The 72,089-nt window shown below is 42.8% G+C and overlaps 2 protein-coding genes across 5 annotated transcripts in view; one reads left to right on the top strand and one right to left on the bottom strand.

Annotated features, from left to right (window-relative positions):
- Nucleotides 1-27,099: 27,099 nt before the first annotated feature.
- LOC129811407 (dnaJ homolog subfamily C member 27) lies at nt 27,100-48,527 on the bottom strand. The gene is made up of 7 exons (XM_055862690.1): nt 48,121-48,527; nt 39,113-39,195; nt 38,800-38,869; nt 36,383-36,547; nt 36,143-36,265; nt 35,437-35,597; nt 27,100-28,098 (listed from the first exon to the last, which is right to left on the bottom strand). Exons 1-7 carry the CDS (start codon nt 48,205-48,207, stop codon nt 27,966-27,968), a joined length of 822 nt encoding a protein of 273 aa, XP_055718665.1. The 5' UTR covers nt 48,208-48,527; the 3' UTR covers nt 27,100-27,965.
- A 17,675-nt stretch (nt 48,528-66,202) lies between these two features.
- The window catches only part of LOC129811405 (protein EFR3 homolog B-like), a 45,675-nt gene continuing 39,788 nt past the window's right edge, over nt 66,203-72,089 (top strand). Inside the window, exons 1-4 of one of the 4 annotated variants that reach the window (XM_055862687.1) lie at nt 66,203-66,375; nt 70,063-70,139; nt 71,435-71,562; nt 71,791-71,941. In XM_055862687.1, the coding sequence (XP_055718662.1) occupies nt 71,456-71,562; nt 71,791-71,941 (258 nt within the window). In that variant the 5' untranslated portion in view covers nt 66,203-66,375; nt 70,063-70,139; nt 71,435-71,455. The other 3 variants (XM_055862688.1, XM_055862686.1, XM_055862685.1) reach the window with 3 other exon arrangements.

Genomic DNA, 72,089 nt, shown 5'->3' with positions numbered 1-72,089 from the left:
GGTACCCACGTCTCCTCATTGGTTTATAGAAGCAGGTACCCACGTCTCCTCATTGGTTATACCCACATGGGTGATTGAAAGACCAACAGTTTTGCAGGTCATCTGGTAATACTATGAAAGTGTAGATGCCAATCACCATATAAATTCAAAGATGAAAAAGCCTGGATGGAGGAGAGATGACTAGAAACGATTCGGTTGGCCGGTTTATGTGTGGATTAATTGTCCGAGTAGAATACCTTGTGTATTTCAGGTAAAATAACAACTCAATGTTTATATCCCAGGACAAATTAGCTAGCAACAGCAAGCTAACTAGCTAAATTGCCATACATGTTTAATGCTTTTCAACCTGTCCCCAAAATAATGTCATTGTTTCAGAGTTTGTTTTGATATTTTAACCTGCATGTCTTGATCGCGTTTGGTGTGGGGGGGGGGGGGGGGGGGGGAATACATTTATGCACGATGGCGCACGATGGCCAGGCGCGCAGCCGGTTTGGGTTCGTGTTAGATTTAAAAGAAATCATCCAGTGATCATACACTGTTTACCAGGGGGCAGGGCTACCGATGTTAAGGCTAATCTGAAGATGGTGATGGCTAAAGCTAAAACTGGCGAGTATAGGGTTATTGTTATCAACGTCGGCACCAATGATGTTAGGATGAAACAGTCAGAGGTCACCAAGCGCAACATAGCTTCAGAAAGGTGTGTTGGCATCGAGCAATTGTCTCTGGCCCCCTCCAAGTTAGGGGGAGTGATGAGCTCTACAGCAGAGTCTCACAACCCAATCGCTGGTTGAAAACTGTTTTCTGCCCCTCCCAAAATATAGAATTTGTAGATAATTGGCCCTATTTCTGGGACTCACCCACAAACGGGACCAAGTCTGGCCTGTTGAGGAGTGACAGACTCCATCCTAGCTGGAGGCGTGCTCTCATCTTATCTACCAACATAGACAGGGCTCTAATTCCTCTAGCTCCACAATGAAATAGGGTGCAGGCCAGGCAGCAGGCTGTTAGCCAACCTGCCAGCTTAGTGGAGTCTGCCACTAGCACAGTCAGTGTAGTCAGCTCAGCCATACCCATTGAGACTGTGTCTGTGCCTCGACCTAGGTTGGGCAAAACTAAACATGGCGGTGTTTGCCTTAGCGATCTCACTGGAATAAAGACCTCCTCCATTCCTGCCATTATTGAAAGAGATTGTGATGTCTCACATCTCAAAATAGGGCTACTTAATGTTAGATTCCTCACTTCCAAGGCAGTTATAGTCAATTAACTAGTCACTGATCATAATCTTGATGTGATTGGCCTGACTGAAACATGCTTTAAGCCTGATGAATTTACTGTGTTAAATGAGACCTCACCTCCTGGTTACACTAGTGACCATATCCCCCGTGCATCCCGCAAAGGCGGAGGTGTTGCTAACATTTATGATAGCAAATTTCAATTTACCAAAGAAAAACACTGTTTTCGTCTTTTGAACTTCTAGTCATGAAATCTATGCAGCATACTCAATCACTTTTTATAGCTACTGTTTACAGGCCTCCTGGGCCATATACAGCGTTCCTCACGGAGTTCCCTGAATTCCCATCGGACCTTGTAGTCATAGCAGATAATATTCTACTTTTTGGTGACTTTAATATTCACATGTAAAAGTCCACAGACCCACTCCAAAAGGCTTTCGGAGCCATCATCGACTCAGTGGGTTTTGTCCAAAATGTCTCCGGACCTACTCACTGCCACAGTCATACTCTGGACCTAGTTTTGTCCCATGGAATAAATGCTGTGGTTAATGTTTTTCCTCATAATCCTGGACTATCGGACCACCATTTTATTACGTTTGCAATCACAACAAATAATCTGCTCAGGCCCCAACCAAGGATCATCAAAAGTTGTGCAATTAATTCTCAGACAACCCAAATATTCCTTGATGCCCTTCCAGACTCCCTCTGCCTACCCAAGAACGTCAGAGGACAAAGATCTGTTAACCACCTAACTGAGGAACTCAATTTAACCTTGCGCAATACCCTAGATGCAGTCGCACCCCTAAAAACTAAAAACATTTGTCATAAGAAACTAGCTCCCTGGTACACAGAAAATACCAGAGCTCTGAAGCAAGCTTCCAGAAAATTGGAACAGAAATGGCGCCACACCAAACTGGAAGTCTTCCGACTAGCTTGGAAAGACAGTACCGTGCAGTATCGAAGAGCCCTCACTGCTGCTCGATCATCCTATTTTTTTAAACTTAATTGAGGAAAATAAGAACAATCCAAAATGTATTTTTGATACTGTCGCAAAACTAACTAAAAAGCAGCATTCCCAAGAGAGGATGGCTTTCACTTCAGCAGTAATAAATTAATGAACTTCTTTGAGGAAAAGATCATGATCATTAGAAAGCAAATTAAGGACTCCTCTTTAAATCTGCGTATTCCTCCAAAACTCAGTTGTCCTGAGTCTACACAACTCTGCCAGGACCTAGGATCAAGGGAGACACTCAACTCTATCTCTTGACACAATGATGAAAATAATCATGGCTTCTAAACCTTCAAGCTGCATAATGGACCCTATTCCAACTAAACTACTGAAAGAGCTGCTTCCTGTGCTTGGCCCTCCTATGTTGAACATAATAAATGGCTCTCTATCCACCGGATGTGTACCAAACTCACTAAAAGTGGCAGTAATAAAGCCTCTCTTGAAAAAGCCAAACCTTGACCCAGAAAAAATAAAAAAAACTATCGGGCCTATATCGAATCTCCCATTCCTCTAAAAAAAAAAATGAAAAAGCTGTTGCACAGCAACTCACTGCCTTTCTGAAGACAAACAATGTATACGAAATGCTTCAGTCTGGTTTTAGACCCCATCATAGTACTGAGACTGGACTTGTGAAGGTGTTAAATTACCTTTTAATGGCATCAGACCGAGGCTCTGCATCTGTCCTCGTGCTCCTAGACCTTAGTGCTGCTTTTGATACCATCGATCACCGCATTCTTTTGGAAAGATTGGAAACCCAAATTGGTCTACATGGACAAGTTCTGGCCTGGTTTAGATCTTATCTGTCGGAAAGATATCAGTTTGTCTCTGTAGATGGTCTGTCCTCTAACAAATCAACTGTAAATGTCGGTGTTCCTCAAGGTTCCGTTTTAGGACCACTATTGTTTTCACTATATATTTACCTCTTGGGGATGTCATTCGAAAACAAAATGTTAACTTTCACTGCTATGCAGATGACACACAGCTATACATTTCGATGAAACATGGTGAAGCCCCAAAATTGCCCTCGTTGGAAGCCTGTGTTTCAGACATAAGGAAGTGGATGGCTGCAAACTTTCTACTTTTTAACTTAGACAAAACAGAGATACTAGTTCTTGGTCCCAAGAAACAAAGAGATCTTCTGTTGAATCTAACAATCTTGATGGTGGTACAGTCGTCTCAAATAAAACTGTGAAGGACCTCGGTGTTACTCTGGACCCTGATCTCTCTTTTGGTGAACATGTCAAGACTGTTTTAAGGACAGCTTTTTTCCATCTACATAACATTATAAAAATCAGGAACTTTCTCTCCAAAAATTATGCAGAAAAATTAATCCATGCTTTTGTCACTTAGGTTAGACTACTGCAATGCTCTACTTTCCGGCTACCCGGATAAAGCACTAAATAAACTTCAGTTGGTGATAAATACGGCTGCTAGAACCAAAATATTTGATCACATTACTCCAGTGCTAGCCTCCCTACACTGGCTTCCTGTTAAGGCAAGGGCTGATTTCAAGGTTTTACTGCTAACCATTACATGGGCTTGCTCCTACCTATCTTTCCGATTTGGTCCTGCCGTACATACCTACACATACGCTACGGTCACAAGACGCAGGCCTCCTATTTGTCCCTAGAATTTCTAAGCAAATAGCTGGAGGCAGGGCTTTGTCCTATAGAGCTCCATTTTTATGGAATGGTCTGCCTACCCATGTGAGAGACGCAGACACGGTCTCAACCTTTAAAGTCTTTATTGAAGACTCATCTCTTCAGTAGGTCCTATGATTGAGTGTAGTCTGGCCCAGGAGTGTGAAGGTGAACGGAAAGGCTCTGGAGCAACGAACCGCCCTTGCTGTCTCTGCCTGGCCGGTTCCCCTCTCTCCATTGGGATTCTCTGCCTCTAACCCTATTACGGGGGCTGAGTCACTGGCTTACTGGTGCTCTTTCATGCCATCCCTAGGAGGGGTGCGTCACTTGAGTGGGTTGAGTCACTGATGTGGTCTTCCTGTCTTGGGTTGTGCCGTGGCAGAGATCTTTGTGGGCTATACAAGGCCTTGTCTCAGGATGGTAAGTTGGTGGTTGAAGATATCCCTCTAGTGGTGTGGGGGCTGTACTTTGGCAAAGTGGGTGGGATTATATCCTGCCTGTTTGGCTCTGTCCGGGGGTATCATCGGATGGGGCCACAGTGTCTCCTGACCCCTCCTGTCTCAGCCTCCAGTAGTTTATGTGTCGGGGGGCTAGGGTCAGTCTGTTATATCTGGAGTATTTCTCCTGTCTTATCCGGTCTCCTGTGTGAATTTAAATATGCTCTCTCTAATTCTTTCTCTCTTTCTTTCTCTCTCTCTCTCGGAGGACCTGAGCCCTAGGACCATGCCTCAGGACTACCTGGCATGATTCCTTGCTGTCCCCAGTTCACCTGGCCGTGCTGCTGCTCCAGTTTCAACTGTTCTGCCTGCGACTATGGAACCCTGACTTGTTCACCGGACGTGTAACCTGTCCCAGACCTGCTGTTTTGAACTCTAGAGACAGCAGGAGCGGTAGAGACACTCTTAATGATCGGCTATGAAAAGCCAACTGAAATTTACTCCTGAGGTGCTGACCTGTTGCACCCTCGACAACCACTGTGATTATTATTTGACCTTGTTGGTCATCTATGAACATTTGAACATCTTGGTTATGTTATAATCTCCACCCGTCACAGCCAGAAGAGGACTGGCCACCCACCATAGCCTGGTTCCTCTCTAGGTTTCTTCCTAGGTTTTGGCCTTTCTAGGGAGTTTTTCCTAGCCACCCGTGCTTCTACACCTGCATTGCTTGCTGTTTGGGGTTTTAGGCTGGGTTTCTGTACAGCACTTTGAGATATCAGCTGATGTAAGAAGGGCTTTACAAAGTTTATTTGATTGAATGAATGAATGAATCATATGCCAAAAGAGAGTGAGAGTCCGAGATGACAGAACAGACAGTGTGATTGTTTTATTGAATAGATTTGTAGTTTGTATAAAGAGTTATGTTTCTTGAATACAAAACATGTATTTAAACAGATAATCCTGCAGCAACAGGAAATCTGATTTATTGTGCGGCTTATAATTAATGGATATTTTGATAGGAGTTGGTATATTTTTAGTTAGGGGAAATCAAATTACCAACTTAATCTTTTTAAACCTTAAGTTTGCATTTCCTGCAACAACAGAGTAATCAAAATAAGATTTAATTTAATTTAGTTCCTACTTATGCAAATTCACATGTTACTCATAGACAAATCAAATCAAATCAAATTTTATTAGTCACATACACATGGTTAGCAGATGTTAATGCGAGTGTAGCGAAATGCTTGTGCTTCTAGTTCCGCCAATGCAGTAATAACAACAAGTAATCTAACCTAACAATTCCGCAACTACTACCTTATACACGCAAGTGTAAAGGGATAAAGAATATGTACATAAAGATATATGAATGAGTGGTGGTGCATAGGCAAGGTGCAGTAGATGGTATAGAGTACGGTATATACATATACCAAAGAGATGTGTAATGTAGGGTATGTAAACATTATATTAGGTGGCATTGTTTAAAGTGGCTGGTGGTACATTTTTACATAATTTCCATCAATTCCCATTTTTAAGGTGGCTGGAGCTGAGTCAGTTTGTTGGCAGCGGCCGCTAAATGTTAGTGGTGGCTGTTTAACAGTCTGATGGCCTTGAGATAGAAGCTGTTTTTCAGTCTCTCGGTCCCTGCTTGGATGCACCTGTACTGACCTCGCCTTCTGGATGATTGCGGGGTGAACAGGCAGTGGCTTGGGTGGTTGTTGTCCTTGATGATCTTTATGGCCTTCCTGTGACATCGGGTGGTGTAGGTGTCCTGGAGGGCAGGTAGTTTGCCCCGGGTGATGCGTTCTGCCGACCTCACTACCCTCTGGAGAGCCTTACGGTTGTGTGCGGAGCAGTTGCCGTACCAGGCGGTGATACAGCCCGACAGGATGCTCTCGATTGTGCATCTGTAGAAGTTTGTGAGTGCTTTTGGTGACAAGCCGAATTTCTTCAGCCTCCTGAGGTTGAAGAGGCGCTGCTGCGCCTTCTTCACAACGCTGTCGGTGTGGGTGGACCAATTCAGTTTGTCCGTGATGTGTACACCGAGGAACTTAAAACTTTCCACCTTCTCCACTACTGACCCGTCGATGTGGATAGGGGGGTGCTCCCTCTGCTGTTTCCTGAAGTCCACAATCATCTCCTTTGTTTTGTTGACGTTGAGTGTGAGGTTATTTTCCTGACACCACACTCCGAGGGCCCCCACCTCCTCCCTGTAGGCCGTCTCGTCGTTGTTGGTAATCAAGCCTACCACTGTAGTGTCGTCCGCAAACTTGATGATTGAGTTGGAGGCGTGCATCGCCACGCAGTCGTGGGTGAACAGGGAGTACAGGAGAGGGCTCAGAACGCACCCTTGTGGGGTCCCAGTGTTGAGGATCAGCGGGGTGGAGATGTTGTTACCTACCCTCACCACCTGGGGGCGGCCCGTCAGGAAGTCCAGGACCCAGTTGCACAGGGCGGGGTCGAGACCCAGGGTTAGGATCAGGATCAGGATCAGCTTTAACTTCCACAAAATCCTAATTTATTCCAAGACACAGATCTAGGATCAGGGGCCATATCCAGAAAGCATCTCAGAGTAGGAGTGCGGATCTAGGATCAGGTTTGCCATTTAAATCTTAAATGAATGAGACTATATGGACAGATCCTAGAACAGTACTTATACTCTGAGATGCTTTGTGGATATGGGCTCATTTTACATTCCTCAAATCCTTTAATAGCCATATAGAGTATAGCTCTGACTGTTACCATTTAGAGGAGATGAAGCAACAAACTGAAAGCAAAAAGCTTTAGAATGTCCCGCCAGCCTTCCGAGGTATTAAAGTGCGCACAGTCAATGTTAGTTTACGACTGTTGTGGTCGATTAAAGTCAGTTCCATTTCAACTGTATTGCCGTTGGTTGCAAACAGCAGTGTATATAATCGAATGAATTGGGTTTGGTGTACTGTAGAATCGTCGGCTCTACGCTGTTGTCCAAGTCCTCCTGTATCATATCAAATTGGATTTCTCATATGCTTCATAAACATCAGGTGTAGACTAACAATGAAATGCTTACTGACAGAGCAGAGAGAAAAATTGAACAATATTAGGAAGATAATAAAAACACATTGATTAATGAGTAACTTAACTATATACACTGGGTGCCAGTACCGAGTCGATGTGCAGGGGTCCGAGGTAATTGAGGTATATCTACATTTAGGTACATTTAGGTAGGGGTAAAGTGACTAGGCAACAGGATAGATAATAGACAGTAGCAGCAGCGTATGTGATGAATCATTAAAGTTAGTGCAAAACGTGTCAATACAGAGTGTCCAGGTAGCTACAGTGCATTCAGTATTCAGACCCGTTTACTGTTTACACATTTTGTTACGTAACAGCCTTATTGTAAAATGAATTAAAACATTTTCCTCATCAATCAACACATAATACCCCACAATGAAAAAGGGTAAAACAGGTTTTTAGAACATTTTGCAAATGTATTAAAAGTAAAAACTGAAATACCTTATTTAGATAAATATTTAGGCCCTTTGCTATGAGACTCTAAACTGAGCTCAGGTGCATCCTGTTTACATTGATCATACTTGAGATGTTTCTACAACTTGATTGGAGTCCACCTGTGGTAAATTCAACTGATTGGAACATGATTTGGAAAGGCACACACCTTTATATACGGTCCCACAGTTGACAGTACATGTCAGAGTAAAAACCAAGCCATGACGTTGAAAGAATTGTCTGTAGAGCTCCGAGACAGGATTATGTCGAGGCACAGATCTGGGGAAGGGTACTAAAAAAAATGGCTGCAGCATTGAAGGTCCCCAAGAACACAGTGGGCTTCATCATTCTGAAATCCCTACGGTGAAGAATGGAGGTGGCAGCATCATGCTGTGGGGATGTTTTTCAGCGGAAGGGAGACTAGTCAGGATCGAGGGAAAGATGAACGGATCAAAGTAGAGAAAGATCCTTGATGAAAACCTATATACAGGTAATGAGTGGAGAACAGGAGGGCTTCTTAAAGAAAAACAAACAGGTCTGTGAGAGCCGGAATTGTTACTGGTTGTGTAACAGATGTATAATGTACTTTCCATGCGTTGTGTTTTCTCAAAATAAATCACTTCGGCCAGTGGTCCCAGTTGAGCATAATTTATTTCTGTTGTTAAATGGGAAACAGCACGTTAGTTGTGCAGGGCTTAACAGTATTGATGGCTGTCGATGGCAAAATCTGTAGCATGAAGACAACTGTGTTAGCCGTGGCTTATGTGACCATGACATCGGTGTATGCTAGCTAACACACTTATTTACAGCAATCATATGCCAAAGCACATCCCAGAAAGCCTCTCAATCCCTAACAGGTACCGTATACCCACACATGTATAAAATCAGTAACGTACAGCAAACTTGTACACATTGTAAAATAGAAAACAGTATTCAGAACGTGACCTACCCCTTGCATCACATTTTCCTACTGGGAAGACCTGACGTTCGCCATCTCCCCCTATCTGCAAGCGGGGCCAATCACAACACACCTTATTGTCATCAGAGTTGAACTAACCAATAAGAATGCTTGAACATTAAATACACATTTCTTCAAGTGGAAACATAACCAACCCTGTTACAGTTGGTAGGTGATCAAATACTTATGTCATGCAATAAAATGCAAATTAATTACTTAAAAATCATACAATGTGATTTTCTGGATTTTTGGGTCGTACTGGAAACAATAACTCGACCCAGGAGTTGTTCTGGAAACAATTACTCGACCCAGGAGTCGTACTGTAAACAATTACTCGACCCAGGAGTTGTACTGTAAACAATGACTCGACCCAGGAGTCGTACTGTAAACAATGACTCGACCCAGGAGTCGTACTGTAAACAATAACTTGACCCAGGAGTCGTACTGTAAACAATGACTTGACCCAGGAGTTGTACTGGAAACAGCTTATTACTGCGGAAAGAATGTTGCTTCCATCAATGTAATTGTCTGCATCATTTCCAATCCCCCATCATATATTTTTGGGGTAAATATATATATTCATATACATACACGCATGCATATATATGCACATACATACATACACTTACCTATATAGATGTATATATACACATATATACATACACTTACCTATATAGATGTATATATACACATACATACATACACTTACCTATATAGATGTACATATACACATACCTATATAGATGTATATATACACATATATACATACACTTACCTATATAGATGTATATATACACATACATACATACACTTACCTATATAGATGTATATATACACATATATACATACACTTACCTATATAGATGTATATATACACATATATACATACACTTACCTATATAGATGTATATATACACATACATACATACACTTACCTATATAGATGTATATATACACATATATACATACACTTACCTATATAGATGTATATATACACATATATACATACACTTACCTATATAGATGTACATATACACATACCTATATAGATGTATATATACACATATATACATACACTTACCTATATAGATGTATATATACACATATATACATACACTTACCTATATAGATGTACATATACACATACCTATATAGATGTATATATACACATATATACATACACTTACCTATATAGATGTATATATACACATATATACATACACTTACCTATATAGATGTATATATACACATACATACATACACTTACCTATATAGATGTATATATACACATATATACATACACTTACCTATATAGATGTATATATACACATATATACATACACTTACCTATATAGATGTACATATACACATACCTATATAGATGTATATATACACATATATACATACACTTACCTATATAGATGTATATATACACATATATACATACACTTACCTATATAGATGTACATATACACATACCTATATAGATGTATATATACACATATATACATACACTTACCTATATAGATGTATATATACACATATATACATACACTTACATATATAGATGTACATATACGCATATATATTATTCCCCACAAACCCTACCACCCTTCCCCCAATTGGAGTAAACCAATAATTACTTAGGTTTCTACCTTCAGTTTATATATCTTATACACATTTTACAGACACAATCTATTTTACAATATTTATATTTGGTTTGTTTTTAGTCCTTTAACCTATTTCTGATGTCCATCCAGTTTGATTTATATTTGCAACTGTGCTATTTCACAACATTTCTGAACCTATATACATTTTACAGACCCCGTATGTTTTACATTGGTTATCTTGTTATTGGTCCCACCCTTCAGCTCCATTCAACCCCTCCCATCTATCTCTCAACATCATCCATTTTGGATTTATATTTGACATATATTTTTCAACTGTGCTGTGATGCTTCACAAAAGTACTGAACCTTTCTATTCTCATAGCTTCTACAGATTGTAAATTAAAAATACATTTTTTTGCTAAAATAATTATTATATTATTCATTAATTGACTATGGCTTTTCAAATCACCCAGTATTGCTTTCTGCAGCGTTAGCTCTAGGCAACTGTTGCAATTCTTCAGCCATTCCTGAACCTGTGACCAAAAACGAGCTACATATGGACAATACCAAGATAAATTATCTAATGACTCTGCCTCCTCACAGCAGAGTCTGCAGAGCTGGGAAGATTGTATCCCCCATATACAGTGGGGAGAACAAGTATTTGAAACACTGCCGATTTTGCAGGTTTTCCTACTTACAAAGCATGTAGAGGTCTGTAATTTTTATCATAGGTACACTTCAACTGTGAGAGACGGAATCAAAAACAAAAATCCAGAAAATCACATTGTATGATTTTTAAGTAATTAATTAGCATTTTATTGCATGACATAAGTATTTGATCACCTACCAACCAGTAAGAATTCCGGCTCTCACAGACCTGTTTTTCTTTAAGAAGCCCTCCTGTTCTCCACTCATTACCTGTATTAACTGCACCTGTTTGAACTCGTTACCTGTATAAAAGACACCTGTCCACACACTCAATCAAACAGACTCCAACCTCTCCACAATGACCAAGACCAGATAGCTGTGTAAGGACATCAGGGATAAAATTGTAGACCTGCACAAGGCTGGGATGGGCTACAGGACAATAGGCAAGCAGCTTGGTGAGAAGTCAACAACTGTTGGCGCAATTATTAGAAAATGGAAGAAGTTCAAGATGACGGTCAATTACCCTCGGTCTGGGGCTCCATGCAAGATCTCACCTCGTGGGGCATCAATGATCATGAGGAAGGTGAGGGATCAGCCCAGAACTACATGGCAGGACCTGGTCAATGACCTGAAGAGAGCTGGGACCACAGTCTCAAAGAAAACCATTAGTAACACACTACGCCATCATGGATTAAAATCATGCAGCGCACGCAAGGTCCCCCTGCTCTAGCCAGCGCATGTCCAGGCCCGTCTGAAGTTTGCCAATGATCATCTGGATGATCCAGAGGAGGAATGGGAGAAGGTCATGTGGTCTGATGAGACAAAAATAGGGCTTTTTGGTCTAAATTCCACTCGCCGTGTTTGGAGGAAGAAGGATGAGTACAACCCCAAGAACACCATCCCAACCGTGAAGCATGGAGGTGGAAACATCATACTTTGTGGATGCTTTTCTGCAAAGGGGAAAGGACGACTGCACCGTATTGAGGGGAGGATAGATGGGGCCATGTATCGCGAGATCTTGGCCAACAACCTCCTTCCCTCAGTAAGAGCATTGAAGATGGGTCGTGGCTGGGTCTTCCAGCATGACAACGACTCGAAACACACAGCCAGGGCAACTAAGGAGTGGCTCCGTAAGAAGCATCTCAAGGTCCTGGAGTGGCCTATCCAGTCTCCAGACCTGGACCCAATAGAAAATCTTTGGAGGGAGCTGAAAGTCCATATTTCCCAGCGACAGCCCCGAAACCTGAAGGATCTGGAGAAGGTCTGTATGGAGGAGTGGGCCAAAATCCCTGCTGCAGTGTGTGCAAACCTGGTCAAGAACTGCAGGAAACGTATGATCTCTGTAATTGCAAACAAAGGTTTCTGTACCAAATATTAAGTTCTGCTTTTCTGATGTATCAAATACTTATGTCATGCAATAAAATGCAAATTAATTACTTAAAAATCATACAATGTGATTTTCTGGATTTTTGTTTTAGATTCCGTCTCTCACAGTTGAAGTGTACCTATGATAAAAATTACAGAACTCTACATGATTTGTAAGTAGGAAAACCTGCAAAATCAGCAGTGTTTCAAATACTTGTTCTCCCTACTGTATATAACATTCCAAAATTTTGTATAGTAATTTAAATTGAAAAATTTGAAGTTTTGAATCCGGCGTTGTTTTGCGTATCAATTCATAAACCATGTGCCATGGAATGGGTACATTGAAAATCTCTTCCCAACTACTTTGCAATCTATATGGCACAGCTGTCAGTTTATTGGTCCTTAAATGAAATTGATATATGTTTTTATTGATCACACTTTTCTTTAACCATTTATGTTCTTTAATACAGGGCCGACATACAAGTTCCTTACTTTTTATCCCTTCTACTTGCCTCTGTCACGTCCTGACCTTAGTTCCTTTTTTATGTCTCTATTTTGGTTTGGTCAGGGCGTGAGTTGGGGTGGGCATTCTATGTTTTGTTCTATGTTTTCTGTTTCTATGTGTTTGGCCTGGTATGGTTCCCAATCAGAGGCAGCTGTCTATCGTTGTCTCTGATTGAGAACCATACTTAGGTAGCCTTTTCCCACCTGGTGTTTGTGGGTAGTTGTTTCCTGTTTTGCGTTGTCACCTTTCAGGACTGTTTCAATTTTAGTTTCTTTCATTCACTTTGTTATTTTGTATTTTCGTGTTCAGTTGTAATAAATTAACATGGACACTTACCACGCTGCGTTTTGGTCCTGTTCATCAGATGAAGAAGATCGTTACAGCCACTTCCATTCATGTGGTAATGCTGCAATTAATTAGTTGTAATTTTGGGTAGAGCAGACATTTCCATATGTCTGTGTTAGCTGTATGTGTGACATAACTCCACCAGTCCTATTTATGATATCATTCACAAAAATTATACCTTTTAAAAAAATGTATTTAAAAAATACATTTTTTTTCTTCAATTAGTATACTTGAGTTTGTCACGTCCTGACCATAGTGCTTATGTGTTTTGCTTGTTTTAGTGTTGGTCAGGACGTGAGCTGGGTGGGCATTCTATGTTTTGTGTCTAGTTTGTCTGTTTCTGTGTTCAGCCTAATATGGTTCTCAATCAGAGGCATCTGTCAATCGTTGTCCCTGATTGAGAATCATATAGAGGTGGCTTGTTTTGTGTTGGGGATTTGTGGGTGGTTGTTTCCTGTCTCTGTGTTTTGTCTGCACCAGCTAGGACTGTGACGGTTAGTTCGTTTGTTATTTTGTATAGTGTCTTGTCTTCGTGTATATTAAATCATGGAAACTTACCAGGCTGCACATTGGTCCTCCAATCCTTCTCGCCTCTCTTCGTCCGAGGAGGGGATATTCGTTATACAAATAGGCATTTTTAATTTTGTCTGGCTTGCCGTTCCAAATAAAATTGAATATTTTTTGTTCATATAATTTAAAAAGCAGATCACTAGGTGTAGGCAAAACCATAGGCAAATAGGTCAACTGTGATATGACTAAAAAGTTAATCAGGGTGATTTTTCCACAAATAGACAGGTATTTTCCTTTCCATGGTAGCAAGATCTTATCTATTTTTGATAACTTTCTATAAAAATTTATTGGAGTCAGACCTTTTCTTTCTTTTGGAATTTGTATACCGAGTATGTCCACATCTCCGTCAGACCATTTAATTGGTAAACTACATGGTAATGTAAAACTTGCATTTTTTTAGTGATCCAATACGTAATATCATTAGAATTTGTTTTTAATCCAGAGAGAATAGCAAAAGTATCTAGATCCTCTATGAGGCCGTGGAGAGATTCTAATTGTGGTTTTAAAAGAAAACATGAATCATCAGCTTACAATGAATGACATCTTAGTTTTTAAGCCACTGATTTCTAATCCCTTAATATTATTGTTTGATCTAATCTTAACAGCTAACATTTCGATGGAAATAAATAGATATGCCGATAGTGGACAACCTTGTTTATCTCCTCTAGATATATTTAAAACTTTCTGAGATGTAGCCATTATTTACTATTTGACACCTAGGGTTACTATACATCATTTTAACCCATTTTATAAGAGATTCCCCAAAATTGAAATATTCTAGGCATTTATATATAAACTCCAGTCGTACTTTATCAAAAGCCTTTTCAAAATCAGCTATGAAAACAAGGCCGGGTGTCCCTGAAATTTCATAGTATTCTATTGTTTCCAGTACTTTTCTTATATTATCTCCAATACAGTATATCGTCCATGTAAAAAACCTGTCTGATTAGGATGAATAATATCTGACTATACTTTTTTAATTCTATCCGCCAATCATTTTGATAGGATTTTTTTATCACAACAATGAAGTGTAAGAGGTCTCCAATTTTTTAAATGGACTGGATGTTTATATATATATATACCACTTGGGTCCTGTTTCAGTAATTATATCAGACCTTCTTGTTGCGTGTCTGATAATCTACCATTTATATAGGAGGGGTTAAAACAAGCTAATAATGGTCCTCTGAGTATATCAAAAAAAAGTTTTCTATACTTCCACTGGTATGCCATCCAGCCCTGAAATTTTCCCAGCCTTAAAGGCCCCAATTGCATCAAGAAGTTCCTCCTCTGTAATTTGGCCTTCACACAAAAGTCTTTCTGTACAGATGTTAATTTTACATTATTATTAGGGGGGAAAATCTATACAATTATTATTCAACCTTTAATTTATCATACGGGGGATACGTTCCCCCCAGGGGCCACAACTGTGATCGACCGATATTTACATGAATCTACCTCTCTGACAAATTTGGTGCTTTTATCACGAAATGAGCATTAGTTATGGAAATGTCATTTTAGCTCTGTGTATACAGAAAGGACGGTGACATAACAGTCCATGTTATTCATTAAGTTATGTTCAAACTTTTGGAACAACCAATACTCTGGCTTCTCTCCAAAACCATTCTCTCTCTAGCCCTGCACACCAGCCCTGTAGACCAGCTAGAAATGTCATATCTCACTGTAAACCAGCTGGAAAGGTAATATCTCTCTGTAGACCAGCTAGAATGGTCATATCTCACTGTAGACCAGCTAGAAAGGTCATATATCACTGTAGACCAGCTCTGTAAACCAGCTCTATAGACTAGCTAGAAGGGTCATATCTCACCATTTCCGTCATGCTTTGTTGAACGTTGTGAAATATTGTCTCTACTGTCTATTCAGAACAATTCGCCAACTGTCCAAAGTTCTGCCCCCATAAAACACCAGAGAGAGTGAAAGTTCCTACAAGACAAACAACTGAAAGCACAGAACATTCAGAGCAGAAAAGGCACAATGGGGCATTTTCTCCCTCAATATTTTAAGTGAATAAATTAAATACATTTAATTTAATAAGGTGTGTGTGTGAATAGCAGAGGGAAGATTGTTTTGGGGGTCCCGCACTACAGACTATATGGGTCTGTTAATACAGGACTAGTAAGGACACAGTGATACAGACTATATGGGTCTGTTAATACAGGACTAGTAAAGGCCTACTTTTGTGAAGGAAAACATAAATTATATATTTTTTAATTCTGATTTTTCAGGGATTGCTGCTGCACCCTCAACACCCCTACTTACTGGGCTATGGTATTAAATCAGCATCCCTACTTGATACTGTTACTGTTCTCGTATACAAATCATTTGTATTTAAATAAGTCTCCGGATATTAATTTGATCAGTTTCTCATAGCAGGAAAATTATTCTGCAGCAACAGGATATCTGATTTATTGTGTGGATTATAATTAATGGACCTTTTTGTATATGTTGGTACATTTTATTTAGGGCAAATCAAATCTGACATTTCTTAAGGGAAATTACAAACTTAAGAAGCCTTTTAAAACCTTTGTCATGTTCGTCGTAATTATCGGACCAAGCTGCAGCGCGAAATGGTTTCCACATATTATTTATTAGAAACGCACAAAACAACAAGGAAAGAACGAAACAAACAACTGTAACAAAGAGGTGTAACATACACTAACAATATCCCACAAAACACAGGTGGAAAAAATTATACTTAAGTATGATCCCCAATTAGAGACAACGATAGCCAGCTGCCTCTAATTGGGAATCATACCAAACACCAACATAGAAAAACTAAACTAGAACCCCAAATAGAAAATATAAACTAGAATACCCCCCAGTCACGCCCTGACTTACTATACCATAGAAAAACAAAGGCTCTCTATGGTCAGGGTGTGACAACCTCGAATAAACTACAATGTTGCATTTCCCGCTGACAATTCCTGCAACAACAGTGATCAAATTAAGATTTTATTCATATTGAGAAAAAAAAAATGTGTGGTGTAGATCAGTACACCAGTCAGTATCTGGTGTGACCCCCTCACGCAGCACAACACATCTCCTTCACATAGAGTTAATCAGGATGTTGCTTGTGGCCTGTGGAATGTTGTCCCATGTAACAGTCCTGACCTATTTATGTTAGTTTTTATGTGTTTATGGTCAGGGCATGTGTTTTGGGTGGGCAGTCTATGTTATCTGTTTCTATGTTGGTTTCGGTTTGCCTGGTATGGCTCTTGATTAGAGGCAGGTGGTTTGCATTTTCCTCTAATCAAGAGTCATATTTAGGTGGGGCATTCTCACTGTTTGTTTGTGGGTGATTGTCTCCTGTGTTTGTGTCTGCGCACCACACGGGATTGTTTCGGTTGTATTTCGTTTTGATGTAGTCTGTTTCCTGCTCGTGTGTTCTTCCTGTCGTTATGTAAGTTCCATGTTCAGGTTTCGTCTACGTTGTCCGTTTGTTATTTTGTATCATTTCTAAAGTATAGTTCGTGTCAGTGTTCGTTTTGTTCAATAAATTCATTATGTCATCACACCTCGCTGCGCATTGGTCTACCGATCCTTCTCTCCTCACCTCATCCGAGGATGAGGAGAGCGTCACCCGTTACATCCCATTCCTCTTCAATGGCTGTGTGCGAAGTTGCTGGATATTGGAGGGAACTGGAAAGCTCTGTCGTACACGTTGATTCAGAGCATCCCAAACATGCTCAATGGGTGACTTGTCTGGTGAGTATGCAAGCCATGGCAGAAATGGGACATGTTCAGCTTCCAGGAATTGTGTACAGATCCTTGCGACATGGGGCCGTGCATTATCATGCTGTAACATGAGGTGATGGTGGCGGATGAATGGCACCACAACGGGCCTCAGGATTTCGTCACCGTATCTATGTGCATTAAAATTGCCATCGATAAAATGCAATTGTATTGGTTGTCTGTAGCTTTTGGCTGACCATACCATAACCCCACCGCCACCATGGGGCACTCTGTTCACAACGTTGACATCAGCAAACGACACCATACATGTGGTCTGCGGTTCTGAGGCTGGTTGGACGTACTGCCAAATTCTCTAAAACGAAATGAACATTCAATTCTCTGGCAAAAGCTCTGGTGGACATTCCTGTAGTCAGCATGCCAATTGCTTGCTCCCTCAAAACTTGAGACATCTGTGTGTGACATTGTTTGGCAAAACTGCACATGTTAGAGTTATTGTCCCCAGCACAAGGTGCAACTGTGTAATGAACCTGTTTAATCAGCTTCTTTATATGCCACACCTGTCAGGTGGATGGATTATCTTGGTAAAAGAGAAGTGCTCACTAACAGGGATGTAAACAAATTTGTGCAATTTTTTGTTGTTGATAAATGCACTTTTTGTATATATGGAACATGAAACATGGGACCAACACTTTACATGTTGCATTTATATTCTTGTTCAGTATATTTTATTTGCTTCTCAGGCAATGCAATTCCACACGTTACTCCTAGACAGAGCTCTAGGATCAGGTTAAACTTCCCCAATTCCACACGTTACTCCTAGACAGAGCTCTAGGATCAGGTTAAACTTCCCCAATTCCACACGTTACTCCTAGACAGAGCTCTAGGATCAGGTTTAACTTCCCCAATTCCACATGTTACTCCTAGACAGAGCTCTAGGATCAGGTTTAACTTCCCCAATTGCACGTTACATTGTTGGTAATCAGGCACACTGTTGTGTCGTCTGCAAATTTGATGATTGAGTTGGAGGCGTGCGTGGCCACGCAGTCATGGGTGAACAGGGAGTACAGGGAGTACAGGAGGGGGCTGAGCATGCATCCTTGTGGGGCCCCAGTGTTGAGGATGAGCAATTTGAGCAAATTGAATTGAGGGCAGAAAAGTCAGGAAGTAAATTGAAATTCCAATTCAATAATTGAAAAAAGGGCAACTATTTTCAATGAATTCTCAATAAACTGAAAAGTAAAAGCAATTTATTGAATTTAATTTTAGATTTAAATCACTTCACTGACTGTCTTTAATTCAAATTGACCACAACCCTGGTTTCAATAGATTTCAATAGACAGTGGAACGGTTAGAAAATTGTGTCACTTCTGCGTCTCCCACTGTGTTCCAGTTGTCCAGTCATGGTGTAGACTGACTCCAAGTCTATATGGTGCTTCCTGACGTATCTAGGTGTGTGTGAGATCAGATGGCAGTGTGCCTGGCCTGCTTTACTCAGCCTGATCAGCCTTGGGAAGGGATAACCAGATTCTTCTGACCACCAGCCTGTTATTCAGATTATAACCAGCATGCCATTGCCTTGAGGTCAAGGGTCACCCAATCACATCCTGTCCCCAAGAGGCCAGACTCTAATGCACACAGTAGATTGGGTAAACAGCCTGTGACACATTGATCAGAGACCAAGCATCTAATACACACAGTAGATTGGGTAAACAGCCTGTGACACATTGATCAGAGGCCAGACTCTAATACACACAGTAGATTGGGTAAACAGCCTGTGACACATTGATCAGAGGCCAGACTCTAATACACACAGTAGACTGGGTAAACAGCCTGTGACACATTGATCAGAGGCTAGCCTCTAATACACACAGTAGACTGGGTAAACAGTCTGTGACACATTGATCAGACACCAAGCTGTTGTTTTTTTCTTCTTCTGTTTATTATACGAAAACAAAAACCAGTCACAACAGCAACATGCAGCACATGATCAAACCTAGTGGACAGACGGCAGATACACAGAGAGGAAGGTTCAACCCCGGAGTCATTATCAGCATCATGGTGTCTCACTCTCATGACAAACAAACACGCTCGCACAACACACACACACACACCAAAGATCAAACACAGCAATGCCTGGAGTGTAAAACACACTGTCACTACACACACACACTCACCTCTTTCTGAGAAAGAGAGAGCGAGAGAGAGAGAGAGAAAGAGAAAGAGAAAGAGAGCGAGAGAGAAAAAGACAAGATACAAATATGTAAGGAGACTTTGTGTGTTTGTGGGGTGGGCTGCAGAATGTCGTGGGATGAGTGCGACCTTTAATTCCAAATTGACAGTCAACCCAGCCAGCCACACAGTTGGATACCGTTGGCATTAACCTCGAGGCACAGTTTCACACTTACTAAAGCATCAAAGCTAACACATCATAACCACATTATTCGAACACACACACAATCACAGACTTAATCAAGTTAATAAACTGTATTGATGCTAACACCACTAGCTAATGATCCCTCACTCGGTTGTCACTGTTCACTCACTGTGCTCTGCCTGGTTCAAAACATGCTACAATTCAGCCTAATAAATACCCTCTTATCAAATTGAAAACATCACCATATATATTCACATACAGACTATTCAGACCCCTTGATTTTTTACACATTTTGTGACGTTACAGCCTTATTCTAAAATTGATTAAAATAATACAAATATTTAATCTACACACAATACCCCATAATGACAAAGCGAAAAACACGTTTATTGAAATGTTTGCAAATGTATAAAAAAAACTAAATAATGAAATACCATATTTACATAAGTATTCAGACCCTTCGCAATGACTCAAAATTGAGCTCAGGTGCATCCTGTTTCCATTGATCATCCTTGAGATGTTTCTACTTGGAGTCCACTTATGGTAAATTCAATTGATTGGACATGATTTGGAAAGGCACACACCTGTCTATATAAGGTCCCACAGTTGACAGTGCAAGTCAGAGCAAAAACCAAGCCACGAGGTTGAAGGAATTGTCCATAGAGCTCTGAGACAGGATTGTGTCGAGGCACAGATCTGGGGAAAGGTACCAAAAAATGTCTGCAGCATTAAAAGGTCCCCAAGAACACAGTGGCCTCCATCATTCTTAAATGGAAGAAGTTTGGAACAACCAAGACTCTTCCTGGAGCTGGCCGCCCGGTCAAACTGAGCAATTGGGGGAGAAGATCCTTGGTCAGGGAGGTGACCAAGAACCCGATAGTCACTCAGACAGAGCTCTATAGTTCCTCTGTGGAGATGGGAGAACCTTCTAGAAGGGCAACCATCTCTGCAGCGCTCCACCAAATCAGGCCTTTATGGTAGAGTAGCCAGACAAAAGCCACTCCTCTGTAAAAGGCACGACAGCCCGTTTGGAGTTTGCCAAAAGGCACCTAAAGACTCTCAGACCATGAGAAACAAAATTCTGTGGTCTGATGAAACCAAGATTGAACTCTTTGGCCTGAATGCCAAGCGTCACATCTGGAGGAAACCTGTCAACATCCCTATGATGAAGCATGGCGGTGGCAGAATCATGCTGTGGGGATGTTTTTCAGCAGCAGGGACTGAGAGACTAGTCAGGATCGAGGGAAAGATGAACGAAGCAAAGTACAGAGAAATCCTTGATGAAAACCTGCTCCAGAGCGCTCAGGACCTCAGACCGGGGCGAAGGTTCACCTTTCAACAGGACAATGTCCCTAAGCACACAGGCCAAGACAATGCAGGAGTGGCTTCGGGACAAGTCTCTGAAAAAGTCATTGAGTGGCCCAGCCAGAACCCGGACTTGAACCCGATCTAACATCTCTGGAGAGACCTGAAAATAGCTGTGCAGCTTTGTTATTATGGGGGATTGTGTGTAGATTGATAAGGGGGGGAAAAACACTTTAATCCATTTTAGAATAAGGCTCTAATGTAACAAAAGTCGATGGTTTGAATACTTTCTGAGAAGGAAAAAAATGATCAATACATACATGTTCCACAGGTCTATAGTCATACATATGTTCACTCTTCTGGTGTTCATATAAAAATATAAATAGTATTTCATATACATGCAACATCTGTCTCCGTGTTTAAAGAGATTCTCCGGTACTTTTGTATACTTCTCGGCCACTAGTTCTGAAAGTAGAGCTCACGAGCCAAAAGTGGTCCCCGAAAATAGCTTACAACAACTCTCTCTCTGCCTCCCTCTCTCTGCTAATGGGCCCACCCTGCAACCTTATTGGATAATGTTGGAAAGGCCTCTTGCTAGATGTCACTCAAATGAGAGGGTCTGAAGTTCCTTGCCTAGAACTTCAATTGTTAGGGGGCTGGTGACATGGGGTGAAACGTAGGGAAAATGGCACAGCACAGCTTCCAGAAAACAGTCACTTTCAAACTAGGGATTTTAGTGTCTAATTGAGGTGAAACAGTAATTCTAGTCATAGATTATGCATGTATGGAACTACACATTGACACATCCAGCCCAAAGCGGGAGGTAAAAAAATAAAAAAAAGACTTACTAGTTGCCAAAGTACCGGAGCATGTCTTAAAATACAGTTCCCGCTTCTTGGACTAAATCACATTCTATATATTCAGATGTGTGTCTTAGTTGTACCTGAACATGTTAGTCACTTGGCACAATGGAAACAGTAAACAAACACCTCTGACTTAAAAAAAAAAAAACTAAATGAATAGAAAGCTTACATTCATTCTTGTGTGTCTATAAAATAAATGACCAGAGGGATGTAGCACAAAGCACATTTGCTAGGTTAACCTGCTCACTTTAAACAAGTTCTCAATCTTATTCTTTTGAAAAGTTAAAAACTTTTGATGAGTAAATTATATCATGCCATTTTCAAGTATAACTTTCCCCCCCCAAAATATATATACATAATAATAATAGAACAGGGTAATTCATTAAATATGCTTTGTCACGTACTAGTACAATGTTCCAGGTTCTCGTAACTATAGAAATATAATCTACAGAACGGGCTTCCACCATTCAAGTTAATAGGGTTAGAGGCTCTCGGACCCTTCTATAGACTCTATTTCTATGACCATAACCTCTTCTATCATCTTCTTCATGTAAACACCTCTGTTAAGGTCGGTACTGCTGATGTCACAGCTCTATCCACCAGTAAGGTGCTCTGTAAGCTATGAAGTCACCAGCGAGACTTTTCAGTACTTGTTTGAAGGCGGTATAATGATATTCATTATAAAAATAAATCATAATCTAAAACAATATATGAATATGAAAATATATAGTAAACTTTTCAGTGGATGAATATTGTGATATCTTCCAGTATGACTGATGACTGGTTTAACAAACTGTCTATAACTACTGGGATTTGGCAACGGGCTTGGCTTGACGTAGTATTTAAATAGTATAGATTTCAGATACATACCACATCTCGACATTGTTTGCTACTAAATCAGATTCAATCTTCTGGTGTTTTAGTTGTACCTTAATAAACATGTCAGTCAATTGGTCCAATCGTACAGTAATAACACTGTAGTGGGAACTGGGGTTCTGTAGTGGACAGTAGTCAGAACTGGGGTTCTGTAGTGGACTGTAGTGAGAACTGGGGTTCTGTAGTGGGAACTGGGGTTCTGTAGTGGACTGTAGTGGGAACTGGGGTTCTGCAGTGGACTGTAGTGGGAACTGGGGTTCTGTAGTGGATAGTAGTGATAACTGGGGTTCTGTAGTGGACAGTAGTGAGAACTGGGGTTCTGTAGTGGATAGTAGTGATAACTGGGGTTCTGTAGTGGACAGTAGTGAAAACTGGGGTTCTGTAGTGGACAGTAGTGAAAACTGGGGTTCTGTAGTGGACTGTAGTGAGAACTGGGGTTCTGTAGTGGACTGTAGTGAAAACTGGGGTTCTGTAGTGGACTGTAGTCAGAACTGGGTTTCTGTAGTGGACTGTAGTGAGAACTGGGTTTCTGTAGTGGGAACTGGTGGACTGTAGTGGGAAATGGGGTTCTGTAGTGGACAGTAGTGGGAACTGGGGTTCTGTAGTGGACAGTAGTGAGAACTGGGGTTCTGTAGTGGACAGTAGTGGGAAACAGGGTTTTGTAGTGGACTGTAGTGGGAACTGGGGTTCTGTAGTGGATAGTAGTGAGAACTGGGGTTCTGTATTGGACTGTAGTGAGAACTGAGGTTCTGTAGTTGACAGTAGTGAGAACTGGGGTTCTGTAGGGGACAGTAGTGAGAACTGGGGTTCTGTATTGGACTGTAGTGAGAACTGAGGTTCTGTAGTTGACAGTAGTGAGAACTGGGGTTCTGTAGGGGACAGTAGTGAGAACTGGGGTTCTGTAGTGGACAGTAGTGAGACTTGAGGTTTTGTAGTGGGTGATGGCGGATATACAGTACCAATCAAAAGTTTTGACACACCTACTCATTCAAGTTTTTTTTTTTCATGATTTCCTATTTTATACATCATAGAATAATAGTGAATACATCAAAACTATGAAATAACACAATTGGAAACATGTAGTAACCAAAAAAGTGTTAAACAAATCAAAATATATTTTATATTTGTTTTCTCTGCTATCGCATGGCAAGCGGTACCGGAGCACCAAGTCTAGGACCAAAAGGCTCTTCAACAGCTTCTACCCACAAGCCATAAGACTGCTGAACAATTCATAAAATCGACAAATTACATTGACCCCTCCCACTTTTGTACACTGCTGCTACTCGCTGTTTGTATGTTACCTCTGCAGTCACTTCGCCCAGATTACATCAACAGCCTGTACCCCCGCACAATGATTCGGTACCAGTGCCCCCTGTATATAGACTCGTTATTCGTATTGTGTTACTTTTTATTATTACTTTTCATTTCAGTTTACTTGGTAAATATTTTCTTCTTGAACTGCACTGTTGGTTAAGGGCTTGTAAGTAACCGTTTCATGGTAAAGTCTACACTTATTGTATTTGGCACATGTAACAAATAAAGTTTGATTTGATATGGTATACAGAAGATAGCCCTATTTGGTAAAAGACCAAGTCCATATTATGCCAAGAACATCTCAAATAAGCAAAGAGAAATGACAGTCCATCATTACTTTAATGTCAATCCGGGAAAATTCAAGAACTTTGAAAGTTTCTTCAAGTGCAGTCGCAAAAAACAGCAAGCACTATGATGAAACTGGCTAGAAACCACTACTAAAGGACATTAATAAGTAGAAGAGACATGCTTGGGCCAAGAAACACAAGCAATGGACATTAGACCGGTCTGATGAGTCCATATTTGCTATTTTTGGTTCCAACCGCCGTGTCTTTGTGAGACGCAGAGTAGGTAAACGGATGATCTCCGCATGTGTGGTTCCCACCGTGAAGCATGGAGGAGGTGTGATGGTGCTTTGCTGGTGACACTGTCAGTGATTTATTTTGAAATTAAGTCACACTGAACCAGAATGATTAACACAGCATTCTGCAGCGATACGCCATCCATTCTTGTTTGTGCTTAGTGAAACTATCCAGGCTGTGTAAGGGCTATTTGACCAAGATGGAGAGTGATGGAGTGCTGCATCAGATTACCTGGCCTCCACAATCACCCGACCTCAACCCAATTGAGATGGTTTAGGATGAGTTGGACCGCAGAGTGAAGGAAAAGCAGCCAACAATTTCTCAGCATATGTGGGAACTCCTTCAAGGATGTTGGAAAAGCATTCCAGGTGAAGCTGGTTGAGAGAATGCCAAAAGTGTGCAAAGCTGTCATCAAGGCAAAGGTTGGCTACTTTGAAGAATCTAAAATCTAAAATATATTTTGATCTGTTTAACACTTTTTTGGTTACATGATTCCATGTGTTATTTCATTGTTTTGATGTCTTCAATATGATTCTATGATGTAGAAAATATAATTTTTTTTACGTAAAAAAAAAATACTTGAATGAGTAAGTGTGTCCCAACTTTTGACTGGTACTGTACGTATGACCCTCTAGAGGCTGGATGACACTTGCTTAGAGGTTAGTGAGCTGTAGTTCCCCATCTCTGCTAGTTTTCATACCCCTCAGTGCATCTGCTATATGTATGTACACTGAGGTTGTCAGGGGTTCACCTAGGGGACATGATGGGGGCTGTACCAAATGTTTGATGTATTATAATAATTGATTATGCTTATGTTGTATTAATAGAAGGGGAGGGGTTATAAAACCCCTCCCTCCTTACATTTATAGTGTCCTAGACTACAGATTAACAATATATATATTCATTATATTGGTTTAATATTGTTCCAGTCTTTTCTAATCTCTGCCTCTTGTAAAGAAACTGTCTGAGAAATATGTGACTGTGAAGACAGAACTCTGCAGGGGAGTGCAAGAGATAAGATACTAGTCAGACATTCCACTATAAATCAACTTGGACATTTACTGCTAAGCTTTTAGATAGCTATATAAACAAGAGTTTTAGTGTTATGTAGGCATGGTTTTGGTCTCATGAGTAGAAGGTAATGACGTAGGCAGTTACATCACAGGGGGTTGACTACAAGCATGATAAAAGCAACTTGGGACCTTTTCTATTGTGCAGAACTTACTCGGAAACATGGGTGCTATGTTCCTGTTGTCAACTTCTGTCTGCAATTGCATTAACAAATGAATAAATGATTTACTTAAAGATATTGTCTGAATGCTAATTTCACCAATGAGCCAATGATTGACAAGGAACAAGGAACGAGCCCCAACAAGGTCTACTGTATGGGGCTGGCTGTGGTAAGCATGTTCAGAGGGCAGAGTAGGGGCTGTAGTGTAGTATGGACAGTAAGTTAGTGTAGGGATGTATGACACTGGCTTAAGTATGGCTATACGTATGTACTAGTTTATGTCTAGGGGATCAGCTTGCCCAGAGAGTCAGAGAGGGTCAGAGACCCCCAGTAAGATCATTAGATCACAAGCATCAACCCAGACACATTACCCACCTTCTGACAACCACCCCTTTACGACAACCACCCCTTTATGACAACCACCCCTTTACGACAACCACCCCTTTACGACAACCACCCCTTTACGACAACCACCCCTTTACGACAACCACCCCTTTACGATAACCACCCCTTTACGACAACCACCCCTTTACGACAACCACCCCTTTACGACAACCACCCCTTTACGACAACCACCCCTTTACGACAACCACCCCTTTACGACAACCACCCCTTTACGACAACCACCCCTTTACGACAACCACCCCTTTACGACAACCACCCCTTTACGACAACCACCCCTTTACGACAACCACCCCTTTACGATAACCACCCCTTTACGACAACCACCCCTTTACGACAACCACCCCTTTACGATAACCACCCCTTTACGATAACCACCCCTTTACGACAACCACCCCTTTACGACAACCACCCCTTTACGACAACCACCCCTTTACGACAACCACCCCTTTACGATAACCACCCCTTTACGATAACCACCCCTTTACGACAACCACCCCTTTACGACAACCACCCCTTTACGATAACCACCCCTTTACGATAACCACCCCTTTACGACAACCACCCCTTTACGACAACCACCCCTTTACGACAACCACCCCTTTACGACAACCACCCTTTTAGGACAACCACCCCTTTACGACAACCACCCCTTTACGACAACCACCCCTTTACGATAACCACCCCTTTACGATAACCACCCCTTTACGATAACCACCCCTTTACGATAACCACCCCTTTACGATAACCACCCCTTTACGATAACCACCCCTTTACGATAACCACCCCTTTACGATAACCATCCCTTTACCACAACCTACCATTCATGTTTACACATATATAGCTCTTGTCCAGGGCATTACGTGTGTCTTGCTGATGCTGAGCCTTAACACAGGAGAGGTCAACAAGCCGCGTGAAGGCTCTGGACCAGAGAAAACACAACTGACCAAGCAGATGACACACCCGGTCTTCCAGTGACTTCTCTCTCTCTCTCTCTCTCAAGTGTCTGAAAGACTACAGTGTAAAGCATTGATAGTCTTCCGTACAGAGAGACTGAGTGGCTGTGGCACATCATCAGTAGTGAATTTATCTAACTCTGTTGTAGCAAAAATGTCATGGCATCTGGTGTGAGAGGAGGGGGAGATGGGGTCGGAGGGATGGAGAGCAGAGAAGGGGGAAGGGTTGGTTTTGGGAGGGGGTAGAGAAGGGGGAAGGGTTGGTTTTGAGGTTTGGGAGGGGGTAGAGAAGGGGGAAGGGTTGGTTTTGGGGTTTGGGAGGGGGCAGAGAGGGGGGAAGGGTTGGTTTTGGGTTTGGGAGGGGGTAGAGAAGGGGGAAGGGTTGGTTTTGGGTTTGGGAGGGGGTAGAGAAGGGGGAAGGGTTGGTTTTGGGGTTTGGGAGGGGGTAGAGAAGCTGATGATGTTCTGAAGGTGGGGTGGTATTAGAGGAGGAAACATGGCGAGCGGTCAGGGGTCAGTGGTCAGGGTGAGCAGTCCCTAGCTGGCGTCTACTTGATGTTCTTGAGCAGGGAGGTGCGAGCGTTCACCACGGCCTTGAAAGCATCCTCGCTGCCCGGGGCAACGCACTTATCCGGATGGAGCAGCACTGCCAGCTTCCTGTACGCCTTGTTAACCTCTTCCCTGGAAACACAAACAGGAACAAAAAGTTAGATCAAGAGGAGGGCGCTGTTGAAGCTGCTTTGTGTGTGTCAGAGTTGATTGTCAGGTGGACGGACTATAATGAGATTTCCCACTGTCACCTAATCCCCTCGCTTAATCCAAGCCCCCAACCCGCTCAATATATCAGGGAAGATAGGGATTCATTTAGTGAGAGGTGAGTTTAAGAAAGACTCACTTTCACTATGGTGAATAACTAAAACAATACAGAAATGCACGTCAGAAAAATAAGTAACAGCAGAGTCAGAAAACAGCTCATTGTGATTGAAGAATCCACAGAATCTAAGCACGTCTGGGAAAATTGGAACACACTAAACCTACAACAACACGAAGAGATATCTATCCAAAATGGAGATGTATGGATAAACCACTTCTCAAATATTTTCAGCTCTATAAAAAAGAACAAACAGCCGAAACATATATGATCAATTACAAATCTTAGAATCAGCTATTAAAGATTACCAGAACCCACTGGATTCTCCAATTACATTGAATGAACAACAGGACAAAATACAAACCCTCCAACTCAAAAAGGCCTGTGGTGTTGATGGTATCCTAAATGAAATAAAATATACAGACCACAAATTCCACTTGGCTATACTTAAACTCTTTAACATCATCCTCAGCTCTGGCACCTTCCCCACTGTTTGGAACCAAGAAAAAGACCACCCCAATCCACAAAAGTGGAGACAAATTTGACCACAACAGTTACTGTAGAATCTACATTAACAGCAATCTCTGAGAAATCCTCCGCGGAACCATCAACAGCAGACTCCAACATTTCCTCAGTGATAACACTGTCCTGAGCAAATGTCAAATTGGCTTCTTACCAAAATACCATATGACAGACCACGTATACACCCAGCACACCCTTATTGACAAACAAACAAAACTAAAGCAAAGTCTTCTCCTGCGTTGATGATTTAAAAAAAGATTGACTCAATTTGGGATGAGATTCGGCTATACAAATTGATGGGAAGCGGTGTTGGGGGAAAAACATATGACATAAAATCAATGTACACAAACAACAAATATGCCGTTAAAAATTGGCAAAAAAAACACAGATTTCTTTCTTCAGGGTTGTGGGGTGAGACAGGGATGCAGCTTGAGCCCCACCCTCTTCAACACACATACATACAGTATATACAGTGTGAGTCAAAAGTTTGGACACACCAACTCATTCAAGGATTTTTCTTTATTTTTTTTACTATTTTCTACATTGTAGAATAATAGTGAAGACATCAAAACTCGAGAAAAAAAACACATATGGAATCATGTAGTAACAGGGTTGCAAAGGGTCGGAAACTTTCTGGGAAATTTCTGGAAATTTTCCATGGGAAGTTAAGCCCTGGAATTTGGGGAATTTTACTTAAATTCATCAAAAGAAGTTAGCTTATAACAGTGATCCTTTTTTCGTGGGACACATAAGGCAATTCTCGGTCTTGTGGCATATTTTGGTTAAAAACTATCCCAATGGAATTGCAACCCTCTGCATACAAAGTAAATTCTTCCATCACATATGCAGTGCACTCTTCCATCACATGTACAGCTGATTCTCAAGATCTTGCACACTAATGAGATGCTATTGAGCCCACACTACTACACTGTCTGAGCCAAGGACTACTGTTTTTTTTTATTTCTATTGGAAGGATTTAATCATCTGCAATCTGTCTACTCATGATTAGGTAAAATGTTTATGTTTCTGTCTCCATATGATATGGTAAATATATCCAATGCAAAAAACATCTACATTTAAATGGTATTAATATTAATTTGCATATATTTCCGTTAATTCCCATACAAGTTTCCACTTCTGAATATTCCCCAAAATGTGCAACCCAATGTAGTAACAAAAAAGTGTTTGACAAATATTGGTATTCTTCAAAGTAGCCACCTTTTGCCTTGATGACAGCTTTGCACACTCTTGGCATTCTCTCAACCAGCTTCACGAGGTAGTCACCTGGAATGCATTGCCATTAACAGGTGTTTCTTGCTAAAAGTTAATTTGGGGAATTTCTTTCCTTCTTAATGCGTTTGAGCCAATCAGTTGAGTTGTGACAAGATAGGGGGTATACAGAAGATAGCCCTATTTGGTAAAAGACCAAGTCCATATTATGCCAAGAACACCTCAAATAAGCAAAGAGAAACGACAGTCCATCGTTACTTTAAGACACGAAGGTCAGTTAATCCGGAACATTTCAAGAACTTTGAAAGTTTCTTCAATTTGCAGTCACAAAAAACATCAAGCGCAATGATGAAACTGGCTCTCATGAGGACCACCACAGGAAAGGAAGACCCAGAGTTACCTCTGCTGCAGAGGATATGTTCATTAGAGTTACCAGCCTCAGAAATTGCACTCCAAATAGATGCTGTACAGAGCTCAAGTAACAGACACATCTCAACATCAACTGTTCAGAGGAGACGGCATGAATCAGGCCTTCATGTTCAAATTTCTGCAAAGAAACCACTACTAAAGGACACCAATAATAAGAAGAGACTTGCTTGGGCCAAGAAACACGAGCAATGGACATTAGACCGGTGGAAATCCGTCCTTTGGTCCGATGAGTCCAAATTTGAGATTTTTGATTCCAACAGCCGTGTCTTTACGAGACGCAGAATAGGTGAATGGATGATCTCCGCATGTGTGGTTCCCACCGTGAAGCACGGGGGAGGAGGTGTGGGTGTGCTTTGCTGGTGACACTGTTGGTGATTTATTTAGAATTCAAGGCACACTTAACCAGCATGGCTACCACACCATTCTAGAGCGATACACCATCCCATCTGGTTTGTGCTTAGTGGGACTATAATTTGTTTTTTCAACAGGACAGTGACCCAACATTGTGTAAGGGCTATTTGACCCATAAGGAGAGTGATGGAGTGCTGCATCAGATGACCTGGCCTCCACATTCACCCAAACTCAACCCAATTGAGATGGTTTGGGATGAGTTGGACCGCAGAATGAAGGAAAAGCAGCAAACAAGTGCTCAGCATATGTGGGCACTCCTTCAAGAATGTTGGAAAACCATTCCAGGTGAAGCTGGTTGAGAGAATGCCAAGAGTGTGCAAATCTGTCATCAAGGCAAAAGGTGGCTACTTTGAAGAATCTCAAATATAAAATATATTTAGATTTGTTTAACACTTTTTTGGTTAGTACATGATTCCATATGTGTTATTCTACAATGTAGAAAATAGTCAAAATAAAGTAAAACCCTTGAATGAGTAGGTGTGTCCAAACTTTTAACTGGTACTGTATATATATCAATGAATTGGCGAGGGCACTAGAACAGTCTGCAGCACCCGACCTCACCCTGCTAGAATCTTAAGTCGATATGTCTACTGTTTGCTTCTGTCCCCAACCAAGGAGGACCTACAGCAGCACCGAGATCGTCTGCACAGAATCTGTCAGACCTGGGCCCTGACAGTGAACCTGTTCCCAAAACAATGTTTGTCCAAAAATAATGGTGTCCCAAAATAATGGTGTTCCAACAAAAACAAAATTCTATCTAGACACCGTTGCCCTCGATCCCAAAATCTAGAAAAGAGCTGTTAAATTCTACAATCACCTAAAAGGAAGCGATGCCCACACATTCCACCACAAAGCCATCACCTACAGAGAGATGAACCTAGAGAAGAGTCCCCTAAGCAAGCTGGTTCTGGTGCTCTGTTCACAAACACAAACAGACCCCACAGAGCTACAAGACAGCAACACAATTAGAACCAATCAAATGATGAGAAAACTAAAATATTAAATATTTGACACAGTGGAAATAATCAACCAAAAAACAGCCAATTGGAATGCTTTCTGGCCCTAAACAGAGAGTACACAATGGCCATTGTGACTGACCCAAACTTAAGGAAAGCTTTGACTATGTACAGACTCAGTGAGCATAGCCTTGCTATTGAGAGAGAAGTGCCATAGTCAGACCTGGCTATGTAGTCGGACCGGCTATGTGCCCACAAAATGAGATGGAAACTGAGCTGCACTTCTTAACCTCCTGCCAAAATGTATGATCACATTAGAGAGACATATTTCCCACAGATCACAGAGACCCACAAATAATTTGAAAACCAATCAGACATTGATAAACGCCCATATCTGTTAGGCGAAATAGCGCAGTCGCAGAAGTGAAATGTGACCTGTTGCCTCTGGAAAACGGAGCAAATACTACTATTTGCACATTGTTAAAACACTGTACATAGCTGATAATATAACACCTGTCTATCTGTTTAAAAACCTTTTTGAGTGCAATATTTACTGTTAAATTCAAAAAGGTTTTTGTTGATGTTGTTTTGTGTCTTCTCACTTCTGTTTGCTTATTTCACTTGGTTTAGAAATGTAAACACATTTCTCACGCCAATAAAGACCTTTTGAATTGAATTGAGAGAGAGAGAGAGACAGAGAAAGAAAGAGACAGAGAGAGTTACTCCCTTCTTTTGCCAGTATGAACCTGTGCATGTCATGTTAATGCAGCACATTGCATTGAATTGAGAGGGAGTGTAGATCACAGTTAGGGACCGTCTGTAGCGGTGTTATCTTTATCAGCATCATAAAAGCTGATAGTATTTCAACCACATAAAATATTTCATCCAAACCAAACTGAAATCTTATCAGAAACATGTTGAGTCATTTTCACAGTTTTCTATTTCCTTACAACCGGTCAAACTGATGCCATTTGGAAATAATTTTGCACAGAAAATCTAGAGTTATTGCATTTTATCCCCGATCCCTAAACGTCTTTGCTGCAAAAAGAAGCAGAGATGACAGAGAAAACTTTACAGATGTCTACTAGATTGAAGCATTCTATCGATTTATGACATTATTCTGGTGAGCCAGGGTTTATTTATTATTCTATGGCAGGGGTTCCAAAACTTTTACACTCAGGGCCCTCTTCCAGCATTGGAGAACATGGATTGTGTATGGGTGTCATTCAGAGGGTGAATTGGCAAGACACATTTTATTAGTGCCTTTGAACGGGGTATGGTAGTAAGTGCCAGGCGCACCGGTTTGAGTATGTCAAGAACTGCAACGCTGCTGGGTTTTTCAAGCTCAACTGTTTCCCGTGTGTATCAAGAATGGTCCATCACAAGCCAACATGACACAACTGTGGGAAGCATTGGAGTCAACATGGGCCAGCATCCCTGTGGAACGCTTTCGACAACTTGTAGAGTCTATGTCTCGATTAATTGAGGCTGTTCTGAGGGCAAAAGTGGGTGCAAACTCAATATTAGGACTCAATGTTCCTAATGTTTTCTACACTCAATGTATAATGACAGAAGAGAAGCTGCATGTATCTAATTATAGACAAGTTGACTGACAAATGCCCTACCAAAATGTCAGAAATTATAAGCAGAAACATACGTAAATCAGGCAAAATAAAATCCTGCAACCCTTGTCAAAAAATCTGCCGTCTCCAACTGTAGCCTACAGCACATTTTCTATATTAGCGGGTTAGGGTCGGTGTGAAGTGTTCAGGTTCGGAACGGCTGTCAGTCAAAACCCATACAGCACTGTGAAGCGCAGAACCAGAGCTGTATAACATGTTACTACTGTACAGCCACTGTGTTCCAATTTAGAACCAGAGCTGTATAGCATGTTACTACTGTACAGCCACTGTGTTCCAATTTAGAACCAGAGCTCTATAACATGTTACTACTGTACAGTCACTGTGTTCCAATTTAGAACCAGAGCTCTATAGCATGTTACTACTGTACAGTCACTGTGTTCCAATTTAGAACCAGAGCTCTATAGCATGTTACTACTGTACAGTCACTGTGTTCCAATTTAGAACCAGAGCTGTATAACATGTTACTACTGTACAGCCACTGTGTTCCAATTTAGAACCAGAGCTGTATAGCATGTTACTACTGTACAGCCACTGTGTTCCAATTTAGAACCAGAGCTGTATAGCATGTTACTACTGTACAGCCACTGTGTTCCAATTTAGAACCAGAGCTGTATAACATGTTACTACTGTACAGTCACTGTGTTCCAATTTAGAACCAGAGCTGTATAACATGTTACTACTGTACAGCCACTAGGTTCCAATTTAGAACCAGAGCTGTATAGCATGTTACTACTGTACAGCCACTGTGTTCCAATTTAGAACCAGAGCTGTATAGCATGTTACTACTGTACAGCCACTGTGTTCCAATTTAGAACCAGAGCTGTGTAGCATGTTACTACTGTACAGCCACTGTGTTCCAATTTAGAACCAGAGCTGTATAACATGTTACTACTGTACAGCCACTAGGTTCCAATTTAGAACCAGAGCTGTATAGCATGTTACTACTGTACAGCCACTGTGTTCCAATTTAGAACCAGAGCTGTATAACATGTTACTACTGTACAGCCACTGTGTTCCAATTTAGAACCAGAGCTGTATAACATGTTACTACTGTACAGTCACTGTGTTCCAATTTAGAACCAGAGCTGTATAACATGTTACTACTGTACAGTCACTGTGTTCCAATTTAGAACCAGAGCTGTATAACATGTTACTACTGTACAGTCACTGTGTTCCAATTTAGAACCAGAGCTGTATAACATGTTACTACTGTACAGTCACTGTGTTCCAATTTAGAACCAGAGCTGTATAACATGTTACTACTGTACAGTCACTGTGTTCCAATTTAGAACCAGAGCTGTATAACATGTTACTACTGTACAGTCACTGTGTTCCAATTTAGAACCAGAGCTGTATAACATGTTACTACTGTACAGTCACTGTGTTCCAATTTAGAACCAGAGCTCTATAACATGTTACTACTGTACAGTCACTGTGTTCCAATTTAGAACCAGAGCTCTATAACATGTTACTACTGTACAGTCACTGTGTTCCAATTTAGAACCAGAGCTGTATAACATGTTACTACTGTACAGTCACTGTGTTCCAATTTAGAACCAGAGCTGTATAACATGTTACTACTGTACAGCCACTAGGTTCCAATTTAGAACCAGAGCTCTATAGCATGTTACTACTGTACAGTCACTGTGTTCCAATTTAGAACCAGAGCTGTATAACATGTTACTACTGTACAGTCACTGTGTTCCAATTTAGAACCAGAGCTGTATAACATGTTACTACTGTACAGCCACTAGGTTCCAATTTAGAACCAGAACATTTATTTAGAACATTTATTAGTCTGCCATTTCAACCCATATATGGGTACAAGTGTAAAGAGCTACTTTTACACAAATTGAAAGGACATAACAAAAAGAAGCAGATACATGGAATGTGTTTGACCCCTGTTTCTGGACTGGGCTTAAAGCTTCCAGGTTTGCTCCATGACCCCTTGTCTTACCGTGTGGCTCCAGGTTTGACCCCCAGCATATCCCAGGAGTCCTTGCTGTTGCGTATGCGTCGTATGGTGTCGGCCTGCTCCTTGGTGAAGCCGACACTGACCTCTGCCACCGGGCGCTTCCCGCCGTTCTCACACATGTCCGTTATGGAGGAGAAAAACGCCTGGAGAACACACACAGGTCAGTACAATCTGTCTGTCTGTGTGGCTGTCTGTGTGTGTGGCTGTCTGTCTGTGTGGCTGTCTGTGTGTGTGTATCTGTCTGTCTGACTGTGTGTGTGTATCTGTCTGTCTGTCTGTCTGTGTGTGTATGTCTGTCTGTGTGTATCTGTCTGTCTGTCTGTGTGTGTGTCTGTCTGTCTGTGTGGCTGTCTGTGTGTGTGTATCTGTCTGTCTGTGGCTGTCTGTGTGTGTGTGTGTCTGTCTGTGTGTGTCTTTCTGTCTGTCTGTGTGGCTGTCTGTGTGTGTGTATCTGTCTGTCTGTGTGGCTGTCTGTGTGTGTCTGTGTGTGTGTGTATCTGTCTGTCTGTGTGGCTGTCTGTGTGTGTGTGTATCTGTCTGTTTGTGTGGCTGTCTGTGTGTGTGTATCTGTCTGTGTGTGTGTATCTGTCTGTGTGTGTGTATCTGTCTGTGTGTGTGTATCTGTCTGTCTGTCTGTCTGTCTGTCTGTCTGTCTGTCTGTCTGACGTGTCTGTGTGTGTGTACACACCTGGAACATCTCACTGATGCCCTCTCCGCTCTGTGCTGACGTCTCAAAGTAGTGGAACCCTCTAGACTCCGCCCACAGCCTGCCCTCTCCCTCGTCTACCACACGACGCTTAGTCAGGTCCACCTGGAGCGCGCATGCACACACACACACACACACACACACACACACACACACACACACACACACTGCTAAGTCCAGTGAACCTGGTACACAGAGAAGAACAATCATACAAACACATACCTTGTTGGCACAGACGACAAAAACGATGCTCTCCATGTTAGCCTGGGAGCCCATCTCCTGTTTCATCTCACCCAGCCAGTTGTCCAGCGCATCAAAACTCTCCCTCAGACCTACATCGTACACCAACACCACTCCCTGGCTGTCCTTATAGAACTCATTACGAACCTGCAGAGACAGACAGACAGACAGACAGACAGACAGACAGACAGACAGACAGACAGACAGACAGAGAAAAAGTTAGAGAGTGAGAGATCGAGAGAGCGATGAAATAGGCTAAAATTGAATAAAACATGAGGTACACTTCTTCAGTACTGTGTTTGACTTAATGATGATTTGTGTAAAAGCAGCACCTCCGACTAGAAAAATAATTAACTGCTCCACAAGAACAGCAGTACGTGCCTGTCTGTGTGTCATATATATATATATAGAGTGAGAGTGAGACATGATAGCATCAAGGTCTGTGAGAGCCGGAATTCTTACTGGTTGGTAGGTGATCAAATACTTATGTCATGCAATAAAATGCTAATTAATTACTTAATCATACAATGTGATTTTCTGGATTTTTGTTTTAGATTCCGTCTCTCACAGTTGAAGTGTACCTATGATAAAAATTACAGACCTCTACATGCTTTGTAAGTAGGAAAACCTGGAAAATCAGCAGTGTATTAAATACTTGTTCTCCCCACTATTTATATATATATATAGACACTGCTCAAAAAAATAAAGGGAACACTTAAACAACACAATGTAACTCCAAGTCAATCACACTTCTGTGAAATCAAACTGTCCACTTAGGAAGCAACACTGATTGACAATAAATTTCACATGCTGTTGTGCAAATGGAATAGGTGGAAGGTGGAAATTATAGGCAATTAGCAAGACACCCCCAATAAAGGAGTGATTCTGCAGGTGGTGACCACAGACCACTTCTCAGTTCCTATGCTTCCTGGCTGATGTTTTGGTCACTTTTAAATGCTGGTGGTGCTCTCACTCTAGTGGTAGCATGAGACGGCGTCTACAACCCACACAAGTGGCTCAGGTAGTGCAGCTCATCCAGGATGGCACATCAATGCGAGCTGTGGCAAGGTTTGCTGTGTCTGTCAGCGTAGTGTCCAGAGCATGGAGGCGCTACCAGGAGACAGGCCAGTACATCAGGAGACGTGGAGGAAGCCGTAGGAGGGCAACAACCCAGCAGCAGGACCGCTACCTCCGCCTTTGTGCAAGGAGGAGCACTACCAGAGCCCTGCAAAATGACCTCCAGCAGGCCACAAATGTGCATGTGTCTGCTCAAACGGTCAGAAACAGACTCCATGAGGGTGGTATGAGGGCCCGACGTCCACAGGTGGGGGTTGTGCTTACAGCCCAACACCGTGCAGGACGTTTGGCATTTGCTAGAGAACACCAAGATTGGCAAATTCGCCATCTGTGCTCTTCACAGATGAAAGCAGGTTCACACTGAGCACATGTGACAGACGTGACAGTCTGGAGATGCCGTGGAGAACGTTCTGCTGCCTGCAACATCCTCCAGCATGACCGGTTTGGCGGTGGGTCAGTCATGGTGTGGGGTGGCATTTCTTTGGGGGCAGCACAGCCCTCCATGGGCTCGCCAGAGGTAGCCTGACTGCCATTAGGTACCGAGATGAGATCCTCAGACCCCTTGTGAGACCATATGCTGGTGCGGTTGTCCCTGGGTTCCTCCTAATGCAAGACAATGCTAGACCTCATGTGGCTGGAGTGTGTCAGCAGTTCCTGCAAGAGGAAGGCATTGATGCTATGGACTGGCCCGCCCGTTCCCCAGACCTGAATCCAATTGAGCACATCTGGGACATCATGTCTCACTCCATCCACCAATGCCACGTTGCACCACAGACTGTCCAGGTGTTGGCGGATGCTTTAGTCCAGGTCTGGGAGGAGATCCCTCAGGAGACCATCCGCCACCTCATCAGGAGCATGCCCAGGCGTTGTAGGGAGGTCATACAGGCACGTGGAGGCCACTCACACTACTGAGCCTCATTTTGACTTGTTTTAAGGACATTACATCAAAGTTGGATCAGCCTGTAGTGTGGTTTTCCACTTTAATTTTGAGTGTGACTCCAAATCCAGACCTCCATGGGTTGATAAATTTTATTTCCAAATTTGATAATTTTTGTGTGATTTTGTTGTCAGCACATTCAACTATGTAAAGAAAAAAGTATTTAATAAGAATAGTTCCTTCATTCAGATCTAGGATGTGTTATTTTAGTGTTCCCTTTATTTTTTTGAACAGTGTATTTAAAAAGAGAGAGACTGGCCTGTTGGTGGCAGGATGCATGTGTGGACATGAGGGTGCAGACGTGTATCTGGTCTGACGTATATAACACAATGTTCCAGTATGTTAGGACGTAGATCCAACATGACCGAAGTAGTAAGGTACTGACCTCGTAGAAGAAGGGGTGTCCTGCCATGTCAAAGATGTTCACTTTGATCTCCCTGTCACGCACCTGGACTCTGATGGACAACAAACACTCAAATCAAGTCACACAGACTTCAAAAGTCTCCACATCAGTGGTTCTCAACCAGGGGAACTAGTAGGATCAACTAATGCACATGGTTGAGAACCACTGCTCCACGGTACACTTGTCTCCTCTCCTTTATCTGGAATCTGACAGCAATGGAACTGAACTGTGCATCTTTGGTCTACAAAACGATTTAATTATTTTAATTTATTCATCATCATTGGGGTCAACTTACTTGGTGACCCCATAGTCAATCCCTATGGTGGCCAGGTACTTGGGCACAAACCTCTTCTCACAGTATCGCTTGATGATGCAGCTCTGCAATGAAGAAACCACGAGCTGTATCAACTAGGGTTAGATAGAGCAACATTACACGTGTAAACTAAAGTCAGAAGTCATTCTCTGCAGCAGTGGCCTGTGAAGGAATGGGTGCTCAATGGTGATGGTAAAAAATGTATTCATAGGCCTCCCGGGTGGCGCAGTGGTCTAGGGCACTGCATCGCAGTGCTAACTGCGCCACCAGAGTCTCTGGGTTCGCGCCCAGGCTCTGTCGCAGCCGGCCGCGACCGGGAGGTCCGTGGGGCGACGCACAATTGGCATAGCGTCGTCTGGGGTAGGGAGGGTTTGGCCGGTAGGGATATCCTTGTCTCATCGCGCTCCAGCGACTCCTGTGGCGGGCCGGGCGCAGTGCACGCCAGCCAAGGGGGCCAGGTACACGGTGTTTCCTCCGACACATTGGTGCGGCTGGCTTCCGGGTTGGAGGCGCGCTGTGTTAAGAAGCAGTACGGCTGGTTGGGTTGTGCTTCGGAGGACGCATGGCTTTCGACCTTCGTCTCTCCCGAGCCCGTACGGGAGTTGTAGCGAAGAGACAAGGTAGTAATTACTAGCGATTGGATACCACGAAAATTGGGGAGAAAATGGGATAAAAAATAAAAAATAATAATAATTATTATTCATTGGCTACCCTAGCTATTCAAAATGGCACCCAGTCGGACCATTATTGTTGTTCCAGCTGGCTGCTAGGCCTTATTAGGTAGGTCATGTTAAGCATAGCACAGAGGATTTTCCAACCAACGTTTACTTGCCGATACTTCCTCAATTCCAGACTTGGAAGAAAACACATCTTCTAAACGTCCATGTCTAGTTGCAGGGAGGTTTTGTTTGAATTTATAAAATGCTCTGTTATTAAAATAAATCATTGAATTTATAAAATGCTCTGTTATTAAAATAAATCATTGAATTTAAAAAATGCTCTGTTATTAAAATAAATCATTGAATTTATAAAATGCTCTGTTATTAAAATAAATCATTGCATTTATAAAATGCACAGTAATTAAAATAAATAATTTAATTTATAAAATGCTCTGTTATTAAAATAAATCATTGAATTTAGAAAATGCTGTTATTATAATAAATCATTGAATTTAGAAAATGCTCTGTTATTAATAAAATAAACATGTTTCGCTCCATGACGTAATACATCAATGTGTACGTCTCCATCTTGTTCATTTCAAATATTTTCTCCATTGATTGAGACAGGTGAGTGTCATCATGACATGCAGCACTGTGGGGTGGACACATTGATGGATCACTTTATTTTTTATTTTTACAGAGCATTTTCTAAATTCAAATGAACCTCCCTGCAACTAGACATGGAAGTCCAATTTGTAAGTCGCTCTGGATAAGAGCGTCTGCTAAATGACTTAAATGTAAATGTAAATGTAAGTCTAGAAGACGTGTTGTCTTCCAACTTGGAAATTGAGGAAGTACCGTCAAGTAAAAGATGGTAGATGGTAGTCTCTGTGATACAGTTACCTATCTAATAATGCCTATCGGGCCAGCTGGAACAGTACTAATGGTCTGATTAGGTGATATGTTTTATGGCTACCCTAGCTGGCTGGCATGCTGTGGAGGAGGACATATCAGTGTTGAACAGTCTCATTGATGAGGCAGTAACACACAATTAATTGGTATATACAGCCTGAAACGAATGCCTGCAAAATCGTGTAAATGTCACTTACAAGCCAGAATGTTGATTAAACCTTTAAGAGCCAGTTGGTACTGTGTATGTTTCCTTCTGCACCGAGGTAAAATTAGTTTTATATTGGATTTTCAATAATCTCGTCAATAGCTATTGAACCAAGCATGCCATGACAATTTTATATTCTGAATCTGTGGATGGTGAACAAATTGACCTTTTTTGTGTGAATTTTACATTTTTTTTAATAGGATTTCAAAAAAATAAGATTGTGGATTGTTTTCCATCCTCCCCTGGTTCAGAATATACCCTGTTCATTGTCATGGCATGATTGCTTCATTTGCTATTGATGAGAGAGAACCCGAATATCCATGTAAAACTAGGCTTAATTGTACCTACCTGCTGTCTTGGGTAAACAATACTTTTCTGTGGATATTTTGTCAAACATTTAGAGCAGCTGAAGGACAAACTGCACAGACAACCGGTAGAGTAAGTTTAAATGGTATTTTATTCAACATTCTGGCTAGTAATATAAGGAACATTTACACATTTTCGCAGGCATTAGTTTCAGACTGTGTTGAATATTGCATTAAATAATTTACATGCAGCTGTCCAGTGGAGGATTTGCTCTGGCTACCAGTCGACATCTTCACGCTTGTGACACTTTTGAATGTGGGTCAAAAGGAAAATAAAAGTACTATCGGAGTGTTTTCGCCTCTCCCGGAATCCTCCTTGCTAGCTAGCGGGAGCGACATCGGTAGACTCTCCCGCCTGCTGAACCACCGTCATTAACAAAAAAGTGCGAAAACAGTGCCCGACAGGCGGGGACGAAGGACACGGTCTACCGGTGTAAGGCTAGCTAGCTACTGTTGTCGAACCCGCCTTTTCTTCTGTGGTATTTATCGGCGGCTGGCATCCAACGTTATTGCGCATTAACTGTACTGGAGCGCCCCCACCTCCCGCCTTTCTTAGCTTCAAAATCGACTATTAGAAACGGCAAGTCAACTTCTCAAAAATACTTTAGACCGTTCAAGGGCAGGCAAAAACTGGAAGTATATAGTTACGCGGCATATCTAAGACTAGTGAATTATATTTTACATGAACTTCTCTCGCTAACCAGCCAGCTAACGTCAGTTAACCGGTGAAAAAGCTAGGGGGGGAACAAACAGTGACGTAAGTATAATGCGACAGATTTACTAGCTTTACTTTCAGTGTTAGCAGATCGGGTAACACACTAGTGTCAGAATAAGTATCATACAGATCATTTGTTGTGGGAGTAATTTGTTACATGGGAGCAATGGGAAAGTTAGGCTAATTACATGGGAGCAATGGGAAAGTTAGGCTAATTACATGGGAGCAATGGGAAAGTTAGGCTAATTACATGGGAGCAATGGGAAAGTTAGGCTAATTGCATGGGAGCAATGGGAAAGTTAGGCTAATTGCATGGGAGCAATGGGAAAGTTAGGCTAATTACATGGGAGCAATGGGAAAGTTAGGCTAAATACATGAGAGCAATGGGAAAGTTAGGCTAATTACATGAGAGCAATGGGAAAGTTAGGCTAATTACATGGGAGCAATGGGAAAGTTAGGCTAATTACATGGGAGCAATGGGAAAGTTAGGCTAATTACATGGGAGCAATGGGAAAGTTAGGCTAATTACATGGGAGCAATGGGAAAGTTAGGCTAATTACATGGGAGCAATGGGAAAGTTAGGCTAATTACATGGGAGCAATGGGAAAGTTAGGCTAATTACATGGGAGCAATGGGAAAGTTAGGCTAATTGCATGGGAGCAATAGGAAAGTTAGGCTAATTGCATGGGAGCAATGGGAAAGTTAGGCTAATTACATGGGAGCAATGGGAAAGTTAGGCTAATTACATGGGAGCAATGGGAAAGTGAGGCTAATTACATGGGAGCAATGGGAAAGTGAGGCTAATTACATGGGAGCAATGGGAAAGTTAGGATAACTACTTTTTAAAATTTATTTCACCTTTATTTAACCAGGTAGGCAAGTTGAGAACAAGTTCTCATTTACAATTGCGACCTGGCCAAGATAAAGAAAAGCAGTTCGATTTGATTCGACACATACAACAACACAGAGTTACACATGGAATAAACAAAACATACAGTCAATACAGTAGAAAAATAAGTCTATATACAATGTGAGCAAATGAGGTGAGATAAGGGAGGTAAAGGCAAAAAAAAGGCCATGGTGGCGAAGTAAATACAATATAGCAAGTAAAACACTGGAATGGTAGATTTGCAGTGGAAGAATGTGCAAAGTAGAGATAGAAATAATGGGGAGCAAAATAACTAAATAAATACAGTAGGGGGAGAGGTAGTTGTTTGGGCTAAATTATAGATGGGCTATGTACAGGTGGAGTAATCTGTGAGCTGCTCTGACAGCTGGTGCTTAAAGCTAGTGAGGGAGATAAGTGTTTCCAGTTTCAGAGATTTTTGTAGTTTGTTCCAGTCATTGGCAGCAGAGAACTGGAAGGAGAGGCGGCCAAAGGAAGAATTGGTTTTGGGGGTGACCAGAGAGATACACCTGCTGGAGCGCGTGCTACAGGTGGGTGTTGCTATGGTGACCAGTGAGCTGAGATTAGGGGGGACTTTACCTAGCAGGGTCTTGTAGGTGACCTGGAGCCAGTGGGTTAGGCGACGAGTATGAAGCGAGGGCCAGCCAACGAGAGAGTACAGGTCGCAGTGGTGGGTGGTATATGGGGCTTTGGTGACAAAACGGATGGCACTGTGATAGACTGCATCCAATTTATTGAGTAGAGTATTGGAGGCTATTTTGTAAATGACATCGCCGAATGGGAGCAATGGGAAAGTTAGGCTAACTACATGGGAGCAATGGGAAAGTTAGGTTAATTACATGGGAGCAATGGGAAAGTTAGGTTAATTACATGAGAGCAATGGGAAAGTTAGGTTAATTACATGGGAGCAATGGGAAAGTTAGGTTAATTACATGAGAGCAATGGGAAAGTTAGGTTAATTACATGGGAGCAATGGGAAAGTTAGGTTAATTACATGGGAGCAATGGGAAAGTTAGGTTAATTACATGAGAGCAATGGGAAAGTTAGGCTAACTACATGGGAGCAATGGGAAAGTTAGGCTAATTACATGGGAGCAATGGGAAAGTTAGGCTAATTACATGGGAGCAATGGGAAAGTTAGGCTAATTACATGGGAGCAATGGGAAAGTTAGGCTAACTACATGAGAGCAATGGGAAAGTTAGGCTAACTACATGCGAGCAATGGGAAAGTTAGGCTAACTACATGGGAGCAATGGGAAAGTTAGGCTAACTACATGGGAGCAATGGGAAAGTTAGGCTAATTACATGGGAGCAATGGGAAAGTTAGGCTAATTACATGGGAGCAATGAGAATACCCTACGTCTGTACCCTACTCGGGGGAGTGGTCACGTTAAACATCGTCGTGTGTTTCTATAGAATTATGAAGGGGGGTTCCTGCAGATGCAGGAATGCCCAGAATTGCAGCCCCCAATTGCGCCCTTCTTCGCTCAAAATGGCGGCATGAGAGGGTGTAATATTTCTAGCTGAGGAACAATTTTAGGGTTTTCTCACAAGGTTTATAGTTTTAAACTGAAGTTGCAATTTGTTGTTTTTTTTTCACAAAAAAATGATATTTAACCATACAATGTAGCTATTTTGAATAATTTTGTAATTAATCAAACCACTGAAATATATTTTTGACGATTTCCAACGAACAAGCTAGCTATCGAAAAGTTTCAGCGTGTGTAGTTAAGTTAGCCTACTAACGTCTTCATAGATAGTAGCATGGAATCAGGACATGACCAAACTGTTGCTGAGATAATGGATGTTGAAACTTCCAAGGAGAAAAGAGGCATTGTTGAAACTCACTCATATGCTTGCCTTGTAAAAAAGGGGGTTGGATGCGATGCATACCCGAATACCCCAACCAAGGAGCAACTTCCAAAGAAGCTGAGACGTGAACCATCAATGAGCCAGCTACAGGACAACACCCTCCGCATCCTCACGGCTAAAATCAAAGAGAGCGCAGATGACATCATGGATTTGGTGAAAAAGAACACTATCAAGTATCGTTAACCTGAAGAAAGTGATTGATTTCAATGCTGACGAAGTAAAAACTCTGAAGGAGCAGAACGCAACAATGAAAATTCAGGTTGCAAAGCAGGAGAAGAAACTCACTGAAATGGAGTCAAAGGTAAACGAGAATGACTGGTATAGTCGGAGATGGAATCTACGAATTGATGAAATAGCAGAAAAAATCTGACGAGAACATCAAAGCAAGAGTGAAGGACATTTGCAGGGCAATAGTTCTCTGGACAGCATTTGACAAAGAAGCTCGGAATTGTTTGTGGCCGATGATTGAGAGAGCAAGGAAGGAAGGGAAAAGTGCAAACTTTGCCGGAGCCAAGGCTTTTGTTAATGGAAGGGAAATTCAGGCTGATGCCTAGTTTGTTGACTACTGGATTTATCAAGTGAGTTGTGCAGGACTGAGTTTTATTTGTATCTGATAAAACTTTATATCTCTTCAGGAAAGAGCATTGTTTGTGTGAGCCAAACTTTTTTTTATATATATATATTTATTTATGGCAGGGAAATTCCCACTGACACTTAATGTTAGCTTGATGGCAATTTGTTTTACCAATCTATGGTACAATGTCACTTGCAATTGTATAAAAATATATGATTTAGGCCAACCACTTCATCTTCAAATAATATTTTTGCAGGAATCTCCTTGCGAATGATTTTGCCGAAGATCGTATCTCCGCCGGAGATACAAAGCACTGTTTTTATTTGCAACTAGTAAGAACCCGGTTCATGTGAATGTATACACGTTTAATATTATTCATATAGTCCCTGTGATAGTAAATGTCAATTTCTGTTTTTTCTATTAATGCCAGGGGAATCCGTAATGTTTTGAAAAGGAAATCTTTATTTTTGTATCATAAGGGTAAGAGTGCCGACTTTTAGTTCATTCAAGAAACTCGTGCCTGTTCCACAGATACTGCGTTTTGGAAGTGTCAATGGGGGACTGATATTTGGTTTTCATTTGGTACTAAATCGGTCAGCAGGTGTCGCTATTTTCAAAGGCAACTTTAAGGGTTATATATTGAGTCATGAAGCAGATAATACAGGGAGATGGATTATACTATTGGTAGATGTCAACCACGATCAATTTCATTGTTGTAAATACTTATGCTTCCAATAACAAGTGAAGTAACTGTATTTTATTTAGAGACATTGAGAGGCAAATAAGTAAAATGATGTCTACATTTCCATTGGCCAAAGTAATATGGGGTGGAGATTTTAATACAGTATTACATAATAATCTAGATAGATGGCCTCCTAAGGATAGCAATTCTGTTTGTGAGATAAGGAATATATGTCTAAGGTTAGGTGTTCTAGATATTTGGAGACATAAAAACCCAGATAAGATTATGTTTACATGGAGTACCAAAGATTTATCTATACAATCCCGTATTGATTTCTGGCTGATTTCTGAAGATATGGCTGACAAGGTTGATACACTCTCAATTGAACCATCAATTTTAACAGACCACAACGGGATCTCAATAAAAATAAATATGCATGGTTTGTCAACAAAAAAAGTTAGTAAAGGTTACTGGAAAATGAACAAGACTTTACTAGAAAATGAAGTATTTAAGAAGGAAGTAGCAGGAATTATTGATAAATACTGGAATTGTGCCTGTGTTATGAATACGTTTGCAAGTTACTGGGAGCTAATGCAATTTGATTAAGGCTTTTGGCTATTTCAATGGGGAAAGAAATTGCTCGTGCCAAGAGAGAGAAAGAATATGACATCATAAAGGGAATAATGGATTATACTATAAAAACTGAACTAACTAATCAGGAATTACTGGAACTATCATCATTACAAATGCAGTTAGACTGTATCTGCGAGGAAAAGGCCCGGGGAGCGTTTGTAAGATCAAGACGAAAATGTATGGAAGAGGGAGAGAAAAATACAAAATATTTCTTTAATTTAGAAAAAAGGGCAGGCGAAAAGACTTCCATATGTAAATGAATGATTAATAATACTCCCAATGAAAATCCAAAAGAAATCTCTCAGCATGTTGCCCCGTTTCATCAGAATCTGTATACATCAGCCCAGCCAACCTCCAATATGGATTTTTTCTTAGACAATATAGCAAACATTGCGAAGAAGATAGATAATGATTTCAGGGATTTATGTGATGATGAGTTATCTGAAATTGAGACAAAAGACTGTATTAAAAGCCTTAAGGACAATAGGTCCCCTGGAAATGATGGTTTAATAAGAGTTTTATAAATCATTCAATTATAAATTGATTCCTTTCATTCTTGCTATGTTCCAAGAATCAATAGAAAAGGGGGAGTTACTGGCTTTCTTAAAGCAAGTTGTAATTACTTTGATTTCCAAATCTAATAAGGATAGTCTTTATATAGACAACTGGAGACCCATTAGCCTGTTGAATAATGATGGGAAATTATTTGCCCTTGTATTTGCTAAGAGGTTGAAACAAGGCTCGCATCATATAATTGATGAAGAACAAAAAAGCAATACGTTTTGGGGGGATTTGGTCACTTTTTTTTTTAAAGCAGTCCAAACTTTATATAATGGTTGAACTAGACCTTTAAAATTAGCTCACGGGACATCCCAAAGATTTTATATTGGCCCGTGGCATTAGGAAGGGCTGCCCAATTAGTCAATTTTTATTTGTTACTCAAATGATGGCTCTTCATATCGAGAAAGGGAATTTAAGGTGTTTCAGCACTTGGCAAGGAAACTTTTTTCACTTTATAAATTAATTTAAACAATATGGCACTACTTGAACTAAAATGAAAAACGAAAAGGCAATTAAAACTTGTTGTATTATTAATGAATATGATATGTTTGTTTAGGATTCCTGGCAATGTAAATAGTTTGTATGTATGCTTGTTTGCATATGACTATTCCTCTTTTGTTTGTTGATATTTGTTAATAAAAATAACACACAAAAATATCTATATAAAATTGCACCCTTCTCGGCAGATGGTGGTATTGGAACGACTCAATATCACCATCTGCCGGCTTTTGGGCTATAGCAGAGATCGTCTAGGCTACATTATAACGTTACGGGCTTTGGCTGCAGCCATTTAACATTACTCCCTGGGTCATTCATACTGTAGATACCTGATACTAGTTTGCCAACAGCTAGTTTGGGTACAGCGCTGGCTAGCAGAATAGCTAACCTAAACGTTAGTTGACTCACCTTGCCCACTTCGGCATTGCCAAGGCTGATCACTTTTACACGCAGTGATTTCTTGTTCTCACGTCTCTTCTGCACATTCGTGTCCATGCTGCTGATATTTAGCTATGTTAAATATTGTTTGTTTGTTATTTACGTCGTCGATGATGGCTGTGAAGCTGGAATTCCACTAAAGTTAGATTTGTACAGTACGCCCCGCCTTAACTGGCTAGCAGACATTTACTCAATCTTAAACAACCTCGTTTACAATTGTATAAGCCGCGCATCGTTATGGATCTGAATAAATATTAGACAAGCTATTCTGGACGAGTGAGACATGTATTTGATGGGTTAGCTATCTAGCCTTCTTTGCTAGCGCCGCTGTTTTGCACAGCTTTGTCATTCAATTTCTTATTCGCGGAAGCAGATTCGTTATGAAGTCAGATTTAACAGAACTCAGTTATGTTTTTATACATTTAATAATCAAACACAGCTGTTTGTATATCAATAAAAAGTATATTATCTACAGCTAGTTCATCTTCACATAAACGTAGTATTTTTTAACAAAAGATTTTAAAGAGTAAAATCTGTTTTTAAAACTGGAAGCAGTTTCTATGGCAACAACGACGCATGACAGCAGATTCGCGATGTTTCCTGTACTGAAACGTGATTTATTTTGCGTGTGTTTATTTCGTTTATTTGACCACTTTTTAAAACATAATAGAACCACACATGTGAATAGAGTACAATGCCATTACAATTATCGAAGATGACACACAAAAGTTGAAAAATGTATTTTCCACTGTGGTCCTCACACAATACATGGCCTTCAGAAAGTATTCACACCCCTTGACTTTTTCCACACATTTTGTTGTGTTACAGCCTGAATTTAAAATTGATTAAATGTAGACTTTTTTGTCACTATCAAAGTGGAATTATGTTATAGTTTTTTACAAATTAATAAAACATTAAAAGCTGAAATGTCTTGAGTCAATAAATATTCAACCCCTTTGAAGTTCAGGAGTAAAGACTAACAAGTCACATAATAAGTGCCCAGATCATCTCCACTACTGCGGGATGTATTGTATCCTCCAGTCTTAACGAACAGGGCCTCCTCTGGAGGGAAGGTCTGCTGCCTGGCTCTCCACACAGGTAGGTAGGTGTATTTAGGGTGTCTGTTTGCCCAAAGCAGTAATTCCCTTGATGTGTGCAACCATGGTCCATATCAAATCAAATGTTATTTGTCACATGCGCCGAATACAACAGGTGTAGGTAGACCTTACAATGAAATGCGTACCTACAAGCCCTTAAACAACAATGCAGTTTTAAGAAAAATAAGTGTTAAGTAAAAAAATGAAAATAAAAGTAACAAATAATTAAACAGCACCAGTAAAATGACAATAGTGAGGCTATATTTTTATTTTTTATTTTACCGTTATTTTACCAGGTAAGTTGACTGAGAACACGTTCTCATTTGCAGCAACGACCTGGGGAATAGTTACAGGGGAGAGGAGGGGGATGAATGAGCCAATTGTAAACTGGGGATTATTAGGTGACCATGATGGTTTGAGGGCCAGATTGGGAATTTAGCCAGGAGGGTACTGGTACAGAGTCAATGTGCGGGGGCACCGGTTAGTCGAGGTAATTGAGGTAATATGTACATGTTGTCCTCTAAGTACTGTGAGGAAGTGCCGGAGTGCAATGTGAACCGCCTTAAGCTCCACTACGTTGATGTGAGCTATTGTCAATGGTGCTGACCATACACCATTGACCCCTGACTGGTTCAATACTGTTCCCCATCCCTGTAGGGGGGCGTCTGTGGTCAAAGTCATCTGAACTGCATCTAAGAGAACTCCACTGGGAGTTTGAAGTGCTAGACACCTTCATTGTATTGCTCAACCAGCAACTCATTGAAATTGTCAGGTTTTTGTGTTTGTCCCTTCTGGGACAAAGATTGGGTCTGTTGTAGCATTGCTGGATTGGCTGTGTAACATGGACCTTAGCAGCTAGAAGGCCAAGGAGCCTCTGACTCTCTAGCACGGTCACCTGTTTTCTCAGTTTGAAATGTTGAAAGACAATTTGTCAATGATACCACTCTTTCTGGAGAGAGTGTTGCTCGCATGATTTGAGTGTCCAGTGTCAAGCCCAGGAAGTGCACACACTGCATAGGGACCAGAAAACTATTTTCCAAGTTCATTGTTAGTCCCAACTCAGAGAGGTGATGTGAGACCATGGATGTGTGTGCCAAAGCTTGACTTTGTGTCCCTGCACATATTAGCCAATCGTCTAAGTAGTTCAGGACCATGACTCCTCTTCGATGGGTGGCTAGCGCTGCGCTTATACACTTTGTTAAAGTGCGAGCAAATCTTGGTTATTTTCTGTGTGCTGGTAGTTCCTTGGTGTCCACATACGCACTATACACACACACATACACATGGATTTAGTACTGTAGATATGTGGTAGTGGTGGAGTAGGGGCCTGTGATGTGAAATCTGTGAAGGTATTGTAATGTTTTGTAAATTGTATAGACTGCATTCTTTTAGCTGGACGCCAGGAAGAGTAGCTGCTGTATTGGCAGCAGCTAATAGGGATCCGTAATAAATACAAATACATATCACCAACAAACTATCATGGTCCCAACACAACAAGAAAGTTGTGAAGGGGGCACAACAACGCCTTTTCCCCATAAGGAGACTGAAAAGATTTGGTATGGATCCCCAGATCTTCAAAAAGTTCTACAGCTGCACCATCGAGACCATCCTGACCAGTTGCATCACCACATGGTATGGCAACTGCCCAGCATCCGACCCGAAGGTGCTAGAAGGTAGTGCGTACAGCCCAATACCTCACTGGGGCCAAGTGTCCTGCAATCCAGGACCTATATACTAGGTGGTGTCAGAGAAAGGGCCCAAAAACATTGTCAAAGCTATATTAAGCATCTCAATCACATAGCGTAAAGGGGAAGTTCCCATAGGTTGTTTGGCAGCCTCTTCCAAAAAGAAAAAGCGATCAGGCGGACAGAGTAACTTTAGCAGTCGGTTGAATCAGTATTTTATTGTGTTTTTCTGTGTCATGATTCCATTACTGGACAAATCCTCTGCAAAGGACAGGCAGTTTCAGGTTAAACTTCATACATTTTAATTCAATTTGATGTGGATTATGGAAAGATAGGGAACGTGTGATGGGCTTTAGAAAGAAAATGTAAGGATCTATTAACCATGTGTCAAGTACTTTAAACCTACTGTTTTACATGTGATGTTCTGAGTAATCAAAACATTTGCGGTGAAATTAGGCCTAAGTTATTTAAATGTGGCATAGCACCACAACAATGGATATTTACCCAGAGGACACTGCATCTATCCGGGTGCTTATACTTACCTATTTGGTTCATGCATAGGCCTAGGCCTTGGTCTCATACAACTTTAGCCTAGAATTAAACTTAGGTTCCACGGTACCGGTGCCCCCTGGATATCGCCTCGTTAATTCTTATTGTGGTACTTTTTTATTTTAGTCTACTTGGTAAATATTTTCTTCTTCTTTAACTGCACTGTTGGTTAACGGCTTGTAAAGTAAGCATTTTACGGTTAAGTCTACATTTGTTGTATTCGGGCGCAGTTTGATTTGTTTTGACATGTGTGGTGTTGCATTGTCATCTTATATTAATGAACATGCATATCAACATTTGGAACTACCAAGTGTTACCGTTTGCCACGTGATCATCTTAAATACTAGGTGGGCATTTGGTTTGTGGGAGGCATGAGTTGGCATTCGTTTCGGTATAGGCTGGCTCAGCTGGGTTTTCAATGGCAAAAGGAAAGAGGTTTATCTAGCAGATGATAAAGACAAATTGGTAAGGAACCTGTTGTTTATAAACAGTATTCTATAGAGAAACTTTAATGGATTAATATTTTCCTCTGTAGTTTCATTCACATTGCTATTATCTTCTTCCTCAGAATGTCTGAGATCGGACACTTCAAAATGAGTTACAACTAGTGTCTATTCCACAAGTCACCACCGGCTTAGACTTAGATGTTAAAATGCCTATTTACTCTGTTCCATCTCACTGTGCAATCCACTGTCGCGTCAGCCCAGCCAGGCAATTTATAAACTTGATCTCCACTATAAAAAGCATCGAGACATTATCTCACCTTTCCTTTAGATTAGCATTTAGTTTTCAACAGCGGAGATTTGTATAAATCTTTGTCTGTCTCTCCGACATCTGCAACATTGTTTCAATACTAATGAACGTGTTGAGAGTCGGGACGAGACAGACAGGCAGGCAGTCATTCAAAATCCTATCCTCTGTAGGCTACTAGCCCTGCCAAAGAGACTAGCAAGGCCTATCCTCTGTAGGCTACTAGCCCTGACAAAGAGACTAGCAAGGCCTATCCTCTGTAGGCTACTAGCCCTGCCAAAGAGACTAGCAAGGCCTATCCTCTGTAGGCTTCTAGCCCTGCCAAAGAGACTAGCAAGGCCTATCCTCTGTAGGCTTCTAGCCCTGACAAAGAGACTAGCAAGTTCTATCCACAGTAGGCTACTAACCGTGCCAAAGAGACTAGCAAGGCCTATCCTCTGTAGGCTACTAGCCCTGCCAAAGAGACTAGCAAGGCCTATCCTCTGTAGGCTTCTAGCCCTGCCAAAGAGACTAGCAAGGCCTATCCTCTGTAGGCTGCTAGCCCTGACAAAGAGACTAGCAAGGCCTATCCTCTGTAGGCTACTAGCCCTGCCAAAGAGACTAGCAAGGCCTATCCTCTGTAGGCTTCTAGCCCTGCCAAAGAGACTAGCAAGGCCTATCCTCTGTAGGCTTCTAGCCCTGCCAAAGAGACTAGCAAGGCCTATCCTCTGTAGGCTGCTAGCCCTGACAAAGAGACTAGCAAGGCCTATCCTCTGTAGGCTACTAGCCCTGCCAAAGAGACTAGCAAGGCCTATCCTCTGTAGGCTTCTAGCCCTGCCAAAGAGACTAGCAAGGCCTATCCTCTGTAGGCTACTAACCCTGCCAAAGAGACTAGCAAGGCCTATCCTCTAGCCCTGGATTGATTTGAATAGAGCTTGTTATTATGTTGTGTGACATGACAAAGTGTTCACATTGAGGGCTGTGTCCCAAATGGTACCCTATATAGTGGGATGGTCTAAAATAGTGCACTCTGTAGGGAATAGGGTACCCTTAGGGACACATAAAACAGAGTGCACTACTTATTGATTTTAGTCAGCTCTTGTCATACTATTGTCCCTGTAGCTACACATGTTACACCCTGGCCCAGACTAAACTCAGTACCAGTAGCAGACATCCAACCACACCACTATGGGTTTACACCAAGAGCAGAGGAGCTCCAAAGAACACTTCTACCTTTTGGATATACATCTTCTTTCAGTGCAGGGAAAACATTTATATTTCATCATCGTCGTCATCATCACCACCACCACCACCACCTTCTTCATCATCATCTTCGTCACCATCACCATCACCTTCATCACCATCTTTATCTTCATCACCATCTTTATCTTCATCACCATCTTTATCTTCATTACCATATTTATCTTCATCTTCATCACCATCTTTATTTTCATCACCGTCTTTATCTTTATCTTCATCACCATCTTTATCTTTATCTTCATCACCATCTTTATCTTTATCTTCATCACCATCTTTATCTTTATCTTCATCACCATCTTTATCTTTATCTTCATCACCATCTTTATCTTTATCTTCATCACCATCTTTATCTTTATCTTTATCTTCACCACCATCTTTATCTTTATCTTTATCTTTATCACTATCTTCATCTTCATCTTCATCTTCATCTCTTGGCCAAGCAGCAACCCTGGGCAGCTGCACCTCAAACAATGGAAGCAAGGGTTATAAACTGAGCCAATCACATTGGGAGCCAATCACATTGCTCCATCAATCAATCAATTAGGAACACTCAATTAAGACAAAGCATGCGCAGTAATTAAGGGCATTCGTCACACCTGTGACACACGTTCATGGCGAGAGTCCAATATCAGTCCCATATCTGTTTGTGCTGTATAGCTAACTCCTATGGTTGTTGGTTGTTATGCTATATTGAGTTGGCTATACAGCAGGAGATCTGGGAATCTAGTAATATGTCGACCAGGGAATAGGGCTACAAGGGAATAGGGCTACCATGTAAAATACCTATAGTATGGGCTACCAGGGAATAGGGCTACCAGGGAATAGGGCTACCAGGTAAACGACCTACAGTATGGGCTACCAGGGAATACATTTACATTTACATTTAAGTCCTTTAGCAGACGCTCTTATCCAGAGCGACTTACAAATTGGTGCATTCACCTTATGACATCCAGTGGAACAGCCACTTTACAATAGTGCATCTAAATCTTTAGGGCTACAGTATGGACTACCAGGGAATAGGGTTACAGTATGGACTACCAGGGAATAGGGATACAGTATGGGCTACCAGGGAATAGGGCTACAGTATGGACTACCAGGGAATAGGGATACAGTATGGACTACCAGGGAATAGGGCTACAGTATGGGCTACCAGGGAATAGGGCTACAGTATGGACTACCAGGGAATAGGGCTACAGTATGGACTACCAGGGAATAGGGCTACAGTATGGACTACCAGGGAATAGGGCTACAGTATGGACTACCAGGGAATAGGGCTACAGTATGGACTACCAGGGAATAGGGCTACAGTATGGACTACCAGGGAATAGGGCTACAGTATGGACTACCAGGGAATAGGGCTACAGTATGGACTACCAGGGAATAGGGCTACATTATGGACTACCAGGGAATAGGGCTACCAGGGAATAGGCCAACAGTATGGACTACCAGGGAATAGGACTACCAGGGAAGAGGGCTACCAGGGAATAGACCTACAGTATGGACTACCAGGGAAGAGGGCTACCAGGGAATAGGGCTACAGTATGGACTACCAGAGAATAGGACTACCAGGGAATAGGGCTACCAGGGAATAGGGCTACAGTATGGACTACCAGAGAATAGGACTACCAGGGAAGAGGGCTACCAGGGAATAGACCTACAGTATGGACTACCAGGGAAGAGGGCTACCAGGGAATAGACCTACAGTATGGACTACCAGGGAAGAGGGCTACCAGGGAATAGGGCTACAGTATGGACTACCAGGGAATAGGGCTACAGTATGGACTACCAGGGAATAGGGCTACAGTATGGACTACCAGGGAATAGGGCTACCTGGGAATAGGCCAACAGTATGGACTACCAGGGAATAGGGCTACAGTATGGACTACCAGGGAATAGGGCTACAGTATGGACTACCAGGGAATAGGGCTACCTGGGAATAGGCCAACAGTATGGACTACCAGGGAATAGGGCTACAGTATGGACTACCAGGGAATAGGGCTACAGTATGGACTACCAGGGAATAGGGCTACAGTATGGACTACCAAGGAATAGGGCTACAGTATGGGCTACCAGGGAATAGGGCTACAGTATGGACTACCAGAGAATAGGACTACCAGGGAATAGGGCTACCAGGGAATAGGGCTACAGTATGGACTACCAGAGAATAGGACTACCAGGGAAGAGGGCTACCAGGGAATAGACCTACAGTATGGACTACCAGGGAAGAGGGCTACCAGGGAATAGACCTACAGTATGGACTACCAGGGAAGAGGGCTACCAGGGAATAGGGCTACAGTATGGACTACCAGGGAATAGGGCTACAGTATGGACTACCAGGGAATAGGGCTACAGTATGGACTACCAGGGAATAGGGCTACCTGGGAATAGGCCAACAGTATGGACTACCAGGGAATAGGGCTACAGTATGGACTACCAGGGAATAGGGCTACAGTATGGACTACCAGGGAATAGGGCTACAGTATGGACTACCAGGGAATAGGACTACAGTATGGACTACCAGAGAATAGGGCTACAGTATGGACTACCAGGGAATAGGGCTACAGTATGGACTACCAGGGAATAGGGCTACAGTATGGACTACCAGGGAATAGGACTACAGTATGGACTACCAGGGAATAGGACTACAGTATGGACTACCAGGGAATAGGGCTACAGTATGGACTACCAGGGAATAGGGCTACAGTATGGACTACCAGGGAATAGGGCTACAGTATGGACTACCAGGGAATAGGGCTACAGTATGGACTACCAGGGAATAGGGCTACAGTATGGACTACCAGGGAATAGGGCTACAGTATGGACTACCAGGGAGACAGGGTTGTTCAAACAAAAGTGGATCTTATCTGTACTTTGCTCTCTGGTGATGAGAGGATTGAGTGTTGGTGACGTTTGAGAGAGAGAGAGTGGAAACTGAGCTGCACTTCCTAATCTCCTGCCAAATGTATGACCATATTAGAGACACATATTTCCCTCAGATTACACAGACCCAAGAATTCGAAAGCAAATCCAATTTTGATAAACTCCTGTATCTATTGGGTGAAATACCACAGTGTTCCATCACAGCAGCAAGATGTCTTGCCACAAGAAAAGGGCAACCAGTGAAGAACAAACAGCATTGTAAATACAACCTATATTTATGTTTATTTATTTTCCCTTTTGTACTTTAACTATTTGCACATCATTACGACACTGTATATAGACATAATGTGACATTTGAAATATCTTTTTTCTTTTGGAACTTTTGTGAGTCTGTTGAATGTACATTTTTTATTGTTTATTTCACTTTTGTTTATTATCTATTTAACTTGCCTTGACAATGTTAACATACTGTATGTTTCCCATGCCAATAAAGCCCCTTAAATTGAAATTTAATTGAGAGAGAGCGAGAGAGAGGCTAACCAGCTAAGTGAGTGAAAAGATGGAGCAAGGTGTGAGGAAGTGTGAAAACAGAGGGAAGGAGGGAGGGAAGGAGGGTGGGAGGTGTGAGGAAGTGTGAAAACAGAGGGAAGGAGGGAGGGAAGGAGGGTGGGAGGTGTGAGGAAGTGTGAAAACAGAGGGAGGGAGGGAGGCATGTCAGTTTGGTGAGAGGAGTGAAAGTAGCCAAGGCGAAACTCAGTCCTCCAACAACACCAGGCTGCTATAGAGCACTCATTCTTTCTCTCTCTAACCCTGCATTTTTCAGACACCCCATCCTCTCCTCCATTCTTCATCCTCTCCTCCCTTCCTCTTTCGCTGGCTTGGTGACCTCTGGTCTGCTTGTCACTTCCTGAGCCCTTTGACCTTTAACCCCAGGGAGCGCCGGGAGACCAGCAATTCCTCAGGACAAGATGCCCCTGACCCTCCCCAGCCTCCCTCGCTTCCCTCGTCGTCTCCTCTGCCTCCCGTCTCTTCCCAGGCTGCATGGTGTGCCCATGCCCCATCTGCCCATTCTGTCTGGCCTCTGCCAGGGGTCTCGAAGGCTGCTGCTGGACTGCACCTCTATACTGGACCATCTCCCTGTCTCAGGTAGGTGCCTTCTGACCCCTCAGTTTCCTCTGGACCATCTCCCTGTCTCAGGTAGGAGCCCTCTGACCCCTCAGCTTCCACTGGACCATCTCCCTGTCTCAGGTAGGTGCCTTCTGACCCCTCAACTTCCACTGTACCATCTCCCTGTCTCAGGTAGGTGCCTTCTGACCCCTCAGCTTCCACTGTACCATCTCCCTGTCTCAGGTAGGTGCCTTCTGACCCCTCAACTTCCACTGTACCATCTCCCTGTCTCAGGTAGGTGCCTTCTGACCCCTCAGCTTCCACTGTACCATCTCCCTGTCTCAGGTAGGTGCCTTCTGACCCCTCAGTTTCCACTGGACCATCTCCCTGTCTCAGGTAGGTGCCTTCTGACCCCTCAGCTTCCACTGGACCATCTCCCTGTCTCAGGTAGGTGCCTTCTGACCCCTCAGTTTCCACTGGACCATCTCCCTGTCTCAGGTAGGTGCCTTCTGACCCCTCAGCTTCCACTGTACCATCTCCCTGTCTCAGGTAGGTGCCCTCTGACCCCTCAGACATCATTACAGCATCTGGTTTTGATTTACATTTGATTGAGGTGTCAACTACAGTAATTCAATGTGAAATCAACCAAACAATCAAACAATTTTATCCTTAATCCATTGAACCATTTCAATGGATTAAGGGTAAAAGTTGATTGGTCTAAAACTCCTTTATGTTGATTACTTTTTTTGCAAATCCAATCAGTATTCCACCTTGATTTAACATCATCACATAGATTTTTGTTGTTGTCGATGTTGAAATGAAGTGGAAACAACATTGACTCAACCTGTTTGTGCCCAATGGGCTGTCTCAAGTAGGCACCTTCTGACCTTTAACCTAATCTCAAAAATCCAAATTAAATGTTATTTGTCACATAAACGTGTTTAGCATCATTACACATTGACCCCCGTGACCCCTTCACCCTGTTGGAACGTGACCTGGATAAAAAGAGAGAATCTCTGTCTTAATTGACAGCTTAATTACCCCTATAATAGACCACTGTTGGGTGTCATATGAGATTTGCAAAGAGAAAAGGCAAGTGGAGAGATAGGCTGGTAGGTCTTCGTCATATACTCCTACAATTTCACCCTCATTTCAATAGTATGTCTTTGTGAGTTGTTGATGTATTTGGACTGTTAGTGTGTCTAGTTGTTACTGTATTTGGACTGTTAGTGTGTCTAGTTGTTACTGTATTTGGACTGTTAGTGTGTCTAGTTGTTACTGTATTTGGACTGTTAGTGTGTCTAGTTGTTACTGTATTTGGACTGTTAGTGTGTCTAGTTGTTACTGTATTTGGACTGTTAGTGTGTCTAGTTGTTACTGTATTTGGACTGTTAGTGTGTCTAGTTGTTGCTGTATTTGGACTGTTAGTGTGTCTAGTTGTTACTGTATTTGGACTGTTAGTGTGTCTAGTTGTTACTGTATTTGGACTGTTAGTGTGTCTAGTTGTTACTGTATTTGGACTGTTAGTGTGTCTAGTTGTTACTGTATTTGGACTGTTAGTGTGTCTAGTTGTTACTGTATTTGGACTGTTAGTGTGTCTAGTTGTTACTGTATTTGGACTGTTAGTGTGTCTAGTTGTTACTGTATTTGGACTGTTAGTGTGTCTAGTTGTTACTGTATTTGGACTGTTAGTGTGTCTAGTTGTTACTGTATTTGGACTGTTAGTGTGTCTAGTTGTTACTGTATTTGGACTGTTAGTGTGTCTAGTTGTTACTGTATTTGGACTGTTAGTGTGTCTAGTTGTTACTGTATTTGGACTGTTAGTGTGTCTAGTTGTTTCTGTATTTGGACTGTTAGTGTGTCTAGTTGTTTCTGTGTTAAAGTGCTGTCCTGTGAGTTGAAACAGATTATCTCTGACTGAGCTGCTTCACATGGAAGGAATCTTTAGACCAGAGTCCTTTGGGAATGCAGCCAACAACTCCCACACTGCTCTGAGGCTGGCACAACTGGCTGAAATTGGCCTAATGTTACACAACAACATGGAAGCCTTGGCGATCTTTTAAAGGAATACAGTACAGTAGGTGTGTCTGAAACACAACTGGTAGATCATCCCTTTAGAGCTGGTCTGGAAAAGGCTGTGGATGAGGATACTGTGATGCTGTTGAGAAGGATAATGTGATGCTGTAGATGAGGATACTGTGGATGAGGATACTGTAGATGAGGATGCTGTGGATGAGGATACTGTGATGCTGTTGAGAAGGATGATGTGATGCTGTTGAGAAGGATAATGTGATGCTGTGGATGAGGATACTGTGGTGCTGTGGATGAGTATACTGTGATGCTGTGGATGAGGATACTGTGGATGAGGATGCTGTGGTAGAGGATACTGTGGATGAGGATACTGTGGATGAGGATGCTGTGGATGAAGATGCTGTGGATGAGGATGCTGTGGATGAAGATGCTGTGGATGAGGATACTGTGATGCTGTGGATGAGGATACTGTGATGCTGTGGGTGAGGATACTGTGACGCTGTGGATGAGGATACTGTGGTGCTGTGGATGAGGATACTGTGGTGCTGTGGATGAGGATGCTGTGACGCTGTGGATGAATATACTGTGATGCTGTGGATGAGGATAATGTGATGCTGTGGATGAGGATACTGTGATGCTGTGGATGAGGATACTGTGATACTGTGGATGAGGATACTGTGATGCTGTGGATGAGGATACTGTGACGCTGTGGATGAGGATACTGTGGTGCTGTGACACTGTGGATGAGGATACTGTGATACTGTGACACTGTGGATGAGGATACTGTGATGCTGTGGATGAGGATACTGTGACGCTGTGGATGAGGATACTGTGACGCTGTTGATGAGGATACTGTGACACTGTGGATGAGGATACTGTGATGCTGTGGATGAGGATACTGTGATGTTGTGGATGAGGATAATGTGATGCTGTGGATGAGGATACTGTGACGCTGTGGATGAGGATAATGTGATGCTGTGGATGAGGATACTGTGATGCTGTGGATGAGGATACTGTGGTGCTGTGGATGAGGACACTGTGGTGCTGTGGATGAGGATACTGTGATAATGTGGATGAGGAAACTGTGATGCTGTGGATGAGGATACTGTGGCGCTGTGGATGAGGATACTGTGATACTGTGGGTGAGGATACTGGGACGCTGTGGATGAGGATACTGTGATGCTGTGGATGAGGATACTGTGATGCTGTGGATGAGGATACTGTGATGCTGTGGATGAGGATAATGTGATGCTGTGGATGAGGATGATGTAATGCTGTGCATGAGGATACTGTGATGCTGTGGATGAGGATATCATGATGCTGTGGGATGAGGATAATGTGATGCTGTGGATGAGGATACTGTTATGCTGTGGATGAGGATACTGTGATGCTGTGGATGAGGATACTGTGGATGAGGATACTGTGATGCTGTGGATGAGGACACTGTGATACTGTGGATGAGGATACTGTGATGCTGTGGATGAGGATACGGTGATGCTGTGGATGAGGATGCTGTGACGCTGTGGATGAGGATACTGTGACGCTGTGGATGAGGATACTGTGATGCTCTGGATGAGGATACTGTGACACTGTGGCTGAGGATACTGTGACGCTGTGGATGAGGATACTGTGATGCTGTGGATGAGGATTCTGTGATGCTGTGGCTGAGGACACTGTGACGCTGTGGATGAGGATACTGTGACACTGTGGATGAGGATACTGTGACGCTGTGGATGAGGATACTGTGATGCTGTGGAGGAGGATACTGTGATGCTGTGGCTGAGGACACTGTGATGCTGTGGCTGAGGATACTGTGACGCTGTGGATGAGGATACTGTGACACTGTGGCTGAGGATACTGTGACGCTGTGGATGAGGATACTGTGATGCTGTGGATGAGGATACTGTGATGCTGTGGCTGAGGACACTGTGATGCTGTGGATGAGGATACTGTGATGCTGTGTATGAGGATACTGTGGATGAGGATACTGTGACGCTGTGGATAAGGATACTGTGGATAAGGATACTGTGATGATGTGGAGGAGGATACTGTGATGCTGTGGATGAGGATACTGTGGATGAGGACACTGTGATGCTGTGGATGAGGACACTGTGGATGAGGATACTGTGATGCTGTGGATGAGGATACTGTGACGCTGTCGATGAGGATACTGTGATGTTGTGGATGAAGATACTGTGACACTGTGGATGAGGACGCTGTGATGCTGTGGATGAGGATACTGTGACACTGTGGATGAGGACACTGTGATGCTGTGGATAAGGATACTGTGACACTGTGGATGAGGACACTGTGATGCTGTGGATGAGGATACTGTGATGCTGTGGATGAGGATACATTGACACTGTGGATGAGGACACTGTGATGCTGTGGATGAGGATACTGTGATGCTCTGGATGAGGATACTGTGGATGAGGATGCTGTGATGCTGTGGATGAGGATACTGTGATGCTGTGGATGAGGATACTGTGATGCTGTGGATGAGGATACTGTGATTCTGTGGATGAGGATACTGTGATGCTGTGGATGAGGATACTGTGACACTGTGGATGAGGATACTGTGACGCTGTGGATGAGGATACTGTGATGCTGTGGATGAGGATACTGTGATGCTGTGGATGAGGATACTGTGATGCTGTGGATGAGGATACTGTGATGCTGTGGATGAGGATGCTGTGGATGAGGATACTGTGACACTGTGGATGAGGATACTGTGATGCTGTGGATGAGGATACTGTGATGATGTGGATGAGGATACTGTGATGATGTGGATGAGGATACTGTGACGCTGTGGATGAGGATACTGTGATGCTGTGGATGAGGATACTGTGATTCTGTGGATGAGGATACTGTGATGCTGTGGATGAGGATACTGTGACACTGTGGATGAGGATACTGTGATGCTGTGGATGAGGATACTGTGATGATGTGGATGAGGATACTGTGATGCTGTGGATGAGGATACTGTGACGCTGTAGATGAGGACACTGTGATGCTGTGGATGAGGATACTGTGATGATGTGGATGAGGATACTGTGATGCTGTGGATGAGGATACTGTGACGCTGTGGATGAGGATACTGTGATGCTGTGGATGAGGATACTGTGGTGCTGTGGATGAGGACACTGTGGTGCTGTGGATGAGGATACTGTGATAATGTGGATGACGATACTGTGATGCTGTGGATGAGGATACTGTGATGCTGTGGATGAGGATACTGTGAGGCTGTGGATGAGGATACTGTAATGCTGTGGATGAGGATACTGTGATGCTGTGGATGAGGATACTGTGATGCTGTGGATGAGAGTAATGTGATGCTGTGGATGAGGATGATGTAATGCTGTGCATGAGGATACTGTGTTGCTGTGGATGAGGATATCATGATGCTGTGGATGAGGATAATGTGATGCTGTGGATGAGGATACTGTGGATGAGGATACTGTTATGCTGTGGATGAGGATACTGTGATGCTGTGGATGAGGATACTGTGGATGAGGATACTGTGATGCTGTGGATGAGGATACTGTGATACTGTGGATGAGGATACTGTGACGCTGTGGATGAGGACACTGTGATGCTGTGGATGAGGATACGGTGATGCTGTGGATGAGGATACTGTGACGCTGTGGATGAGGATACTGTGACGCTGTGGATGAGGATACTGTGACGCTGTGGCTGAGGACACTGTGATGCTGTGGCTGAGGATACTGTGATGCTGTGGATGAGGATACTGTGGATGAGGAGACTGTGACGCTGTGGATAAGGATACTGTGGATAAGGATACTGTGATGATGTGGAGGAGGATACTGTGATGCTGTGGATGAGGATAATGTGATGCTGTGGATGAGGATGATTTGATGCTGTGGATGAGGATACTGTGGATGAGGATACTGTGATGCTGTGGATGAGGATGCTGTGGATGAGGATACTGTGACGCTGTCGATGAGGATACTGTGATGTTGTGGATGAAGATACTGTGACACTGTGGATGAGGACACTGTGATGCTGTGGATGAGGATACTGTGACACTGTGGATGAGGACACTGTGATGCTGTGGATGAGGATACTGTGACACTGTGGATGAGGACACTGTGATGCTGTGGATGAGGATACTGTGATGCTCTGGATGAGGATACTGTGATGCTGTGGATGAGGATACTGTGGATGAGGATACTGTGACACTGTGGATGAGGATGCTGTGATGCTGTGGATGAGGATACTGTGATGCTGTGGATGAGGATACTGTGATTCTGTGGATGAGGATGCTGTGGATGAGGATACTGTGACACTGTGGATGAGGACACTGTGATGATGTGGATGAGGATACTGTGATGATGTGGATGAGGATACTGTGATGATGTGGATGAGGATACTGTGACGCTGTGGATGAGAATGCTGTGATGCTGTGGATGAGGATACTGTGATGCTGTGGATGAGGATACTGTGATGTTTTGGATGAGGATACTGTGATGTTTTGGATGAGGATACTGTGGCGCTGTGGATGAGGATACTGTGGCGCTGTGGATGAGGATACTGTGATGCTGTGGATGAGGATACTGTGATGTTTTGGATGAGGATACTGTGATGCTGTAGATGAGGATACTGTGATGTTGTGGATGAGGATACTGTGATGCTGTTAATGAGGATACTGTGATGCTGTGGATGAGGATGGTACAGTGTATGTGTATGAGGATGCTGTGATGGTGGTGCTGTGATGGTGGTGCTGTGATGGTGGTGCTGTGATGGTGGTGCTGTGATGGTGGTGCTGTGATGGTGGTGCTGTGATGGTGGTGCTGTGATGGTGGTGCTCAGCACACTCCTGGACTTCATGTTCACCCATGACCGCGTGGCCACACACGCCTCCAACTCAATCATCAAATTTGCAGATGACACAACAGTAGTAGGCCTGATTACCAACGATGCCGAGACAGCCTGCAGGGAGGAAGTGAGGGCCCTGGGAGTGTGGTGTCAGGAAAACAACCTATCACTCAATGTCAACAAAACAAAGGAGCTGATCATGGACTCCCCCATCCACATCGACGGGACCGCAGTGGAGAAGGTGGAAAGCTTCCATTTTCTCGGCGTACACATCACTGACAAACTGAAATGGTCCACCGGTGTGGTGGAGAAGGCGCAACATCCCCTGTTCAACCTCAGGAGGCTGAATAAATTTGGCTTGGCACCTAAAGCCCTCACAAACTTTTACAGATGCAAAATTGAGAGCATCCTATCGGGCTATATCACTGCCTGGTACGGCAACTGCACCGCCCGCAACCGCAGGGCTCTCACCGGGGGCAAACTACCTGACTTCCAGGACACCTACACCACCCGATGTCACAGGAAGGCCAAAAAAGGTCATCAAGGACAACAACCACCCGAGTCACTGCCTGTTCTCTCCGCTATCATCCAGAAGGCGAGGTCAGTACAGGTGCATTAAAGCTGGGACCGAGAGACCGAAAAACAGCTTCTATCTCAAGGCCATCAGACTGTTAAATAGCCATCATTAGCACATTAGAGGCTGCTGCCCTATATACATGGACTTGGAATCACTGGCCACTTTAATAATGGAACACTAGTCACTTTAATTTAATAATGTTTACATAATTTGCATTACTCATCTCATATGTTTATACTGTATTTTACTCTACTGTATTTTAGTATTTTCCGCTCAGACGTTGCTTATCCAAATATTTCATTCAATTACTTTAGATGTGTGTATACTGTGTGTAATGTTGTGAAATTGTTAGATATTACTTGTTAGATATTGCTGCACAAATACAAATTACAAATACACCATGACAGCGCAATACACAAGGGGTGGAACAGTGGCAATGGTACCCACAGGACAAACAGAATAATATTAGTCTGAGGAGAGATTAAATAGCATTAATACAACTGTCTGATAGACACAGACAGTCAGGTACCCACAGGACAAACAGAATAATATTAGTCTGAGGAGAGATTAAATAGCATTAATACAACTGTCTGATAGACACAGACAGTCAGGTACCCACAGGACTAACAGAATAATATTAGTCTGAGGAGAGATTAAATAGCATTAATACAACAAAAATAATTCTAAACACACCTTTAGTTTACAAAGTTAAACAGATGTATTTTTTCTTGAAACGCAACTCGAGCTTGAAACGCAAGCATTTTGCTACAACCACAGTAACATCAGCTAAACATGTAAATGTGACCATTTGATTTGATTTTGTGCTATTTTTGGATGAGAACATTTATTAATCAGTGTAATACTCAGTTCTGAGGACAGGGGCAGGGGGAGGGAGGTCTGGGGGAAGGAGGTCTGGGGCAGGGAGGACTGGGGCAGGGAGGACTGGGGGAGGGAGGACTGGGGGAGGGAGCTCTGGGAGGAATTGATTTTCTTTCTGGCTTTTTCTGTCACGTTCTCTCTTCCTGTGTCACTCTCTTTCTCTCTCTCACTTCAATTCAAAGGGCCTTATTGGCATGGGAGACATATGATTTTCTCTTTCGCTTTAATGCGCCTGCTCACTCCAGCACGGCCTCTCTCTCTCTCTCTCTCTCTCTCTCTCTGACGAGCCTGCTCACTCCAGCACGGTCTCTCTCTCTCTCTGACGAGCCTGCTCACTCCAGCACGGTCTCTCTCTCGCTTTCTCTCTCTCTCTCTCTCTGACGAGCCTGCTCACTCCAGCACGGTCTCTCTCTCGCTTTCTCTCTCTCTCTCTCTCTGACGAGCCTGCTCACTCCAGCACGGTCTCTCTCTCTCTCTAACGCGCCTGCTCACTCCAGCACAGTCTCTGTCTCTGCTACCTCTGTAACTGCGCATGCATGAATGAAGAGTGGGGCGTGTGTTCTGTGCTGCGAGGATTAACATCACAGAGTACGGGGTATGTCTGGCTCTCTGAGGGTGTGTGTGTACCAGTGTGTGTGTACCAGTGTGTGTGTGTGTGCACAGGCATTGTTCTCAAGCTCAGTGCTTCTGCAGCCAAGGTCATAGGAGCCTGGTCACATGCACAGTGTGTGAGCGAGGCAGCGAGGTAGCGAGGCAGCGAGCAAGCGAGTGAGTGTGAACCGTAGCGTCTCTCTCGGTGTGAAAAGCAGGGGGTGGGGACCTCATCAAATCATTCATCCATGTACGGTAAGGATGTTGTTTGTGTGTGCGTGTGTGTAGAGCTTTTTCCTCTATTTCCTCTTTGCTCTACTCTGTTGTAGGAGTTGGAGTCTGTCTCGCTGGTGTCAACAGCAGGTGTTTTTGTCTGTGTGCTTTTGCATTGTGTGTGTGTGTGTGTGTGTGTGTGTGTGTGTGTGTGTGTGTGTGTGTGTGTGTGTGTGTGTGTGTGTGTGTGTGTGTGTGTGTGTGTGTGTGCGCGCGCGCTCTGGGCTTTCTTTCACTGTCATGGAAACGTGATGCTGAAGCAACAGATTGTGTGTGAATGGATTAGCTATTGTACGTCTCACTGAAGCTAACTACTGTACACACACACACAGAGCAGATGTTTAAACAAAACGGGAGACATCACAGGTAGCTGTGTTTGGTTAAGTCTATGCTTTGTTTTGTTACCCTTCATCGTAACACACACACACACACACACACACACACACACACACACACACACACACACACACACACACACACACACACACACACACACACACACACACACACACACACACACACACACACACACACACACACACACACACACACACACACACACACACACACACACACAGCCTGTGCTAGCCACAGGGAAGTTAAATGAAGCCACTGACCAATCGATTTGTGATTGGTCGGTCTGCTGGATCGTTTGTATTATCAGTCTGGAGTCCCGTCTCATTGGAGGAGAGAATGATTGACAAGCCGTTGTGTTGACATACAGCACAGAGAGCATGCAGTCTGGAAACGAGCGTTAAACCCTACGGTGTGGAAGGATTACTGAGCAGTATTGCAGTCAGTCAGAACGAAGGGTTGTAAAAATCTGATATTACTGAGCTCTGCTTCTCTGTTCTCTGTCTGTCTCACTATAATCCTGACACCTGGCTTCTCCCTACATTCTACAATACAAGAGAGGGGAGAGAGAGAGGGAGAGAAAGAGAGGGAGAGGGGGAGAGAGAGAGAGAGCAGAGAGAGAGAGCAGAGAGGGAGAGAGAGAGAGAGAGAGAGGGAGAGGGAGAGAGGGAGAGAAAGAGTGGGAGAGAGGGAGAGAGAGAAGGAGAGAAAGAGAGAAAGAGAGAAAGAGAGGGAGAGGGGGAGAGAGGGAGAGGGAGAGAAAGAGGGGGAGAGAGGGAGAGGGAGAGAGAGAGGGAGAGAAAGAGGGGGAGAGAGGGAGAGGGAGAGAAAGAGAGGGAGAGGGGGAGAGAGGGAGAGAGGGAGAGAAAGAGGGGGAGAGAGGGAGAGGGAGAGAAAGAGAGGGAGAGGAAGAGGGAGAGAGGGAGAGAAAGAGGGGGAGAGAGGGAGAGAAAGAGGGGGAGAGAGGGAGAGAAAGAGGGGGAGAGGGGGAGAGAGGGAGAGAGGGAGAGGGAGAGGAAGAGGGGGAGAGAGGGAGAGGGAGAGAAAGAGGGGGAGAGAGGGAGAGAAAGAGGGAGAGGGAGAGGGAGAGAAAGAGTGCCTACTCAATTGCACAACTGAATGCATTCAACCGAAGTACACTACATGACCAAAAGTATGTGGACACCTGCTCGTCGAACATCTCATTCCAAAATCATGGGCATTAATATGGAGTAGGTCCCCCCATCTCCACTCTTCTGGGAAGGCTTTCCACTAGATGTTGGAACATTGCTGTGGGGGACTTGTTTCCATTCAGCCACAAGAGCATTAGTGAGGTTGGGCACTGATGTTGGGCGATTAGGCCTGGCTCACAGTTGGCGTTCCAATTCATCCCAAATGTGTTTGATGGGGCTGAGGTCAGAGTTCTATGCAGGCCAGTTGAATTCTTGCACACCGACCTCGCTTTGTCCACAGGGTCATTGTCATGCTGAAACAGGAAAGAGCCTTCCCCAAACTGTTGACACAAAGTTGGAAAGACAGAATCATCTAACATGTCATTGTATGCTGTAGCGTTAAGATTTCCCTTCACTGGAACTAAGGGGCCCGAACCATGAAAAACAGCCGCAGACCATTATTCCTCCTCCACCAAACTTTACAGTTGGCACTATGCATTTGGGCAGGTAGCGTTCTCCTGGCACCTGCAAAACCCAGATTCGTCCGTCTGACTGCAAGATGGTGAAGCGTGAATCATCACTCCAGAGAACACGTTTCCACTCCTTCAGAGTCCAATGACGGCGAGCTTTACACCACTCCAGCCGATTCTTAGCATTGCGCATGGGGATCTTAGGCTTGTGTGCGCTGCTCGGCCATGGAAACCCATTTCATGAAGCTCCCAACGAACAGTTCTTGTGCTGACGTTGCTTCCAGAGGCAGTTTGGAACTCGGTTAAAGAGTGGCGCTTTGGCACTCTGCGGTCCTGTACTGTGAGCTTGTGTGGCCTACCACTTCGCGGCTGAACCGTTGTTGCTCCTAGATGTTTCCACTTCACAATAACAGCACTTACAGTTGACCGGGGCAGCTCTAGCAGGGCAGACATTTGATGAACTGACTTGTTGGAAAGGAGGCATCCTATGACGATGCCACGTTGAAAGTCACTGAGCTCTTCACTAAGGCCATTCTACTGCCAATATTTCCAAAGGAGATTGCATGGCTGTCTGCTCGATTTTACATGTCAGCAACAGGTGTGGCTGAAATACCTTTGTTTATATAGTGTATGTCTTCTGAATTTAACCCCTCTGAATCCGAGAGAGGGGCCTTGATCAACGTCCACAATCATCAGCTCCCAGGAGTAGTTGTTGTTTAGGATTAACTGCCGAGGCTCAAGGGCAGTACGGCAGATTTTTCCGGCCTTGCTGGCTCGGGGATTCGAACCAGTGAGGGAGGGGAGAGAGAGAGCCACGCCCCACAAACAACATTAGTTCCTGCTACGCCCCACAAACAACATTAGTTCCTGCTACGCCCCACAAACAACATTAGTTCCTGCTACGCCCCACACACAACATTAGTTCCTGCTACGCCCCACACACAACATTAGTTCCTGCTACACCCCACACACAACATTAGTTCCTGCTACGCCCCACACACAACATTAGTTCCTGCTACGCCCCACAAACAACATTAATTCCTGCTACGCCCCACACACAACATTAGTTCCTGCTACGCCCCACACACAACATTAGTTCCTGCTACTCCCCACACACAACATTAGTTCCTGCTACGCCCCACACACAACATTAGTTCCTGCTACGCCCCACACACAACATTAGTTCCTGCTACGCCCCACACACAACATTAGTTCCTGCTACACCCCACAAACAACATTAGTTCCTGCTACGCCCCACAAACAACACTCTCTCTCTCTCTCTCTCCCGCCTGTCTTTCTCTCTCCTCTCGCTCTCTCTCTCTCTGTCTCTCACTCTCTGTCTCTCACTCTCTGTCTCTCACTCTCTGTCTCTCACTCTCTGTCTCTCACTCTCTATCTCTCACTCTCTATCTCTCTCTCGCTATCTCTGTGTTTGTTTAGCAGGTGTGTGTGGATGCTGTGGGGCTTTGAGACCTCGCTATAAGAGGCTGGTGGACAACATCTTCCCAGAGGACCCAGAGGTACACGGACTCACAGAGACTATAATATGTAACCCTAACCCTAGTGTATATAGAGATCCTTTTATAGGTTCTATATGTATTTCTATAGTTCTATATGTAGTGTATATAGAGATCCTGTTATAGGTTCTATATGTATTTATATAGTTCTATACGTAGTGTATATAGAGATCCTGTTATAGGTTCTATATGTATTTCTATAGTTCTATACGTAGTGTATATAGAGATCCTGTTATACGTTCTATATGTATTTCTATAGATCTATGCGTAATGTATATAGAGATTTACATTTACATTTAAGTCATTTAGCAGACGCTCTTATCCAGAGCGACTTACAAATTGGAGATCATATGATATGTTCTATATGTAAATCTGTAGATCTATATGTAATTCATGGGGTTGTTCAATGACAGACATATATTTGTTTAAAACCTCTTAAGGATCGTACTATTTTTTCAAATGTTTGCCTAAAATGACATACCCAAATCAAACTGCCTGTAGCTCAGGACCTGAAGCAAGGATATGCATATTATTGATACCATTTGAAAGGAAATACTTTGAAGTTTGTGGAAATGTGAAATTAATGTAGGAGAATATAACACATTAGATATGGTTAAAGATAATACAACCCCCCCCCCCCCCCAAAAAAAAAAATCCAGCTTTGAAATGCAAGAGAAATGCTGTACTTGCAGATAGGAGTCTAGGTGTAATGTAGATTTTGGCCACCAGATGGCAGCAGTATGTATGCAAAGTTTCAGACTGATCCAGTGAAGAATTACAGTCTGCCAGGAGTTTGCCCAAATGTGCCGAATTGATACATTTTCAAGTACATAGAGAACATACAACAAATGCTACACACACACACGCACACACACACACACACACACACACACACACACACACACACACACACACACACACACACACACACACACACACACACACACACACACACACACACACACACACATAAAAAAAACACACATTAAAATACACACGGGGGTGGATTCCGCCTCCATTAGGACAGAGATTAGTTGGTTAATCGCAAAAAGAATGTTTGATCTCTCTCTCTCTCTCTCTCTCTCTCTCTCTCTCTCTCTCTCTCTCTGTTTCTCTCTCTGTCTCTGTCTGTCTCTCTCTGTTTCTCTCTCTGTCTCTCTCTCTCTCTCTCTGTCTCTGTCTGTCTCTCTCTGTTTCTCTGTTTCTCTCTCTCTCTGTCTCTGTCTCTCTCTCTCTCTGTTTCTCTCTCTGTCTCTCTCTCTCTCTCTCTGTCTCTGTCTGTCTCTCTCTGTCTGTAGGATGGTCTCGTGAAGGTTAACATGGAGAAGCTAACGTTCTATGCTCTGTCAGCTCCAGAGAAGTTGGACCGTATCGGAGCCTACCTCTCCGAGAGACTGTCCAGAGACGTGGCCCGACACAGATACGGGTACACACAGACTCACACACACACAACACACACTTGCATGCACACACACACACACACACGTTTATAATGTAAATGTAACATCTGACTGTGTGTGTGTGTGTGTGTGTGTGTGTGTGTGTGTGTGTGTGTGTGTGTGTGTGTGTGTGTGTGTGTGTGTGTGTGTGTGTGTGTGTGTGTGTGTGTGTGTGTGTGTGTGTGTGTGTGTGTGTGCGTGCGTGCGTGTGGTAGATATGTGTGTATAGCCATGGAGGCATTGGACCAGCTGTTGATGGCGTGCCACTGTCAGAGCATCAACCTGTTTGTGGAGAGTTTCCTCACTATGGTCCGCAAGCTGCTGGAGGCTGACAAACCCAACCTACAGATACTAGGAACCAACTCAGTAAGACACACACACACACACACACACACACACACACACACACACACACACACACACACACACACACACACACACACACACACACACACACACACACACACACACACACACACACACACACACATTCAGACATATACTGTATTAGTGC

Source organism: Salvelinus fontinalis, chromosome 15 (genome assembly GCF_029448725.1).
Source record: "Salvelinus fontinalis isolate EN_2023a chromosome 15, ASM2944872v1, whole genome shotgun sequence".
Taxonomy (NCBI): Eukaryota; Metazoa; Chordata; class Actinopteri; order Salmoniformes; family Salmonidae; genus Salvelinus; species Salvelinus fontinalis.
This window is presented reverse-complemented; position numbering and strand designations above follow the sequence as displayed.

Excerpts from the sequence above, each read along its gene's own strand:
- LOC129811407 (XM_055862690.1), bottom strand. The coding sequence starts at position 48,207 with ATGGACACGAATGTGCAGAAGAGACGTGAGAACAAGAAATCACTGCGT. Across the intron at positions 36,548-38,799 it reads GACACCCCTTCTTCTACGAG|GTTCGTAATGAGTTCTATAA; the intron begins GTCAGTACCTTA and ends CTGTCTCTGCAG. Across the intron at positions 36,266-36,382 it reads TTGTCGTCTGTGCCAACAAG|GTGGACCTGACTAAGCGTCG; the intron begins GTATGTGTTTGT and ends TGCGCGCTCCAG.